A 63,357-nucleotide genomic window follows, 5' to 3' on the forward strand; every position below is an offset into this window, starting at 1 on the left:
TCCCCAGCTTGCTTTTGGATATAATATTTCATCTCAGCAATAGAAATCCTAGGCCATCCACTGTTTGTGGCCCAGTTACCCCAGAGCCCTGGGGTCTGGGTTTGGATTGTCTTTCTAATTCACTGGAAGTGCGTGACCTAACTGACTGGGGTCAGCTTTCTGATCTATTTCATCTGCCTCTCAACACTGACTACATGTTAATGTTGCCATGGATACCTTGAAATTATCCTAACAGGGCCATGATGGTGACCATGGAGACTCCGGGTGGGATTCGGTTGCTGGTTTGGTTCTTATGACTAACTTTAATGTGTTAGAACAGGTATCTTAAAACTGTAACGTACCTCAGAAATTGTACCCAGAGGCCTTATCAAAACTCAGCTTACTGGGTCCCACCCCTAGAATTTCCGGGACCCCCCCCCCAAACTAAGATTTCTAGCAAGTTCTCAGGCAATGCTCATGCCACATACACCATATACCTTCATGAACCCGGCTATGAACAAACCCTAGTGTAAGAGAAGACCACATAAACCAGGTTTCTATATTGGAATTTTTTTTTTTAATCCTTAATAGAGACCAGCAGTATGGGCTTTGCGTGCCCTGGACCCCTAAACGTCCATGCATGAACTCTGACCTTTTTGCAAGAAAGACTGTGTGGGGAAGCCCAGGGCCTATATGGAGGAAGAGGAGTTTGTGAGGTCCAGCCTCATGGCCTTCCTTGGCCATGGCATCAGCCTCAGCACTGAATACCACAAGATGACTCCAGTGGAAGCCGCCTTTGAGCAGGAGCGTGCCGCCTGCTGAACCTTGCCCTGACTCCTGACAAAACCGCACTGCGTTAACACAGGGGTTGCTATTGAATTTGGGGTGCTTTGTTCTGCTACATGAGGCGACCCTGTGCCGATAAGTGAAGTACATGCAGTGTGCCATACAAGTACTTGACTGACGGCAAAGGAACGGGGTGCAAATACACACGACGATAGTCTGGGCCTGAGAAGGTATGTGCCGTTCTGTGCCACCCCACCCACTAAGTTTGATTCCTACAGCCAATTAGATGCCCCAGAGATAACACCTCTGCAGCGAAATATGCAACCCCAGAAACAAGGCCTCCTTGTGAGTTGTGCGGAGGCTTCTGAGTTAGCATGAGCTCCAGGTTGGGGCTCGGGGGTGGGGGTGGTGGTGGGGAGTGGGGGGAGGGTGCAGGGAGAACTGGCCAGTTGTGAAAAGTGAGACCCTTACCCACGGAAGGGCTCTGTCTGCTCCCAAGCTCAAGTGCCTGCTTCTCAAGGTGGAGTCTGGGCTTTGGGACCAGCTCTCGTTTTGAAGAAGGGGATTGATTTGATCTCCTCCTCTTTCTAACTCACTGGAACCTCCCTCAGCCCGAGGGGAATTTTTAGAACTGTATAATAAGGATGCTTTCAGAATCACAGCCCTTTTTTTTCCCCCTGAATGTGTTTCTTATGTAAATGCTGTGTCAGAGAAACTTCTCTCTCCTTTACACTTCCATCCGCTTTGAAAACCTGCAAAATAGAAACAGAAAAAAGACACCTTGAAAATACATCAAGTCTCATCTGATTTCCATTTTTACCTAAGGCTTCTCTTCAAAAAAAAAAAAGCCTTTATAAAAGCCTTTATTCTTCTTCAAGCTAAGATTAATCTTAAATCAGCTTGAAGTGGAGAAGCAAAGAAAATAAAAATAAAAATAAAATAGTGGCTCCTGTGCATTTGTACTGTCCAAATACATAGAAGGCAAGGCCTTTAAAGCAGGCTCCGAATCCCTGAAAAACTTAAGTGACATGGGGAGGGCCGTGGCAGGGCTCAGTCAAGGAAACTTCTAAGAGGCTGCATTAGAGGCCTGGGGTGTCTTTCCCCCCAGGGCACGCCCATGGGGGAGGGGAGCAGCCTGGACTCACCGCTGGCCTTCTGGGGCTCCTCCCTTCCCATCCACCCCATATAGTCCAGTGGTTTCTTCACAGGCCTGTTTGCCTTGCCTTGGGAACCCAGAAACACACAGCAAAATAACATTTAAATAAAGAATAAATGTCTTGGGCTTAACCGAGGTGTGCTTGAGCGAATGGGTTTGAATCCCGACCCAGGCACTTATTGGCTGCATGAAGACAAATCTTTGAGGGGATCGGATACTCCGGGCTGTTGCGGGCTTCGTGCGCACTGGCTCCACACCCTTATTAATTGGTCACGTTATAATGAAGCGGTGGGGCGAGGAGACTGGACGCTGGTGGGGGAGGGTTAGGATGAGAGAGGGTAAGGAGAAAATTGAGAATCTCCAAAGGAAGGTTTTTTTGTTTTTTTGTGTTTTTTTTGGTGAGTCTTAGTTACTCTTGGGGAGACAGCTCAGTCAGTGACATCAGTGACATGTTGTGCAAGCGTGAGAACTTCAGTTCTGATTCCCGGACCCCACACAGGAAGCTGATAAAAGAGACTCACCTTGTAATTTCAGTGCAATGCAGGGTGGAGGGGAGACGGGAGCTGGAAGAAGGACACACTGGTCAGTTGTCTTGTCAAATCAGTGAGTTCCGGGTTCAGGGAGAGACCCCGTCTCCGAAAATAAGATTACTCTGGCTTTCACATGCACCGGTACACAGGCTGTACCCACTTCTGCGCACGTACAAGAAAAAATCTGTAGGGACTGAAAGTAAGGAGAGGCTGTGTGAAGCAGAAGATAAGAATGCCAAGCCAGTTGGAGGCAGTGTCACTGTGTGAGCCCATACTCGGCAGCAGGCTGAGCCAGGTGTACCTGCGGTCCATCTAGGCTGCGGTTGCGATTTTCTTTCCCTCGCCTCAATATCTCAAGCAGTGTTCTTTGCCTGGGGCCAGCTGCGGTCACAGGGACAGCCATCTGAATTAATTATGAGAGACTGCATTTTTTCCATCCTCGGATTCCTAACCAGAAACAGAGGTTAAAGTACAATAATAACTCACAGCCCCCACCCCCTACTCTACCCCTCCCTGCCCGCGGGAAGGAAACAGTGAAATCAGCCCATTCAAGGGAAAACCAGGAGAAAGCTGGAGGTAGCTGGTCATCCCTCAGGCCGACAGGGGGCGCCGCTGAGCCAGACCTCCACTTGCCGATAGCCCCCTCCCCGCTCCCGGCCCGTGTAGCCGTCACCCTGCTTTCTGCTCTGCCCTCTAGCTAGGAGATGCCCAGAGCTGACTGTTGTCATCTCACCCACCGTTCGGCCACCTCATCCAGATAGTCCCAATGAGGGAATAGCTGAGTTCCCAGTCAGAGTGGAGAACGTTGGGTACCATCCCCTCCTTTACCCTTCCTCCACGCCCACCCCCTTCCAAGCTGTTCTTCCCTCTTTTCCTTCCCACTTCCCCTCCTCTTTTATGAAAGGCCCCAGACAGTAGGTGCTACAGACAAGTTCAGTGGCTCTTTGACCGTTTCTCATCTCCCAGGGAGAACGGAGCGGTGACATTTGGACAGCAGTGTCCCCAGCCTTCTGCAAGTGCTGCCAGGAACCCCCGTGCACTGCCTCTGTGCTCAACACCCTCACTGACAACTACATGGTGGGCAAAGAGTGAAAGAGGTTAGTACACGCTCAGAGTTACTCTAAAGTTGTATTTGTAGAGGGAGGAATCGTGCCTCTCCGGTAGGTCTGTGAATGGATGTACGCAAGGAGGCAACACATTTCTCAGTGCTAGGATGGCATTAAACTGTAAATGGAAGGCCCTTCCTTAGGATGACACAGGAGCGGGGACAGAGTCAGATGGCTGAGACCTGAGGAGCTCTGTCCACTCTGTGAGACCCAGATCTTGCCTGTCTGCCCCACACTCCGCCTCTCCACTGCTGAGGAGCTCACCAATAGGACTTCTTGGCTCCACAGCATCCCATGCTCAGCGCCAAGTACCATGATGCCTACAATTTGTTCTGCATCTAGATGTGCACAGAAGAAGCCCCAGACTCTAGGGATGCAAAGCATGGAGTCAGATCACCTGTTTATGGGGCCAGGTCACCTTCGTTCTCATCCCCTGATATGCCACTGGCCTGGCACTCCGGGCCTGGCTTTCCCTGTGTGTAAAATAAAAGCAAACTTTGCCTAAGCCCTGGCTCTGTCATATGAACTGAACGAGGAAATTGGAGCTAAGTGTTTGCACAGTTGCCGTACATCCCGGACTCTCAGGCGTGGAGGGAAGACAGGTGGGAAAGCAGCTGGCCTGAGCGGCCAATAGCCGAGGAGACCAGAGGAGGCTGAGGCAGGATCAATAGGTGACCTGGAAGTGACCACAGGCCTGAGTCTGGGCTGTCAACTTTGATATCCTGGAGCAAAGATACATAAGAGCCTAATTCCTGTAACTGTATTTCCTTGCAGAGTACACTGTGCTCTGCCAGAAAGCGCTGCCACGGGAACATTTTCTCATTACGATATAATATCATCAGCGCTAATGTCCTCCTTCTCAACGAAGTCCAGAGCACTTAGAGATTGCATACTTGATGCCCAACTCACAGGCTGGTGGCCGAGGCTGCCAGCCGCCCCCACCAGGCTTTCACTGCAGAAGAGAAAGCAGAAGCCAAGGGTGTCACAGAGAGGCACTTGCAAGCAGCAACTTTACTGCTCTGGGGACCCACTCAGAAAGGTCACTTGCCTTGAAGACACCATTAAAGCCAGTTTGAGGGGACTCCAAGAAAGAGAGGGCCTTGTCTGCACACTGCACTCAGCAGGAGAAACTGGGGGTAGGGGTGGGGACACTTTGCAAGTCTGTCTGCTCCAAATGGGTGCTTGCTCCCAGCCTCCTTTGCGGGCCGAGTCAGAGAAGGCCACATGCAATCCAGTATATATGCTAGAAGGCGGGAGCCTTCCCTGCATGGTGGATTTGGTTTCCAGAGGGACTTCTGCTATGGAGCTCACATGACAGCGACAGATTTCTCCAGACCAGGCACAGCTCTTGTGAGAAGGCCCATGCTTTGCTCTACCGTGGGGCCGTGTTTGGCATTTTACTTTGCGACAAAAAGGGAAGTGTTCCTAACAGTGTCATTCCGGGCCTCCTGACTTGCTGGACTCTCCTGCACCATGCTGGACATATGCCTGCACTAGAGGTCTGAGTACCAAATACCTTCACTGTCCCCCAGGATCCCACAGCTGTCCCCCAGGGTCCCACAGCTCTATCTGTGTTTCTGCAGGGTGTAGGTTGCACTCAGATGTCACAGGGCAAGAAAGACCACAGGTCCTGAGGTGCTTCAAGCACAGAGCAGTGGACTTCCTGTTGCTGATGGCATGGGGGCTGGGGGGGGGGGCACTGACTGGACTCCAGGGCTGAGGTGAACTATAGGCAGGAGCTCATTTAGTGTTGCCAGAGAGCCTGGGGGCCAGGGCCTCCTAACCAAATGTTACAGCGAGGAAGGCAATAAGGAAGCTGGGACACAGAAGGGCTAGCCAGCAAACCTACTCTCCCCTAACTGAGTCTGTTGGAGTGTTACATCACCGCAACAGGAAATGGCGCTAACACACACACACACACACACACACACACACACACACACACACACACACACACACGTTGCCAGGCCACTGGCAGAAGAGCTTCTCATTAACTGGCCCTGGCTTTCGGCTTCTCCCCAAGGTGGTGATGGAAGTGAGATCCTCTGTCACCCGTATAGAAAGCGAACACAAATGCAATTGTGTCCAAGGCCAGCAAGCCCACTCCTTGCTTGCAGAGAGCAAGAAACAAGAAGCACACTTGTGGGGTCCTGCTTGAGGCGGTGAGGAGCAGTGGGTGAAGCGAGTGATGGGCCAGAACAATAGTAAGGGATATGCCGAAGAAACACAGCTGTGAATCTGTACCTTCCTCCTCTCCGTTCAAGTCAATGAACATTCATCAAATACTGGCATTTGACTGAGCCACTGCTAATAAAGGTTGGGGTTTTGTTTTGTTTTGTTTTGTTTTTGTTTTTTGTTTTTTGTCAGAGACATTGATCTCAACATCCAGGAGTCATCTGGTGGGAGGCTGACTTAATTTTAAAGTAACACAAAATGCCCTGGAAACTTCAGTCAACCAAGGGGCGAGTCTGCTTCCTGGTGGTCCCCAGCACAGCCCTGACACTGAGGCATTTACGTCTTGTTGGAGTGATGATGTGTTTTAAGAGATGTGTCAGCTGACCCATCCTGGGGCTAAGCCGTTCCCTGCCAGTCTGACCACCGGCATGGAGCCAGCAGGGTTTGTTTGTATGAAGAATGGAGGTTGTAAAATCGAGCAGGCCACAGTGCTGGGAGAGGAGAGAAGCTTGCCTCATATTTGCAACCTGTGCTTGGTTGAGTGGCAGTTGGGGTTAGCTTCCATTCACACGCTGCCAGCAGCACTCAGTCATATTATGTGCTGTCTTTTGGAGCACAGGACACAGGGCACGCCTTCCATGCAGGGCGATGGTAAGCCTCCCGCCTGTGAGGAAGCGCACACTGCTGGCCAGAAGAGGCAGAACCCTGGGAGGGGTGAGAAACAACTGTTTGTTTTTGGGGCAGCCTGAGGGTGTCCTAGGAATATCTTGCTTCTTCTTCCTTGTAATCTAGGAAGGTAGGTTTAGATGTAAGATTGTAAAGATCCCTATGTCCAGAGGGTTTCTGCGTTTGGGGCAGACAGCTTACTGTACTGGTCCCAGAGCACAGCCTGTCCAGGGAGTGAGGGCCATTCAGCCTCATGACCAAGCAGGAGTACTTCCTATTCGAGGTGCCTTAGAGCTTTCACTCTCCCCATCTCACTGGGAGTTCCAGATCAGCAAGGCCAGCTCTATGAGAACCACTTCAGGGCCAGCAAAATGACTCAGCGGGTAAAGGTACTTGCTGCCAAACTCCATGGCCTGCGTTTGATCCCTAGGACCCACTGGGTAGAAGGAGAGACTTGACCCCCAAAAGTTGTCCTCTGAACACACACACACACACACTCACACACACACACATGCACACACATACATACACATACTCACACACACACACAACACACTCACACACACACAACACACTCACACACACACATACACACATACAAACACTCACTCACACGCACATACACACACATACATCCATACACACACACATGCACACACACACACACACACGCACATACACACATATACGCACACATACATACATACATACACACACATGCACACACACATACACACACGCACATACACACATACACACACATACATACATACATACACACACATGCACACACACATACATACATACACACACGTACATACACACGTATACACACACACACACACACACACACACACACACACATGCACATCTGTGGTCCTCATTTTACAAGAAAGGACCGTGATGCCTTAGAAAGAAAGATTTAGGGACCTGTTGTAAAACCTCTCAACAGTTACAGGCACGCAGGCTAGGGTTGCTTTCTCTCCACAGTGTCTAAACACCCGAAGGGAAGCATCTTAAAGAAGGAAGGATGTGTTTGGGGTGTGGGAGTTTGCCTCCTGGGTAATTCCAGCTCCTGTCCATCACAAAAGGAGGAGGTGTGTCGAATCTGGGAATCTGGGACATTTCTAAAACGCGTGAGACTCAGGTCCCTCCGTAGAGTGCTCTAAGGGAGCACTTGATGGCAAACAGATATGGCACAAGCAGACCACGGTGCAAACAATGCCAGGGCTCACTCTTTCCCCTGCCCACCTGCAGCCTACTGGGTTTTGTTTGTTTACCTGTTTAGTTCTGTCACCTAGCAACAGCAAGCTTCCCCCAAGGGCAGACAGAACTCAGCTCTCTCATTTGCCATTGAGTTCCTGATGCCTGGAAGAGAAACTGGCATGATATCAACGCACAATACCTATTTTTGGCTAAATAAACAAATGAGAATAGGATCCTTAACAGGCATCTCCCGGGAAGTTTGTTTTGTTGGTCTCAGATAGTGAACCGAGGGCCCTGCACCAGCTTCTTAGAAAGCTCAGAGAAAAGGGAGCCTTAGCGCTGGGCCTTCCTGGGAAGGCTGGGGATTTTATTTTTCCTGATACATTTTAGAACTTTATTTCAATGTAACTATATGCATAAAAAATACACTCATATTGGCTAATAGAATGCAATTATGTTTAACTTACCCTACACAATCTTGACCAGAAACTTGGTACATGGTATACAATTTAAAAAAAAACAAAAAGCAAAAAACTACAATCTGGTTTATTTCTACCTATTACAAATGTATAAAAGATCCTCCTTTAAATGCTGTTGAAGGCAGCAGAACCTTGAGAAATATACCTTTGGTTTGCCTCAGAAAAGTAATACATATTGCACTGTAAAGGTTTATAAAATCGGCGCAAAACATTGTTGTAATGTTACAATACCAGTTTTAAGAGTTCAGTAACTAATGGAAGCCTATGGAATACATGTAGAACTGTAGAAGCTGTCTCACCAGCAGTGTAAGGAGACTTAAATCCACATTCAGATCACTTTGTACTAAGACTGTCGGCCCCCTTCATCTGCTGAGACCAACCAGGAAACCCTAGAATATAACCTTGATTTTTGCAAAGAAAATGAAGTTTCATTGGCATTTTGGCTCACAGACTTTTGAGATCTTTTCTTGCAGAAAAGAAGGAATTGGTTGTCAGGGCCTATATTAGGCCTGGCCCTTGGGGCCATGTATTTGTACTTAAATTGTTTCCGTGGAAAGTGTCTTAGTGATTGAAACTTCTGGTATAATTGGGAGGTCTCGCATTTGAAAAATATATTGATTTGCATGGGATTGTTTGGGTCTTGTTTGCTACTCTCTTCTCCCTTCCCCATCACCACCCTCATAGTCTAATCTGAAGGTTGGTTTTTCTCTCAATAAAGGAACAAAAAAATGAAGATCTTACTTGTCAATTGGTATCTAGTAACTAGTTGGTAAACTTGAAATGGTAGAATTCTTTACAGCCTGATCCTAGGTAGCCTTAGGAAAGTATAACTCAATTATTTTTGAACCTGTATTCACCTTATCTTTTCAAGATTATCTTAAGTTATATTTTCTTTTTCAGAGCTGCTTATTTTGGGGCTATTTTTTTTTAAATTTAATTGAGGTGTAATTCATTGTTTTTATAAGATATTTTGTTTTCTTTGTGACTGGATGTGTTTAGTCTTTCAAGAGGGCCATTTTGGTTTTTTAGATTTACTTTTAAAGTCATGAAGTCATCAGCTTGGGCTACTTTGCATGTAAGTGCTAATGCAAAGTAAAACCCAAGCTGACTGCATGCAGGTCACTGTGAATGTTGACAACAGAAGGCTGGGGATTTTAGGGGCTGCTAGGAGAAGATGCCAGGAAAGCAGAGCTGTGTGTGAGCATCAGGGGGGAGTCTGGCTGTAGTGTGAGAATGTGCCATTCCATGGGGGGCCCCAAGTTCAGTTGGCAAGAGGAAACCATTCCAGGTCTTGCCACAGAGGGGAGGCTGGCCAGACCTAGGGATCGGTAGATGGCTCTGGGTGGGGCAGATGGGAGCAGGAGCCCAGGTAACAGGTGACAAGGATGTGCAGATGCTACTGTTAGTAGGAAGGGATGTCATAGAGGATACATTCAGGTGCAGAAACATGGAGGCTAAAGGACTGTGAGGCTTCAAACATGACACGGAAGCTCTGAGGTCACGTGCTAGGAAGAGAAAACTGAAGTGGGAGGAGTCTGGTGGTAAAACCAATAGGATGTGCTTGCTCTGTGCACCACAGGTTTAAGTGTTTCATGGGAACTGCCTAGTGAAAAATCTCCAGCTTGTTGCCAGAACAGAAGACATGGGTGTGGCCCAGCCTGTCTCTCTGGACCCCTGAGCCATAAATAGTCAGGGGGACACAACTGAGTAATGAGGAGGGTGTTTGGTCTGGTTCGGTTTGGTTGTAGATGTGGGGTCGGGGGAGCTCAGGCTGTAGACCAGGCTGGCCTTGAATTCATAGAGATCTGGCTGCCTCTGTCTCCTGGGTGCTGAGATTGACAGCAGGGCACACACCACTGGTCCCAGCTGGGAAGCTTTCTGAGGCAGCCTGCAGGGTTCTGTGCTGCAGCGTGCTGGCTCATTTCTTTATGTACATCCAACATAAAGGGATCCGAGGTTTCTAAAGGGAGTCCCGTGGCTTGCTGGATCAGGTAGACACTTTGTCTCCCTGTGATTCCTGCAAGAGGCCAATGAACATCGGGTGATTTGAATTTCAATGCTTTTTTATCAGACCTTCCGGTTTAACTGAAAGCTCCCAGTTCCTGCCTCTCCCCACGAGCCCATCTGGTTAATAAGTTGGACTTGCAATCACAGATCCTCCTCTTCAGCGCGCCATGGCGATAGGCTGGGTTTTTATTGTTGCCGTTCTTGGGGTATTTTCCTCTGCTGGGATCTCCAGGAGACACACAGTTATCTACAGAAGATCGATTGCCGCCCTCCTCCTTCCAGCCTTAATGTCATACATTGTTATTGAGGAACTATGGCCCTGGAGGTGGAAGGCTGAAAGAAAACTATGACTTTTACTGAACCCTCAAATTCCTTTCTTCCTGGCCTAAGGGCCACTGTTCCGATCATAAACTACAGGACTTTTAAGAAAAGCAAACAAATGCCAGCCTACCTTGCAAAGGTCACCAGGCCTGCGGAGAGGGTGAGTGAATGATTACCCTCTGCCACAGTAGGCTTAGAGGGGGTTTACAGGGCTCAAAGGTGTGACATCCTAAGAAGTCTTCCTCTTCGATATGTCACCTTAAGAGCTCCACCCACCAGCCTTCCAGGAGTATGAGCAGCTGCAATTCGGGCTTGTAAAGGGCAGGGACCTGCCCCACCCCCTACCCTCAGACTTCCACTTGGAAAGACTTCCTGATCCCCTTCTCCGCATGCCTTTTCTGTCACCCGCATTGTGAATGACCAGTAATGACATAGGCACATTCCCAGGCGGTGACCTTGGATTCTTTTTTGGTCTTGGATTTTCAAATGTTCATGGATAAATCAATAATGCCTACCCTAGTTCAAAGGATAGTTGAAGGGAATCAAACAAGATAAAGCATTAAAAAAAAAAAAGAATGTACAGGGAATGTACAGGACATTTGTTCATGAATCGTAGGGGCCCGTCCTGTCCTTTTCTGGAACATTCTCACCCTCCACCCACCTGTTCTCTGTGGGCGGGTTGCACTTTCCACTGTACTGTAACTGTCCCCGTGCAATCAACATGTCCCTTTGCCAGCTGCATTGGGAGCTCGGGGAGCCTTTGGGTCAGGATAGCCTGTCTGCGTGCCTGAGGGCCACAGTGTGGCTTGCTGTTCTCCACCACTGCCACCGACAGTGGTCAGCAGCCAGCCCGAGAGGAGGAGCGAGCGTCTCCTGACACCTCCACAGCGCAGCACAGATGGGTCTGGTCAAGGCCAAACAGAGGGTCCATATCAGCCAGAGGTGACAACCAAGGCCTCTCTGCTGTCGATCCATACACTAGTGGAAACAATGTCCTCCTGGTCACAAAGGGCAGGCTTCACATATGTGGCTCCTACATGGAGGTGGCCAAGGACAGAGAATGTTTTCAATGACCCTCACCACGGGGACAAAAGAAGAATATTCTAGAAGGAGGCGGAAGAGGAAAGAACAATGTGAGAGAAGAGTGTGGACCTGGGTGTAGGAGAAAGGAGCCCTTTGGGCAGCTCTGAGTTCCTCACCTGAGGTTGTCTTTAGGGCTTGAAACCACAGGCTAGGTTTTGTCGAGAGGGCTAGTGATTGGGTGCCCGTAGAATATTCATTTCCCCCCTCCATGTGGCGTTGGGGTAGAAGGAAGGTGGCAGAAGGCTTCACTCTACACTGCGAGCAAGTTCCGGCTGTCACTGGGAGAGCCGATTTGCTCAATTACAGCACAGTTCCCTTACACTCAGCACCAGTCCCTGTTCCTTTGTATCCAAGGGCTCATGGGTTGGGTCCTGACAGGCGAGTCCTGAGGTATGATCTGAGAACTTAACATATAAAGCTGGCAAAGGAAAGCGACTCACTCCCTGAGCAAAGCTGTTGAATGAGAGGAAACGAACGGTCTAGACTCCTGAAACAAAGCCACGGGGAGGGAGAGCTTCTGCCGAGACCACTACTATTTGTTCCCAGGCTTCACAGGAAGCACAACAGCCCGGAGCGCCTTTCTGACATGCACTGTACACATGCAGAGTGTGTGTGCTTTGTCCACACAGCCCTCACAGCGAACCATCCATCCGGGTTAGGACAGCTAGTTGCGCGCAGTAACTGCTATGCAGTGCAGTTGGTGTGCCTCTTTCAGGCCTCCTGCATCGCTCTGTGCTCTGCACAGAGACAGGAGCCAGACTTATTTCAGGAGACAGACTTCTGGAGCCAGAAGTTCTTTTCTCTTTCTCACTGTGATTGTTCAAGATCTCAGAACCACCTTACGAAAACTGGAGATCAAGTCCGGCTCTATCCCTCCCCCAACAAAGCAAAGGCATGCCACAGAACAAAAATCCGTCTCCCATCCATCCATCTACCCATCCGTCCTTCCATTCGAGGCTGCGAATGCTTTGGAGCATCCATGAAGCATCTGTTCCACACAAGGCATAGTTCAGGGTGCTGAACACAGTAGTGAACAACATAAAACAAGCCCCATCTGTGTGGAGTCAGTTTCCAATAGGAAGGCAAGCCAAGCAGATGGGGACGGTGACAGGGTAGTGGGGGAGAGCGTGACACCATGTTAAGTTGGTCTGGGAGGGGTGAGCCATGTCAACATATTGGATGGAAGGCTTATGAGCCAAGGGGCAAATAGGTACAAGGTGTGGAGGAATGTACTTGGCATATTCAAGACAGAGCAAGGGAGTCAGTGTGGGGGGGACTAGCTTGCAGGCGCCCAGTGGCAGGAGCCAGATCGCATGGGCCTTGCAGGCCATAGTCGGGAGTTTTAAATGAAGTGATGAAAGGTTACTGGAACAGTGAAGGAACATGATTCAATATGCAAGGATTTAAAAGCATCCTAGCTCCGGAGAGAGGCGGGGGATGGGGGAGACGGTGGTAGGATGGGGTTGAGGCAAGACTGGATCTGCAACAGTCCAGAGGGTCAAGGTGATGATTTGCCCCAGATATGTGAGGAGTTAGAACTTGGGGCCATACTTAGAAAGCCGGGGGAAGAGGTGGGGGGGTCCAGTTGACTTGGATCAGGCTATTGCAGACGGACCCATAGTTCACCAAAATAACCCTGGGTGCAGCATCACCTTCCCACCTGACAGGGCTACAACGCTGGGTTAGATGTGTGGGTTCGAAAACCTTTCTAGATGCATTGTTGATGTAGAAATAGGACCCCGCTGGCTCTCAAGATGAGGCAAATCCAAGAACCCTGGCCGATGTCTAGGCAGCAGAGCTGGCCTTGGTCCTTGGGGCCAGGTATGGGCGGCCCTAGAGGTCTGGAGCCTGTCACCAAGGGCTGTAGCCCTCCTGGAGATGGAGGAGAAATGGTTTGTCTGACAGAGGAATCGGCTGGGCTCCAGATCCTCCTGTTTGAGTTTGCGTTAAAAGGCAGCGGTTCCTGAGTGGGGTGGGTGAGACCAAGCTGCTGTGAAGGAGATCTGTACAGCTTGGTGTTAGCCTTCAGCGGTGGGAACTCCTGTGGACACCTCCTAAGGGTCTGTGACCAAAGTGGCCTTGAACACTTTCTCAACTTGCCTATTTGTTGACTTGAGAGGGGGCCTGCACAAACGGATGCACCAGCCAAGGACATTGCAAACAGAGAGCCTAGACCCCCTGCTCAGACGTAGCTGATGGACAGAGCATCTTCCTTGTGTGGAAGGCAGGAGGGGAGCAGGGGACTGCCTCTTGCATGAACTCTGGTGCCGGAGATTTGATCACTGCCCCTTGGTGGAGAGGCCCTGTGGGAACACAGAAGAAAGGGATGTAGGCTATCCAGATGAGATATCCAGATAGGCTGTGGTCATTCGGTGGGGGAGGAGGACCCCACCTGTCAGAGGTCTAGCGGAGGGAAATAGGGTGGAAGAGGGAGTGAGGGAGGGTAGGAACAGGAAGATAAGAATAAAATAAATTATAAACATTTAAAAATAGAAAAAAAGAAGAAAACCTACAAACATGACAGTGGCTGTGTGTTTTGTTTTGTTTTGTTTGATAACTGGCAGATTTAAAAGTAAATCTTTTTATGTAGCTTTGCTTCAATCTAGCCCTCAAGCAATCCCCACAGATTAAGTTTAAAGGGAAAATAAACAACTCACATTAAAAATTAACAAAGCACACAAAGAAACAAGCACCATTATTGATTGAAAAAAAAAAAACAACCCAGAAATGATTCTCTGGTGATTTCAGATATTTGAATGTTCTTACATGGAATAAATCCTTCAATATATTTAAAGATGTAAAGGAGGAGCTGAGAGCATGGACATGGGCAGGAGACCCTAAAGCAGTGGTTCTCACCCGTGGTTCTCACCTGTGGCTCTCACACTGTGGTTCTCACCTGTGACTCTCACCTGTGGCTCTCACACTGTGGTTCTCACCTGTGACTCTCACACTGTGGTTCTCACCTGTGGTTCTCACACTATGGTTCTCACCTGTGACTCTCACCTGTGGCTCTCACACTGTGGTTCTCACCTGTGGCTCTCACACTGTGGTTCTCACCTGTGACTCTCACCTGTGGCTCTCACACTGTGGTTCTCACCTGTGGCTCTCACACTGTGGTTCTCACCTGTGGCTCTCACACTGTGGTTCTCACCTATGACTCTCACCTGTGGCTCTCACACTGTGGTTCTCACCTGTGGCTCTCACACTGTGGTTCTCACCTGTGGTTCTCACACTATGGTTCTTGCCTGTGGTTCTCACCTGTGGTTCTCACACTGTGGTTCTCGCCTGTGGTTCTCACACTGTGGTTCTCATCTGTGGTTCTCACACTGTGGTTCTCATCTGTGGCTCTCACCTGTGGTTCTCACCTATGGTTCTCACACTGTGGTTCTCACCTGTGGGTCACAATCCATTTTGGGGCTGTATAGCAGATACTGCCCATCCATAACAGTAGCAAAATATGGTTATGAAGTAGCAAAGAAATAAGTTTATGGTTAGGGGTCAGCACAGCATGAGAAACTGTATTGAGGGTTATAGCATCAGGAAGGTGGAGAAGCATGGCCCTAAAACCTAATCACACAAATTTGAGAAATGACCAAATAGACCCTTAAAATAAGAACCAAAACAGTAGAGTTAAATTCGGCGAGCACAGCCAACACCAGATTAGATGCAGCTTAAGAAAGGATTAGTCAATTGAAAGATGTGTGTGTGTGTGTGTGTGTGTGTGTGTGTGTGTGTATAAAATGTATATAGTATATGGGTTATGTATAACCAGAATGTAGTTTAGCTTAAGAAAGAATTAGTCAATTGAAAGATGTGTATGTGTATATATATATAATTTATATAATATATGGGTTATGTATAATATAAAATGACACGAATCATGAAAGAAGGTGGTAGTCACAGCGCATAGACTGTTGAGTTTAGCTCACACCCACATTAGACTTCCCATAGGAAGAATTGTAAAGACAGTTTTAGAATTTAATGCTAATATTTCCTGAAAATTATTGGGAGTTATTTTTCAAATTTAGAAATTTAATCCAAGAAAGAAGAGAAACACACACACACACACACACACACACACACACACACACACACACACACACACATCACAGTGGGGGAGAGAATATGAAGACCAGAAGGAAAAGGCAAACACCCTAGGGACAAATGCTCAGTTGGATGTCTTCTTAATAGTCACAATGGAGGTCAGAAGAGGGCCGAAGACACTTTTACTGTGCTAAGGACAGTTGTGTGAGCCAAGAGTAGACAATTTCTCTGAAGAATGAAAAGGAGACTCCCCACCTGCTGCTCCTGCAGTGTGAGCAGTCTCAATACAGAAAATGCTAGCACGCATATTCGAGGAGAAAAGGGATGACACAAAGCCTTAAATTCCAGAAAGTAAAGATAGTGTTAAATGTGTGGAGCAAATAAAATAGAACTTTATGAGATAGTGGATAAGAAAAATATCCATTCTGCTATGTACCTGTGTGTCTGGGTTGTCAGACGGGCTAAAACAACATCCGGACAGACAGGAGCAGACAGGAAGGAGGTGCTGGGAAATCAAGCCTCCTAAGATCCTCGTCAGAGTAGAGTGAAGATGCTGGCTAACTCTGGATTTCAGGCTATAACCCAGGTAGCTGTTAAGAGAACCTAGAGAGAGCAAGAACCTCCCAATAAGCAATGCAAGGAAGAAGAAGAAGAAGAAGAAGAAGAAGAAGAAGAAGAAGAAGAAGAAGAAGAAGAAGAAGAAGAAGAAGAAGAAGAAGAAAAGGAAGGAAAGGGAGCAATCATCTTACTTTCAACAGAAAATGTGGGTCAAAAGGCATAGGGAAAGGATGAGGTGGATCAGCTGGAACCAAAGGGATAAGAGAAGGGCAAAGGAGCCACATGTGCAATCATCGTGGTACATAAACATAGAGCCCCCAGAACAGGCTCAGCTTCTACCATTAAAACAGAAGGTTCAAAAGAAAAAAAAATGCTGACCAGAAGGTAGGGCTACACCAGGAGGCATTAACCAGAATAAGATGGAGCCTCTCCAACAAAATCACATATAGGCAAAGTGTTTACAAGGTTAGAAAAAGGCTACTTTATAACAGGCCTGTTATCTGGGCAGATAGTGACACCACTGAGCCTACATGCCCCTAACGACATTGTTTCAACATTCAGTAAAAGTTTAATGAAAAACACAAGAAACTGAAACCTTATGACATCATTGGGAGATTTAAAAGCAACTTGTTTAGTAAATGTTGGGAAAATGCATAGGGAAAAAGTCAGCAACAGAGAAAAGTTAAGCAGCATGTGACCAGGTGACCTGACATTTATAGAACGTCAAATTTATATTTGCATATCTTCTTGGCATGCACAGAGAATAATAAGGAAATGCTGACTTAAAAGCTGGCCGCATAGATAGAATCCGAAGGGACTGAAGTCCTTCGCACCGCCTCTGTGGTTAGGAATGCAGATATAGCCAGCTTACCTATAGCCAACCTGCCTTAGCTACTTTTCAATTGCTGTGACAAAGCACCATGGCCAAGGTGACTTAAAGAAGAAAATATTTAACTGGGGGCTCATGATTGTAGAGGGCTAGAGTCCAGGGTCTCATATCACGGTGGCGAGCATGGCAGCGGGCAAGCAGACACAGTGCGGGAGCAGTCAGAGTTTACATCCTAACCTGCAAGTGGGTGGCACATGAAGAACTAATTGGTAGTGGGTGAGCTACCCAGTGAGCCCCAGTGACGCACCTCCTCCAGCTAAGCCACACCCAATTCTTCCCAAACAGTCCTACCAAACAGGCATCAAGTATTCAAGCATATAAGTCTTTGAGGATACCAGCCAGATTTGATTAAGGACCCACCAATAGACAACGGCATTTTAACTCAGTCCTCTCTTTTACAGCTGTCCTGTGAGATACTGGCAATTAGGGTTTCAGCCGGTGAACTGGTGGGTTTTAGGCACCCGCAGCTGTTTGGAGAGACAGGGGAATTGGAGATGCAGAGAAGTCAAGCAAATGGTGCCGGGCATGTGCTCACTCGGCATCACAGGTGAGGAGCACGCAGCCAGGTGACGCAAATGGCTGAGTGCCTTACATAGCCCCACACCTGGAGGTGGATGGGAGCTGGAAAGGAGAGAGAGAGGGGGGAGAGAGGTAGGAGGTAGGGGCAGGGGGGTAGGAGGAGAGAGAGAGAGGAGAGGGGGGGAGGTAGGAGGTAGGGGCAGGGGGTAGGAGGAGAGAGAGAGACAGAGACAGAGACAGAAGGAGGGAGGGAGGGAGAGAGAAAAGAAGAGAAGAGAAATGAAGCAAAAACAGGGAGAGATGGGTCAGCATCGAGAGCCCTTGCTGCTCTTCTTGGAGACCCAAGTTCAGTTCCCAGCACCCTTGTCAAGTGGCTCCCATCTGCCTGTGGCTCCAACTCTGGGGCTCACAGCCCTGTTCTAGAATCCTCAGGCACCTGCACACACATGGCCTGGACACACAAGACACACAAATATGCCTTTATTTTTATACAAATGACAGAAGAAACTGGCCAACGCCAAGGAGCGCCGTGCAGTCAATCCATTCTCCGGAAACACTGGAGCTGAACCTGTTCAGTATCCAGGCTGGGCGGTCCTGCAGGCTCCTCTTTCAGAGCTTAATTTTGAGCAAAGCCTGAAGCTTTAGCTGACGCAACTACAGGGGGCCAGGAATTCAGCATTAGCAGGAAACCACCTGTCTTGTGGGGAGCCAGGTGTGGCTTTTAGATTAAGACGGTACATCTGTTGGGCCCTAGAAAACCAAGGACTTCACAAGACAAGGCGGGTTTTTTTTTCCCATTTGTGAGTGCGTGCTGCCCTCTGCTGGCCAGATATTGGAACAGTGAGAACAAGCTACACCCTCCACAACGCACAGCTCTAACTGGAAAACACTTGGAATGACAGGCCTATGGGTCCACCCCCCTCTAAACCTCACACAGTTTTAACAGCGCAGCCAGCTCCACTTTTTGTATACTGTGACTGCATATCTGTTTTAATGTTTTCAGTGTGATGGCTAGAAGGCAAATCTTGGTGATTTAGCACAAGTTTTATCACTTCATACTTAAAAAGAAAATCATACAGTTAGTGTAATAAGATAGGTTTCCTGGCTTTTAAAACTGTGATTTACTGTGTGAGAACATGAGGGTCTCACCATTTGGTTGCAGTATTTAAAAAAATATATTGATTTTTCACCAAAAAGGAATCAGAAGTGGTGGTACGGGACTATAGTCCCAGCTACTTGGGATGCTGAGGCAGGAGGATTGCAAGCTCAAAGCTTGCTTGAGTTACAGAGTGAGTTTAAAGCCAACTTAGGCCTTACTATTGATGTTTGGCTGCCCACCAGACCTGGATGGGAAGACCCCGTTGCTGAAGAGAACATTCGCTGGCTGCAGGACAGACAGAAATCAAGCTGGGCTTAGCCAGAAACTTCTTCCCTAATGGCTGGCTGATTTATACAGGGCCAGAAGGCTGCTGGAGACAATTGTCACTGATGGTTCTACTCAACTGTGGACCTTGTGTGCTACCTTCCAGGCCAGACGTCCCCACTGGTGCAACAGTGGCATAACTGTTAGGGGGACAACCAATAGCTTTCTGGATGCAAGGCTTGCGTCCTAGGATGAAACCCTTGTCTGGTACTGTAGTCAAATGCCGATGGCTGTAGAGACGATAGGCCCTGGGGGAGGCTTCTGTTGGCTTCTGTGAAACGGACACTATATGTTTGTCAAAATGCCCTCAACACACTCATGTTGATGTCTATAGATTTGTTCCGATGTCAGCGTTAGATGGAGAACCTTCTTCTTGCAGTGGTCAGCAGTGACAGCATTAACTGGGCAAAGTGCTGAGAATCAGCGGCTGCTGAAGGCTCAACCTTAAAGGGGACATCTTTGTCATCCACCACAAGGCTTGGGGGGTGTCCTGGAATGGGGGAAGTGTAAGAGCTCATGGAAGGGGTGGGGTGTTGTGGGCTGCTGCCTTCAGCTACAGCACAGTCCCTGGACTCTTGAACTCTCAGGGGGTGTGGTCACACATTCAAGACTGGGCTCATTGCCATCCCATCACCAGCAGGGGGCGCTCACAAATGATGGCCCCCTTCCCATCACCAGCAGGGGGCGCTCACAAGCTCCCTCCCTTCCTGCCAGTTTATAACCAGTTAAGGGCAGCTTCTTCAGTGGTGTAAACACTAGAAGGTTCCCATTCTCCTGTACCTAGTTCCTTATCCATGTTCCTGGAAAAAACCCTTATTAAGGGCATTGGTTCACACACATGCACACACACACACACACACACACACACACACACACACACTCACACTCATACACAAAATTTCATACACGCATGAAAATATCACAGTGAAGACAATAATTGTGTATGATTAATATATTCTAGTAAAAAAAAAACTAATAAAAAAATAGAGCCATCCTGGGCAACTTACTGAGATCCAGCCTCAAAAAGAAAGGTCAGTGCAGCTCATGGGCAGGGCGCATGCTCAGCATGTAGAGGCCTCAGGCTCAGTCCCCGCCACACAGGTTTCTTCAAAGCCCCCAGATCCGTGGTTTGTACTTTTAGGAATATTACTTTGGTAAGCATATTTCGGGAGAATGCTCAAAATTCACAGAGGATCCCCCAGGGTTGAGAAACATTAAGAAAATGCCCAAAGAAACCATGGTTTCCGAGAGCACCTGAAATCCCCAGACAGTGTACAGACGTGCCAGGCTGTGGGCCTCAGGGCTCTCAGAATGGGGGTGAGCAGTGCCTCGATTTCCTTCCCGGTGCTGCCACTGGAGCCATCACTTGAAATGTGCTTCAGACCGAGAAGCCTTCCCCAGAACACAATATGACCGCCTCCTCCCCAGCTTCACACACACACAGCCAGGGGCCCCCATGCCCACCCATCCCAGCCTGCCTGAGGTCACCACTCTGACCCCTTTCAGCTATCCACACTTTCTCCCTCAGGATCGTCCTGTGACTGTATTCTAGCGGACTTCCTCCTGTATGTAGTGATGGAGTTTACCACTCTGCTGTTCACTTCCTATCTCCTCCAGGGAGTCTGTCTTGTTCTCTCCTGTGCTCTCAGTGCCTGGCAAGTACGTATGGGTTCGCGGGTAAGCGAATGGGCGGAGCTAAGGAAGGCATCCAGACATGGCGACATGACACGGATGGAAGTTCTAGCCTTGACTGTGGTAGACAGGGCTGTGGCTGGAGTCAGGTGACAGCTGTACTCTTCTCTTGGATTCGCGCTACACCTCACGATGACTCCTCATACCTGACAGAGGAACACCAGACCAACTCCTGAGCCTGGATGGACTACTGGCCTCTGCTTGGAGTCGGAGGGTAGAATTGTGAAGGACACCAGCCGCCAGGTGGCGCTGTGTGTCACTGGTGGGGTCCTGGTCCAGACAGGCTGGAGAATTCTCCAGCCCAGACTCTGTCCGTTCTCCTGGGCAGACAAGAAGAGCCTGAGCAAGGAAAATCAGTCACTTGGGGAAAGCTTTGATGTGAGCTGTCCCCAGGAGAGGTAGGGATGGTGAAATGCTTGCGTGGCCTGGGGCAGGAGCGGCTTTGCCTCTGATGAGCTAGCTGCCGGCTTGCTTTATTCTCTCTGTCATTCCTGGCATCTCTCTAGCACAGGGTCCTGGCAGCTGACAGAGGAACCACCCTGAGCACGAGTCCAAGCAGGAAGAAATGCAGGAAGGATTCCTTGAGCCACCTCAGGGCAGAGCAGCCTGTGGGTTCTTTAGGAAGAAGGCCACTTTCTGGGCTACAGCATCCAGCTCACTTGGGTTGGCTGACTGAAGGAGGTTGCTCTTTGGGACAAAATAGTGCTTCAGGAAGTGCTGGCTCACACACCTATGCAACTTCCGGACCAGGCGCAGGAGTGCTTGATGGAAGACCTGCCAATCCTTGAGGTGGGGGTATTTCTCACAAGTCCAGAAGAGCACAGTCTGAGGAGGAGAGATGGTGGGAACAAGTTGAGTTTTCACGGCTCTGGGAGGAGGAGCAAGGCATCTTGGGAAATCCGGAATCACCAGGAACTCATGATCCGTCCATTGCCTCACCTGGGCCCGGGGCTGCCTAGCTGCCACACCTCTCAGCTATCGTCTCTCCCTTCTCTCCGACACCCCAACTGTCAACACTTTCCCACTGAGTCATTCCTAGCTCCAAGCAGAGGTGTTCTGCCTCCTAGCAGACAGAGAGCATGGAAGCCCTCATCTCCCAGACCAGAGAGTTCGGCCAACATGGCAGTCTCATTTCCTCTTTGCATTCACCACCCTCTCACAAATCCCTGCCTCCCAGGAACCATGACGGCCTCTTGGCCTGGTGAGAGCCCTCCTGCTCTCCCACGGCAGTGCCGTCCCTCCTGCATGCCTTTTTCAGTCTTATGCCTTCCTACCTTTCAGTGTACCAGACCGCCTGCCGCCACACCCTCCTTTCTAACCAACTACTCTCTTGGCCTCCAAGACAGTGCTCTTCCAGGCTTTCTCCTCGAATCCCAGCCACTCTGCTCTGCACCCACGCATGCGTGCTCTGCCTTGGGGTTCCTGAGGGTCAGTCCCTAGCCTCTTCTGCTCGTGCCCCTCCCCAGCCTGGTGCTCCTTCTCCACAAGGTGGAGGGCTCCCATGGCGCCTCCTCCGGGCCAGATTCTGCCTCTGACCTCCTTAGACTTGGGTATAGGAAAGCTATCTCAGTTTCAACATGCCCAGACTGAACTCCTGGCCTTTGCCACAAACCTGCTCTGCCTCTAGACCTGCTAATCCCGCCAGCCGCTCCAGACACAACCCGGGGCAGCATCCTCCCTGTCACTCACAGCCCAACCCGCACATCTTCCTGCTCATTGGCCTCTCAGACCTGCCACTCAGCCTCACCTCCCTCCCTCCCCCCTCCCTCCCCACCATATACACCACCATCTTTGGTAGAGGTCTAACCTGTCTGTGCCTGTTCCAATGTCATTGTTTTCTAAAGCATAAATCTTCATTGGTTTTTGTTGAAATAACAAGTCCTCTTACAGCTGGTTAACTAAGACGGGGTCTCATTATGTAGCCCTGGCCGGCCTGGCACTGTGTAGACCAGCCTGGCTTCATAGTCAGAGCTATCCTCCTGCACCACCACGCCTGGCTAAGGATACAATTCTGAACATGCTTTGTGAGGTCTGCTCCCTGCCTTGCCTGCCAGCCTTTCAACCAACGCTGCTGTCTAGAAGAATAGGGAACGATCCTAGGTGTCCTAGGTGCTACCAGCTGTGAGTGGACAAACAGGGCACAAAGACACAATGGAGGGCTGTTCATTGAGAAGGAAAGAAACCCTCTCCTGGGCAGCAAAAATGGCTGGGAGCAAAACGGAAGGACATGCATTAAGTAAAAGGAGCCCAACTCAGAAAGACAAACACTGCGTGTTCCCTCCCACACATGGAAACTAGAAGATAGGGAGAGCTTAATGTGGTGTGACGAGGACTAAGAAGTAGGAGAGGGGGTGGGGTGAAGGGGGACAGGGTAAGGGAGTGTTGTACCTTGTCCACATATGTAAAAAGTCACACCAAACCCCATTATATATGCAATTAAGCACGATAATCAAAAAACAAAAGCCGGGCGGTGGTGGCGCACACCTTTAATCCCAGCACTCTGGAGGCAGAGGCAGATGGATCTCTGTAAATTCGAGGCCAGCCTGGTCTACAAAGTGAGTTCAGGACAGCCAAGGCTATACAGAGAAACCCTGTCTCGAAACACACACATACACTCATACACACACACACACACACACACACACACACACACACACACCAACTAAAGCAATCAAGTCCTGCACGAAAGAAGAACACCTGCCGCTCATCCAGAGGACCTGAGTTCAGTCCCCAGTCCCCTGGCCAGGCAGCTCCCAATGCTTGTGACTCCAGCTCCAGGGGACCTGTACATACATGGTATACAGTCACACAGGCACATGTACATAAGTAAAAAAATTAATAATACATATTTGAGATTTTAAAGAGTGGATAATCCCTTCCATTAAAGTGGGCCTGGGAGACTGAGGAGGGAGGGAAGGCGAGCGAGAGATGGAGGGGAGAAAGACAGAAAGGAGAGGAGAGAGAACACACACCTCTCACCAGATACAAAATCAACTCAAGATGGATCGTGGTGCTAACATAGACGGCCTGAGGCTATGGAGCTAGAGAAAACAAAGGCGATGCTGTGTGGTGTTGTCATAGGCAAAGATTTTTTTAGGGAAGACCCAACAGTACAGGCAACAAAGGGGAAACCAGATGAACACGGACACATTGGGCTTGGAGGTGTCCGCACTGCAGAGGAGGAGGAAAGGGAGGGAAAGTTAGCAAGCTGTACACTGTAAACATGCGGAATCCACTCAGAACTCAAGAGCAAAAGAACACACAGCACCATGTAAAGTGGACAAATGAGAGGAAGTGCCGCTTCTCAAGAAAAATGCACAAGCGGACAAGTGGACAAGTGGACAAGTCTCAGTCTTCAGGGAAATGCCGGCCGAACCACAGCGAGATGCCACCTCACCCAGTGAGACAGGCTGTTGTTAAAAAGACCACAATAAATAAATAAATAAATAAATAAATAAATAAATAAGAAGATAGTAAGGACTGGGGCATTCATACAGTGCTGGCAAGAATATAAATTAGTATAGCTTTTGTGGAAAGCAGATGGGAGGTTCCTACAAAATTTAAAACTTAGGTATAAGTATAGGAAATGAAATCAGAATATTAAAGAGCTAACTACGCTGTATGGCTATTGCGGTATTAGTCACAATAGCCAAGGGAAAAAAATGACCAGCCTAGGTGTCCACCAACAAAAGAATAAAGGAAATGTGGCATGTCTATGCGGTGGAATACTGCCCAGCCATGAAAGTGAGTGAAATCCTGTCATGTGCAGCAACGTGGAGAAAATGGAGGTGTTTACGGTGAAGAAAGGAACCAGCAGACACTCACTGCACACACTCAGTCACACGAGCGAGCGCCAGGACAGCGGACTCCACAGAAGGAGAGACGAAAACAGCGATTATAGGATGGGAGGGGAGAAGGGACAAACATAGGTTGGGCGGTAATAACAAAATCCACAGGAGGAATCCGTTTAAGTGCTCGCCGGCACAGCCGAACGCCTGCAGTCCACGGCACTTCATTCTGTTTTGAAATAACTAGAGGAGTTCAAAGGCTCCCAACGCGAAGGTGGGATAACGTTTTAGGGAGAAGGGAAAACTGATCACCCTGGCTCTACACGGTGGACGTCCTGTGTGTCTCAAATTTTTATTCTACACATCACAAATATCACGCGATACAATGTATGACACACAGCTGGGGTTTATATGTCTCCGGGAGCAGAAAGCGTAATGCGGTGTGGACATCTTGAAATCGACCACACAGGTCCCACAGCCCTGTCCTGATCCCCATCACGCACTGGGACCCACCTAGCGACAGTTGCCGGGACTCCCTCCACCACGCCCCGTGCTCACCTGCAAGTGGTGGGTGGTGATGACAGGCCGCCTCCCCGGACACCACACATCCTCCTTCAGCTGCCTCAGGACCTGAAAACACTGCTTGCGGCAGCCCCCATCCTCGTCCAGCTGCTCAAACAGCACCTGTTCCGCCTGCGAGAAACTCAGCTGCCAGTGATAGCTGGACCGGGCCACCAAGTTGAAGCCAAATGACTGGAAAAAGAGGAAAGGATCAGGAAAAAACGAAAAGCACGTGGCTGCCTCAAGTGGAGAGCAGTTCACAGAGCCCGAGGGGCCCATGGCTCACAGCACGTTGCCGTGTGTCTGTGTGATGGAACATTACTCAGCCCGTAAAAAAGAATGGAATCCGGTCATCCACAGGAGCGTGAAGTTTAGAGAAGAGCATATAGAGTGCAATAAGCCAGGAAAAGACACGCACGAACTGAATATTCTCACTCTTATGTGGATTTCAAAACATGGAGGCGCGGGGAAGACACGAAGCATCATGAGTAAAGGGGTAGGCGTGGCTCAGACCCCTTTACAGCAGCTGCTCTACCCACGTCAGAGCGCTTAGGCACTGACAAGCCTTCCCTTAGGTCCTGGGCTCTGGTCCCACGCTCATGCCGCCACCTGAGGGATGGGGTGGTAGTGGGGCCACACACACATTGGAACAGTAGCTTTAAGGAACCCCACGTCCCTAGGAAGCTGTCACGTGGCCAGTCATGTGCTCGCCAAAGCGGTTCGCACTCTATAGAATGAACCTCCCCCCACCCCACCCCCCACCCCGCTGCCTGCTCACCCATACCTTGACGCACTCCACTCTGTCTGGGGAAGGCCACCGCTTCAGACACCGAGGCCACTGGGCTTTCTCAGACCAGGCAGTGAGGATCTCCACAGTGGGGGCCAGCTCTAGCTCCACCTGGCCTGTGGACGTTTCCATGGCAACCCAAACAGCAGCGCGGTTTGCTAGCACACTGACCTTGCCTGATGGGAAAGAAGCAGACAGACACTTCAGAAGAGAAAGCCTTGCTCTCCACAAGCAGTAGGGCAGGACTCGGTGAGCAGATGCTCTGAGCAGCTGTCAGTGAGACTGTCACAGTGTCCCCTTCCCTAGATACCAGACAGCCAGCCACTGTCATAGTCTTACCAGGAAAGCTCACGGTCATTGGGTCTTTCCTCCTACTCCCAGAGCTTTAAAGCATGCGGTAATTTAGGGCTGGCGCTCGTGCATATGTGTATGTATGTATGTGTGTGTGTGATTGAACCCAGGACACCTGCTGGTTACAATTTCTCTGAGCTATAATCCCAGCTACCTTGTATAATCCCAGTTACCTTGTTTGGTTGGTTGGTTTTTTTTTTTTTTTTGGGTCTTTTTGTTTGTGTGTATGTGTGTGTGTGTGTGTGTGTGTGTGTGTGTGTGTGTATTTTCCCAGAGCTGAGGACCGAACCCAGGGCTTTGCGCTTGCTAGGCAAGCGCTCTACCACTGAGCTAAACCCCAGTTTCTATTTAAATTGATCGGTTCTTTTCAGAAGGTACAATGAAGGAAAGTCATAGAATAAGTGGGAAAAGGGTCACGTTGGCTACTGTGAGATGGACTCTGACATTTCTGTTTCACTTCCTGCTCCGTCCCAGCGGAGCACCTGGTTGGCGGGGAAGGCGGGAGTAAAGACAGAGCTCCTCCCTCTGGTGTCAGGATCTTGCTGAAGGGTGGCACCTCACTGGGGTGTCTTCCAAGGGAGTCCTACTAACCTACTTTTCATTTGCGCCAGTCTTGTGGGTGGTGCTTGCATCTTTCTTTTCTTTTCTTTTTCTTTTTTTCTTTCTTTCTTTTTGGCTGTCCTTGAACTTTCTAGGCATTGAAGGATGACCTTGAATTTCTAATCCTCCTCTCTCCACCTCCCAGAGTGCATCGGTCAGAAGTGGCAGCAGCGTGCCTGGTGTGAGCCGTGCTGGGGAGTCGAATCCTGGGTGCTCTGCACGCCAGGTGAATATTCTACCCACTACACTGCATGTTACCTGAGTCTCAGGATTAAATAATCCACACAGTCACCTTCTTACCCTCCATGAGCTATGAGCAGCGTGGAGACTCTCTAAGCTGTTCTGCTCAGCCTAGCAAACATTTACAAATGTATCGTCCGACACTGTAATTTTCACAAGACGAGTTTGCCCGTGCATGTCTCTCTCAGCAGAGGCTGGGCACTGTCTGCCAGGCAATGGTGTCATCATTTACTGGGCCAATTCTCTTGGATAGGCAATTAGATTTTTTTTCTATGTGGTTACTATTTTCAAACCTAGGGCAGAGGATATTCTTGGCCCTATTTCTTTGTGTGTTTGCAAAAGCTTATTTGTTGAGTTGACAAGTAAGCACATCATAAAAATAAATAATGAACGAATTGCCCTTTAAAAATGAAACACTGATTTTTGCTCCTGGAACAACATGAAAATGCCTGTTTCACCTGAGGTACCCCATACGCAGCAGAAGCACACACTCCTCAGCGTTCTCCTCACAGCTGTTAGCCTGCTGGGCACTTCTACTATGCTTCTATTGTTGTTGGGATTCTTTGTCATTGTTTATTTCAGATTTATTTTAGTTTTGATCATATGGTGTGCATGGCTGTGTGTGTATGCACATATGCATGCAGGTATCCGAGGAGGTCAGCAGAGGGCGTCAGCTCCCGGGGTTGTGAGTCACCTGACGTGGGTGCTAGGAACTGAGCTCGGGGCTTTCTTGAGTGCAGCTGTTGCTTTAACCACTGTGCAACGCTTTGGCCATGATGGTTGAATTTTATAAGACAGGGTCTCAAACTTGTAGTAATCCTCCTGCCTCAGCCTTCCCAGTGCTGGGATTACAGACATATATCAGCAACCATGCCTGGCGATCTGCTAGAATTTTTAACATTTTAAAATCTAGCTTTCTTTCTTTCTTTCTTTCTTTCTTTCTAACTATTTATATTCTTCCCCCAGGATTCTTGTTTTTTGTTTGTTTGTTTTTTTTAATTCATCGTTTCTCTTTGTTTTGTGTGTCATTATTCCTGTTGATCAGCTCATCTTTTTCCTTCCTGGTTTATAACTACTTTTGTAATTAAGGAGTTTACCCAGTTTTCCCATGTGTGTACATGCGTTTATATATGTACATCTGTGTTAACATACATCAATCACCCTGTACTGTGGCTTCAGTGTTTGCAGTTGTCAAGGTCAGTGGATCCGAAGGCTACATGCCTTCTGCCGTTGTAACTTGGTGTCTCCAAAGCACGTGGTCTTCACACCCTGTGTGCAGTCAGGTGCTTGGTGTTGCACAGAAATATGCTGATAACCAAGGTATAGGGGTGTGTGTGTGAGTAATTTGCTGCTTTAAATAAGTTCGTTGCGGTTTGGGAAGGGCACAAAACCCACAGCCTGAGGTATGTCTGCCAGGGCGGTAATTTTGACACGGAAGTATTTCCTGAGAACAAATCCCAGCCCTGGGGTTTCATTAACAGACGCTCGTGCATGCATACAGCCCCCCTCCCCCGCCAACACTACAATGCAAAAGATGACTAGCTATATCTCTCCTCCAACCTGCCCTTGCTCAGCTCACCTGAGAGGTGACAGGCTTTCACTGCGTTTTCCACCAGCGTCCGGAACACCTGCAGGACTTTGGCTGGTACGATGTCCCCCTCGATGTTCACATCCGCCTGGTGCCACTGCCACAGGGCCTTCATGAACTGCTCTGTCTCCAGCCACTGCTGCAGGCCTTCGGGGTCCCGCAGAGGGCAGGTGAGCTTGGCGCCCTGCAGGTTGTAGTACCGCCAGCGCTGTGCCTGGGCCCCCTTGTACCCTGCGAGGCCTCTCAGTGGAACTGTGACGTGGAACAGGCTGGGGGCCAAAACCTAAGGTTCAAAAAAGAGAGTGGGGAGCTGAGTTCACACACGGAGGGGAGGTGATAGGCAGAGGGGGTGCTGTCCTGTCCAGTCAGGCAGCTCGAGTGACCGTGTAATCTTCAGCCATGCGATGAGGTACACAGGAAAGAGACCCCGGGGATGGCTAAGAATTACATGGTTTTGGTTGTGAGCCTAACCTTTAACGGCTGGTGGCGCATGCCTTTAATCCCAGCGCTCGGGAGGCAGAGGGATCACTGGGAGTTCGAGGCCAGCCTGGTCTACAAAGTGAGTCCAGGACAGCCAAGGCTACACAGAGAAACCCTGTCTCAAAAAAAAATAATAATTACACGTGTTTGTTTTGCAACTAACCCATTTGAGGCTATGGCAGACATAGTGACTTAAGGAATTCTGGGTTTTGTGGGGCCACGAGTTAAATATGAAGAAAACTCAGAACTCTGAAGGGACCTGAAGTTTAGGAGAGAAGAAATGGCGAGGAAAGAATTCCACTGAGCCCCCTCCTCCCTGGCCCTGCTGCCACCGCCACCCCAACCAAATTGCTGGCTGTGCCTGTCCCTTCTCTGAAGTCACACCAAAAGGAAACTCTGATACCACTTCCCTAGTGAGCGACCTAAGGCTCAGAGGGGCTTGCAGACCACCCCAGGGACACTGACAGCAAGAGGAAGAGGAGAAACTGGCTTCTTGTCGTAGTTTTGTTCAATGGTTCTACCCTGGCTGAGTTCAAGAATCAGTGTCCTGGGACAGCTGAGCGTCCTGGTGTGGAAGGGAACGGGACTGAACTTTAAAGCGCCACCTCTTCTTTTCGCCTGTCACAATGACCCAGGCTCAGTATGAATGACCAGTCTGTATAGAACCAAAGGTGAAATGAAAGCCTGTCTGTCTAAACGGTGTGAGCCATGTTTAATGAGGAAAATGGACGTGAACCCACCCACTCCTACTCTGCAGGAACCAGTTAAGCAGCAGCCAGGAAGAGAGCCGGCAGGCACGCGGTGCAAAGGACACGGTAAACAGGTTGAGAGTGCCGATCTGCACAGAGGGACCCTGAACTCTGCCTGCACCCAGGCAGCTCACAGACAGCCTCTTTGTTCATTCAGCCACATCTTTTTTTGAGGAAAGTTCAGCTTTCATCTAGGGTCTGGGTGGCGACCAGCGGCGACTGATCCAGCCTCTCTTTCAGCAACCATGTGACGCGGCTTAGATGTGGAGTTATGTGACTTCCGGCGTCCAGGGGCTGGATTAAATGGGGCTAGACAAACTCCTAAACTACAAATGCAAAGTTTTCCCATGGTGGGAATCTGCTTACACATGAGTTCGAGAGTCCAATGGTGGGGCTGGACAGGTGGGCCTGACCACACAACGTGGCAGCCTGAGTTTCCCTCTCCGGCACCCACAAAAATGCCAGAAGTGTGGTTGCATGCCAGTAATCACTGGGGAGGCAGAAACAGGCGACTTGCCTAGGACTTGTTGACGATCCAGTACAAATGAGCCAGTGTGCTCGCTCCTGGTTCAGCGAGAGACTCTGTCTCAAAATGTAAAATGGTAAGCCACTGAGGAAGATGGCTGAGGTTGGCTTCTGGCTTCCACAGACGCATCCGCTCAGGGAGCACACACCTGAACAGGTACATAGGCACCCACCCACACCCACATACCCGCCAACATCAGCATCTAGTGAGGACAAAAGCTACAGCACCCCCAGTCACAAACGGGGTTCATTAAACACCGAATTTAGTCTAAGGTAAAAATTAAGGCCATCTTATGTGTTTTGTTTTGCTTTTGTAACCATGGTCTCCTGTCGAATTTGGTATGGATATATGGTAGTTTGAGAATTTTCTCCAGAGGCTCTGGTATTGAACACTTGGTCCGTAGCTGATGGCAGTGTTCGGGGAGGTGGTGTGGCCTTGCCGAAGGAAGTATGCCACTGCAGGCCGACTTTAAGAGTTTAGAACCTGGCTCCACTTGCTAGTCCATTCTGTTCCACGTTTGTGGTTCAAGATGTTTTCTGCTTGCTCCTGCTGCCAACGCCCCCACCCCCACCCCCTCACCCCCCGCCCTGCCTGCTGTCATCAGCTCAAAAGAATGACTTCTCCCATAGGTTGCTTTGGCCACAGTATTTCATCCCAGCAACAGTAAAGTGAAACGGCACATTAACACATGTCAAAGGTGACCAGCAACAGAAAAGAAAACGGCACGCTAACAACATGCCAAAGGTGACCAGCAACAGAAAAGAAAACGGCACGCTAACAACATGCCAAAGGTGACCAGCAACAGAAAAGAAAACGGCACACTAACACATGCCAAAGGTGACCGCGCACGTGTCTGTCGTCCTTCAGCCTCACTCTCCAGCTCCACTTCCCAAGAGCTGAGATCACACGGGTGCTGGGGATCAAATTCGGGGCTTTGCGCGTGCTAGGCAAGCATTTTACCAAGCTATATATCCAACCGTCCTTCAAAGCCTAGTACACAGGACACGGTGTTAGCTAGCACAGGATATATTTCGAGCTATCGATCGATCTGGGACTATAAAAGGGCCCCGGTCTGAGGAGGGATGTGGTGTTGCTCTCTCTAGTCCTGGGGTCTGGATTTGCCTGACTGAGACTGGCCTGGGAAGGAAGAGGTGGGCGAGTGTCCTAGAATGGCAGGATCAAAGCTAGTTTTATAGTTTCCACCCTAGAATAAGTTTCTTGATATTTGCTTCTGCTTCAAAATCCACACGTCTTAGGACCTCGTGAGTGGACCTGTATCTGCCAGCCCACACCAGGCCAGTCATAGCTCTCGGTACCGTGCTCGTACTGGACGCCGGGAAAGAAGCCACCAATCAGCACGGCCCTTAAAATCAAGGCTCTTACAGACTAGTGGGAAAACTGGCCATATAGAACTACTGCAAGATGAAAGAGATTTGTACGCGGAGAGAAACTAAGACCAAGAATGGCGAGGATTCGGAAGGACGCAGAACCTCACTTCCTGTTTCTCGGTGGAGAAGAGGATGCAGCCCCGCCCACATGCGGGCGGAGCTTCAGAGTGAGATTGCTGCTGATCATCCCGCACTGGCCCTGGGTCCCTCAGCAGGGAGGAGTTCCGATGCACTTCTGTAGTGCCTCGGAGCCACTTCTACCTTCTTCCTACCCTTCACCTGTTGCCTAGAGACTATCGCCGCCTTCAGCTGCCTTCCCACCAGTCCCCTCACCTCCCTCTGCATAGTTCCTTCTCTATCCAGTTGTGTTTCATAAAACGAGCAGGTGCTTAATGGAGCCTTGGCCACGAGGCAGCATGCCTGAGGATCAGAGTCTCTGGCGTTTGGGGCCAACCAAATAGGACTCAGTCAAGCCCTTTGGTCTTCTCGACTCTTGCCTCTGTAATCTAGGGTTTTCGGGGGTCCTCCCACAAAGAAAAACTTCCTGAGACGTTGTAAATAAGGCCTGGAAAAGGGAGCTGTGGAAACCTGGGCCAGCGCTACATTCTCAGCCAGCTAAGTACCCCCTCTCACACATGGAGCCCGTCCCATCCAAGGGTTTGGGTGCCTCCTGGAACCCCTCAGACTGCAGAGCTCTGCTTACTTTAATGTGGTCATTGTATGTGTCTGAGATGGACACGGCTTGGAATCGACTGTCCTGGTGGCTGATTTCTGTCGTGAGGCGGTGGACGACTTCCTGTACCTCCTCCACAGTCTGAGCAATCTGCTGGCGCCTCAGGTCCACCTGGGTGTGAGAAGATCAGGAAAAACAGTTATAGGACCCGAAGCACCAGCACAAGTGACAAAGACAAAGGCACAGTAATGTCTGACCCAGAGCTCAGGGCGAAAAATCTTGCCTCCCTGGAATCCAACAAAGGAGTTTATCTACTTTGGTCTGACAGTGACCATCATGACACTGTGGTTTCTTCTGAAACAGGTGCAGTCACTCAATATTTCTCCAGGAGTTACTCCTGGGCAGAGGCTGCAGCATGGTAGCACACACCTGTAGTCCCAGCACGTGGGAGAGAAAGGCAGGAGGGTCAGAAGTTCAGGACCAGCCTTGGCTCTACAGTGAGCCTCAAAAAATTCAAAAGCAAGCTGGGCGTGGTGGCTCATGCCTTTAATCTCAGCACTCGGAAGGTAGAGGCAGGCAGATCACTGTGAGTTCAAGGCCAGCCTGGTCTACAAAATGAGTGTAGGACAGCCAAGGCTACACAAAGAAACCCTGTCTCAAAAAAAAAAAATCAACAGCAAATCAGATATGTAGTTAAAAACACATAGATGTGCATGCAGACTGTAATGGCCCTATCAGTTTTAGTAAGTGCCATAAGGAATAGTGAGTTAGGAAAAAGACCGGCAAGCAAGGTATGCGGCTCTTTCAGATAGAGGTCAGAGAAGAAGGTGGCATTTGAGTGAGTCACGGAGAGAGCTCCGGAAAGCAGATCCCCAAACCATTCAAAACAGCCTGATAAGAAAATCCCAAGATTTTCAAAGACAACAGCCTACGCTAAGTCATCCACCGCTTTAGCCACCTGCGAACTCCTAGAGCTATCCCGTGGACAGACAGAACACACCTATTTGCACAGGCTTCATAGCTCACCAAGTCAGTGCGTAGCTAAGTGTTTATGTAGCACCCACTGTATGCAGGGTAAAGCTTCATGCTGGGCGACAGCAACAGAGCGGACAGACATGAAGACTATGTACTCACAAGGCTGAGGAAGCCATGTGAAAGAGAAGGCAAGTGCGGGGGCTCCATCGTGGGGAAGTGTGGGGTGCGGCTGGGTACAACAAAGAGGGAATCCCTCACTGCAGGATGAGAGCACTTTGATATGTACACTGCCACACACAAAGCGCTGTCTTTGGAAAGCAAACTTGTACTGTTCAATGCCAAACACTGCGCTGAGTAGCAAGAGATTAAAACGCAAAACAAAACAAAACTTTACAGACCGGAGAATTTCATCAGGAATATCAACTACACAAAATGCTCTCTCAAAGTCCATGTATTCGGCTTGATCTTGAATCTGGCAGTCAGATCTGCAGCTTAACAGCTTCTTCTTCTTCTTTTTTTTTTTTTTTTTTTTTTTTACCACTAGCAGCCACTCCTCAATTTCTATTCCTGTAAGGCCCAGCCCACTACGTTGAACACGAGGAATGGCGTTGAGGAGCCCTCTGTGAATGGTTGTGCCCTGTGGAGGCTCGGCAGCTTCCAGACTTCAAGTGGAAGGAAGAAAGTCATCACAGAAGGGTGGGAAGTTCAGGATGCCAAAATTAAAGGAGGGTGCTTTTGGAAACCTTTGGTTTCCCCTATGTGCCTGATTCAACTCTATTTGGCCAGTTTTCACAGAATGCTCACTTTTTTTAGCAGGACTGTGTACTGCATGGTAAGAGACTTGCAGGTAGACTGTCAAAGTAAGATGGATTAAAATAGTCACAGTCAACCATAGGATGCCATGGGACAGCAAAGGATGGTTGTGTAATCTGGAGGCCAAAGGTCCTTCCTGGAGGCAGAAGGTAAGGTTCGAGGGAGTCAGCGGGGAGTTAGGGATCGGCTCCGTTGGCAGAATGAGTGGCCGCATGAAGCCCTGGCCTCCGCCTCCAGCACCGCAGAAACTGAGCGTGGTGTGTGAGCCTCTAGTCCTGGTGCTTCTGGAATGGGAGCAAGAAGGACCATTCATGGTTTCTTAGCAAGTCCTGGGCTACATGGGAGCTTGTCTCAATGTATGTACGGCCCTGAGAGGCCAGCGCCGCACAGGAGCCTCCCAAACAGAATATGATGGGGAGCGAATGGGGACAAACTTATGAGGATAAAAAGATCACCACGCCTCAGGAAGCTTGACCACGGAAGCAAACAGATTGGGCAAACCCAGTGGAGGCAGCGGCCAGCCTTCTCAAACTGACCTCATGGGGCTTAGGCATGTGTGAACATGGAGGGAAATGTCAGTTCAGGAGGAAGAGGCTGCACACTGAGGAGGGATTTCCCAGGAGAAAAGCTCATGCAAATCTTCAGGAAAGCATCACCACATTGAGTCAGAAGGAAACAGGATGAGGGAGGCAGGGGGAAGAGAAGGAGAGGGATGCTGGGAATTGGAGCTATTTCCTGCTTGGAGTCTGTTTTCTTCACGGGGTGGGAGACGAGGCAATATGGAAACAAGAAGCCAGAAGGGTGGCACTTCTCAGGGGGTGAGGGATGGCCTGGGTACATGGGTAAAGAGGCCAGGAAGCGAGGAGTTGTGGCCATGGTGGTGGCCCATGAGGTTGTGGTGTATGGGTGGGCTCTGTTGTAAGACAGTCTGAAGGCCCTTTTAACCCTCCAGGCTGATGGGCTGAGCTTGGGGTGTGCTAGGCAAGAATGGGGGGGGAGGGGAGGGGAAGCTGGACGCTAGGTGTGGTTTCAGTCATTGATTTTTTTCCAGCCTGAGGATGAAGTGTTTAGTCATGGTTGGTAGATAACAGGGCACTGAACAGGGACTAATCAGCCAAATGAGTGCAGTGGGGCGAAATTATACAGGACCATTACAAGTAACACAATACAAGAGCCATAGGAGATGCTCTGACTAGGTAAAACACTGGAGTCAGAGCCGCGAAGTTCTCAGAAGGCATGGAGGACCAAGGCTAATAACCCAACCCCCCCCCAAACCTTTAAGTTCATGATTCCACTGAATTTGAATGTGAAAAACCCAATGGACACACACACACACACACACACACACACACACACACACACACACACTCACACACATGCACACACATGCACATGTGTGCATACTTGAATTCAAACGCTAAGTAGCCTAGGTCGCTTTCTATTGTTATGGAGAAACATGTATATTTGGCTTACACATTGCTAAATTATATTCCAACACCAGGGAAAGCAAGACAGGAACTCAAGCAGGGAAGGAACATGGAGACAGGAACTCAAAAAGACCATGGAAGAGTGATGCTTACTGCCTGCACTCCATGGCTTGCTCACCTATCTTTCTTATACAACCCTGGACCGCTCGCTCAGGGGTGGTACTGCCTCCTCTCACACCAATCATCGATAAAGAAAATGTCACCATAGACTTGCCTATGAGCCAATCTGATGGAGGCATTTCTCAATCAACGTTCCCTCTTCAAAATGACTCTAGGTAGGCCAGGAATGGTGGTGAATTCCAGCACCTCTTGGGAGGAAGAGGCAGGTGGATCTCTGTGAGTTTGAGGCCAGCCTGGTGAGTTCCAGAACAGCCAGGGCTACACAGAGAAATCCTGTCTCAAAACTCAAACCACCACCACCACCACTGAAGAAAAGACTGAAGCTTAACTAAGCAGCACACTAAAAAAAAAAAAAAAAAAAAAAAAAAAAAAAAAAAAAAAAAAATTCCATTATTGTATTGGTACTACCAAGAAGAGGGCGGGCAGGGGGCAAAGCACTCCAAGAAACAGCCCTCCTTGGAAAAAAAATCTTCATTGTGAACTTGACCACAGACTGGCCAGTGACTGGGCAGAACAAGACTGAACGCATCCTGGAAAGTGCCTGTAATCGCTCTCATTATCCGGTGTTTAGCTTACCGTCCTGATGTGTTCTAGTCTGCAGACGTGGAAGTCAGAATAGAGGACTCAGCCAAGTCTGAGCTACGACTACAAATTCTTCTCTGTTACTTCTTACACTCAGATGCCTTAAGCTTAGCACCTTATAATTATTTCACCTTCAGACATCACCTTACCTAGTGTCACTGAATGGAGTGAGTACCAGAGCAGCAGGTGTCTCTCCTATGCCACACTGGCACTTAGAAGAGGCTTCCAATGCTGTTTTCCACCCCCCAAGAGGGTGTAGGTGGAAACACCTCCTATGCCCCCTAGAAAAGGAGTCAGGGCTCATGAGACAGCGAGTCTAGAGCTGCTGTCTTGTGGATACTACTGACTGTTCTTGCATGCCACAGGCACTAGGGCAACACAGTAGGGGCCAGGCAGTGGAGCAGGCATAGATCGGAGCCCCAGACATGTCTGTCCTCACACTGCCTGGGCTGCTGAAACTGGATGCAACTCTCATTAGGTGATGCTCAGCTAATTCCTCCCACACCACTGGCCACATGTGCAGTGTAGACCCTCACTAATACAGGATCACCAAGCCGTCTATAGACCGCAAATGCTTTGTGCTGAGGTTCCCAGGGCTCTGTGGCTTGTCATGTCCCCAGTCTAGACTGTGGCCACGCCCCTGGACTATTGCCCTTGCTTATCTTGACTGAGGCCCAGAGACACAAAACAAGAAGATTTAGACCTCTGGGTGAGACAATGCAGGCATAAGGCCCAAAGGCAGGGAGTGTAGACCCCTCCAATCCCAATCCAGAATCCTTTTCCTTTATAGTCTCTCAAGTGTCAATGAGCCAGCAACACAGACTCATCGCCAAAAGTATTTCAGGCAAAGAAAAGCTTGAAATTAAATATAAGGGGAAAATAGGATAATTGAAGAAAATAGACTTAAAATATAATTCAATCCAAGTTTGAACTTGGAGCCCTATCCAGGTTTCACCTACCTCCTCTGCTGAAAAAATCAAAGAACCAAAAAAAAAAAAAAAAAAAAAAAAAGGCCCAGTCTCTCTTTTCAAAGGCTGCATTATGGGTGTGGCAGAACCCAGGCAGTACCAAGCCACCCTGAATCAACCAGGCATAAGAAGCTGGATGCTCCAAGGTCACCCAGGGCAGGCCACAGCTTTGCCCAGGGCCCCTCTCTCCCCTAGGTGAGTCTACGTGCCTGCACACCCGTCCCTGTCTCATCCTAGGCTCCCTCCCCTCCTCCCTTCCTGGCCTCTGGCTTATTGTTGACCCACAAGTCACTTGCTACTATTAATAGTGCAGGTTTGTGAATAATTTACTGTTTCAAATACAAATTATTGGGAATTCAAGACTGCTCCCTGTAAGAACAGCATGCTGAGTCACTGGTGTTGCAACCCTCTTCCTTGAATTCCACGGAAGGGCACTTAAGCAGCAGCATGCGGGAAAAGTTGTTTGGGGGCCTGGCTGCACCCGGAGCAGGTGGTCTACATGCATGAGCATCAACCAGTTGGAAGACAGGGAGAGAAAATGGCCGAGAACTTCCTCCTGGACAACAGGAAGTCGGACTGCTAATCTTGGAATTGCTCTGAGTCCAATAATTGGCTAAGCAGAATAAACAGGCAGTTCCCCTGTCCTGTAGAAGTGATTCTCGCTTAGTTTAAGGAACAGAAAGCATACATTTAGTGACAGACGCAGGGGAGACAGGGGTCTTCCTCTCTGCTCAGGCTACTCTTGTCAGGGACGAGGACCGCCTGCAGCACATGGTATCTGTGCCTCCAAGCACAGCAGCAGCATGGTGGAGCTGTGGTTACTCAATCCTTCCCGGGTACCACACGCTCCGTAAGAACAGTAGCACCTGAGCCTCCTATCCTACAGTGTTTGATGATGGTTCCCATATTACAGATAAGGAAACTGAGGCTCAGGAGGCAACTCACACCAGATGTAGTACGTTACAGACAGGCCTTGTTTCCTACCTCAGATTCAGAAAGGGTAAAAGAAAGGGTAGCTTAAAAGAAAGCATAAAAGAAAGGGTAGCTGAATACAGAATGCCCATCAAATGGGGGTTGGTGGGCAAATTGGGTTTTCTCCTGTAACTTTCCTCTTCATCTACTGAAGCCTAACACATCCTCCAAACCCTCATGTCCATCCCTTTTTCTGTGGACCACTTCTCCCATCAGAGCCAAGGCCCTTCCTTTCACTCTGCAGGGCTCTCCATTGCAGGTGTGTGTGTGTGTGTGTGTGTGTGTGTGTGTGTGTGTGTGTGTGCGCGCGCGCGCGCGTGCGTGCGTGTCTGCTGCATGCTGCACTTGGCCCTCCCTCTGACTGTACACAGACTGTCATCGCCTTCATCCTAGGCTTTCAGAACAGACTCCACAGGAGTGGCTGGCCATCCCTCAGGCATGCTTAGCATTTCTTTCCCATTTAGCAGACCGCATCTCAGGTTTTGAGCTTCCCCCAAACCACAGACCAGGATTTGACATAAAGAGGGGGTTCCATGTGCATCCCTAAGATACAGCCTCCAGGCCCAAGAGGGTGTGCTGACACCTCAGCACCGTCACCACACAGCCAAGGGACTTTAGCATCTCTACAAACTTCTTTCTTCCTCTATAGAAATGGAGGGTGGTTGATGGCCACACTGAGTGTTAGGTGCACCTCCACCCATCAACACCTCTCACAGTGTTTTTAACTTCAGTGGACTCCGATGGTATTTCCAACCACATCTGTCCAAGAAACTCTGGGAATGTGGAAGCACAGGATGTGTCCAGGGTACTGTTGGTCTCTCTGAAAAGGTAGAAGGAACCACCAGCATTTAAGTCAGCGGCCAAGGCACTGCCAAGAGGAGTCAGGGTGCAGCCAGTAACCAGTGTCAGCTGCACAGTTCCCAGGATGACAGAAGCGCTCTGTGCCCCAGTGTTAGAGAACCTTTAATCCAACTCAGAACAACGCAAGAAGGATTAAAATGAGCCCCCCCCAAAATGTGGGGGTGACTGAGGTTTGTTCTGGCTCTTAGGGAGCCAGAAGTGAAGGCTGGCCCACCTTCAGGGACAAGAGAGGAGCAAGGATGATGCTGCCAGACTTGGGGCCAGGGCCTGCAGCCTGCTGAGAACTGGCTGGCACTCAGCCACCATATCCAGCCCAGACAACGGGCCTGTAGTTGCTAAGTTCCCCGATTCTTTTTATCCCCACGGAGACAGAAGTCCAGATTCCTATGCAAGAAGAGGCTCAGTTTTTTTGAAATGAAAGGAAACTGTAGAAAACGCCCTAGAGAGCAAACAGACCAAGAGCCCAGGCTGGGTTCCAGGCCAAGGATAGCATGTAGGACTTCTGGTGGTGGGAGTACCCAGAGGCAGAGGGTCAGAGGACTGGATAGGCGAGACCACGTGAATGCCATGCTAAGAAAACCGGGATGTTGTTGTTTTTCCAGAAAACGTAGGAGCCCAGGAAGGGGCCAGTCGACTCTGCTTCTGTGTAGAGGGGTGACGGGGAATCACCTTGCTCACTGTTCACTAGTGTTTCCTCCTTGTTCTCCCTTGATGGTTTGGTCTAAAAAGTCCACTCCTGTCTCACTGTGATAATAATCTTTGCTCTGTTTATATATAAAGGCATGAAAGCCAGTCCCCACCTCTCAGTTTAAACCTCTTTGTTTAAACATTAACAACAAGCCTTAGAAGCCTCAGGTGTAAGCGGGACAATGGAACAGCTTAAATTAAGTAATATTTAAGGTCCCTATAAAGTCCGACATCAAAAGAGCCTAAAATTGAAATTAGCCCTTTTCTTTCTCCCCATGCCCACCTCCCTCTTTCCCTCTCTCCCTCCCCTCCCCCCTCTCTCTTTCTTTTCTTGAGACAGAGTCTCACTATGTAGTCCAGGTTAGTCAGGAACCCACTCTGTAGACCAGGCTAGCCTTGAACTCACAGAGATCTGCATGCCTCTGCCTTCTGAGTGCTGAGACTAAAGGTGGGTACCACCATGCCCAGCTTACAAGTGAAGTAATTTTTAAAGGATTTATCGTTTTATTTTTATTTTACGTGTTTAGGTGTTTTTGCTGCACTCGTGATTAAGTGCCACAAGTGTGCCTGGTACCCACAGAGGACCAAAGAGGCCATTAGATCCCCTAGAACTGGCATTACAGATGATTGTGAACGGCCATGTAGATGCTGGGAATCGAACCTGGGTCCTCTGGAACAGCAGTTAATGCTCTTAACTGCCAATACATCTTTCCAGCCCCCAAACAATATTTTAACACTATCAGTTTTGCAGTTTTTTAAACTTTGCCTTAACTTTGTTTGCTTTTTTTCTTCCTTTTTCTCTTTCTTTTGAGGCACTGTCTTATATAGCCCAGGATAGCCTCAACTTTTGATCCTCCTGCCTCCTCTTCTTAAATGCTGACATCATAAGTGTGTGCCATCATGCCTGTGCCTGACTAGCCACTTCCCAGTGACCCCCATTAGACCCTCATTTTATGGAAAAAAAAAAGTCTGAGGCTCAGATAATTAACTGGCCAAATGAGAGCCTGTCTCAGAGCCACAGAGACTCGGCTCGATGGTGTAACCCTCCTCAGCACCCTGAGGGTAGTGGGCCTGTGTTCCCCGAGAACCAGCTGTGACCTCCAGAAGCAGGGAATCCTTCTGACCAGTGTGTGTGGGGTGGCGAATTAGAGGGTGTGCCCAGGAGAGGGCGGCCCTGGCTCACCTTACTCAGCAGGCCATCAGCTAAGTCTCCCTCTGGAAGAGACTTCATAGCATCTTGGTCAATCCCCAGTATGGCAGCCACCTTCTGTTTCTTCTCCCGGTGGAGGACGAAGCTGGTGGGCAGCTTGCCCAGCACTGTTACTCTCTGGAGGAAACTCCTATGGAATTGTGAGCGTGGATCAGAGGCTGGGCCTCTTCTTGCCTGCTCGCTGCGGTTTTCCTTCCCAACCTGGGAGAATCCGTCTGCCATCCTGCAGGGAATAACTCCCTGAAAGAGAGATTAAAAAGGCGCCTTGATGAAACGAACTGGAGCCCACCTGATGTTACCTGATGTTGACTTAGCCCAACATTTTTTGGTCGTCTGGGTGCACCTTGGTGCCCAGTATCTTTACATCTCCTCGTCCTTATCCTGTTGACAGTAAATATCCCTTGCCCGCCACTCCTGAAAATTCTGCAATTGATTTACTTCCTTACCATAAACAAATAAGAAATTGCAAACAAGCTGTCTGGTTTCCCACCATCGTGCCCAGCAAAAAGCCTTGTCAATCAGATCAGGGCCAGGGCTGGCATTTAGAAAAGCATGAAATTCACAGAGACAAGTACACACACACACACACACACACACACACACACACACACACACACACACACGCTTACAAACAGGCAGATACATGCAGAGTAAAGCAGGGCAGAGCCCTGCCTCCCACCGGCTGACCTTAGAATGTGATTTCCTTCTCCCACTTGAAGGCTGGCATTCAAAAATAAACTCAATATAAACCGGCCCCTTAAGAGTCTAGGACACATCTAGTTTTACCAGTAAAACTCATCCTGGAAAACAGCTCAGACAGTAAGTTCCCAGTCTGACTGGCTGGTGCTAGTTTCTGTACAGGGGGGAAAAGTATCCCAGCAGCCTGATCTTCCTGAAGTTCATGAAGATCACAGTCTGCTGCTGTCTGTGATCCAACCGACAGACAGCGAAGCTGGCAGGCCAGTTCACGCCTGAGCAAGGCTTCCAGGCAGGCGGCTCCCCAAACCAAGCTCCTTCGTGCTCAACCGCAGCCAATCCAGCCTCTCCATTCTCTCCTAGCGGCGTCGCATTTGCATACCCTCCCAGACCGCGCCAGGTGAGAGCCGCACCAGACCCCACCCACCTCCTTCCTCTAGGCGTTGAGGCTGCTTCTCCCTCCCCGGTCTGTCAGTCCAAGGTCTTATACGGTCCTGAAAAGCTGAGCAAATCTCCCAGAATGCCCCTCAACGCCTTGATTGCCCACCCGCTTTTCCGTGTCACGGAAATCCCCTTCTTTTTATGGCACATGCTCTCAGATGGTCCAGAATCTTCTTCCCTTGGTTTCTGCTACCACGTCAGGTTTTGTTTTGTTTTTTGTTTTTTGTTTTTTTTTAAATAAATGAAACAAGTATCGCTTCCCCTTCGCCTGCCTTTTGGAATTCTCTTTCCACGTCACTTTCACCTGCACCGAAGTCCCCATTTCTCCCACATACTTTTGTTTTCTGCCCTTGCTTCTGCTTTTGCTGGAATCTCTACCTCACAGTCCCTGTCCTCTGGTAGGGCGTTTCCTGGTAACAGTAAAGTTGCTCTGGGTCTCAGGATTCAAATGCCCCTTCATCGTTCTCACCGCGATGCCCACTCCTCTCAGTCCCTCCAGTACCGCAGATTCAAATGTTGTATCTGGGACTTTCTCTTGCTCCAAGATGGAAAGATACTTGCCAGGGATGAAGAGGAAAATCAGATCACTGAGTGACGGGAGGAACCCGGAGAAGGAAAGGCTTCTGAGCTCAGCTGCCTTCCCGGTAGATGCACAGAAGATCGGTGTGTTGTGTGAACAGAGCTTAAAGACACTGCGTGGCCCGGTTTCTAGTGGGTAAGCTTCCACAGCATGGGGCTACCGCACAGACACGGGCTCTGGCAGCTCCCATCTGACAGGCTGAGGAAAACAAGCTTTCCAGGCAGATACAGATCTCTAGATAATTGGACAATAGGTCAGCAAGACTGTTGAGTGTTCCTGAAGCACTGTGCTAGGCCACCAAGCGGGACCCATTTTATTCAGGTTTTCTTCCTTCCTCAGGAAATAAAAATTCTCATTCTTCATGACTCATATGCAAGGCGGGTTTGAAGATAGGAGCCGGCTTGCGTTCAATTCAGACTGTGGGGACCGGGCAGGCGAGATGGCTCAGCAGATGTAAGGGTCTGCCACCAAGCCACGAGAGCTGACATCTGTCCCTCTCCACCTCCCAGGACCCACATGGTAGAAAGAAAGAACCAATTACTCCCCCCTCCACACACACATATGCACATAATAAGTAAATAAATGTAATAGATTGTGAGGACCAATAACATGTTTAATGTCTGCTTACCAAAATATTCAAAATATTTCACTTATTTATAGTTTTGTATTGAGGTCAGGGAGCGAGGTGTGCACATAGAGGTCAGAGGACAAGTTTGAGTTTGGGTGTGTCTTTCCTCAGGTACCTTCCACCTTTTTTTTTTTAACAGTCTTTCATTCTCCGGGAACTTTGCCGGCTAGGTCAGGAGCTGGCCCGGAAGTTCCGGGCTTTTGGGCCCTACCTCCCATCTCACCATTGCTGGATCACAGGTGGCACCTAGCTTTGTGTAGCAGAATCTAAAATATATGGTGAGGCCTAGGCTGACTTCAGGGGCGATGGCTCAGTCAGTGACGTACTTGCCGCTCAAGCATGAGGACCTACGTTTGACTCCCCAGCACAGTGTGAAAGGCCAGATACAGTGTCCCATGCTAGTAATGTGGAGATATCGAAAGGAGGAACCCTGGGGCTTGCTGGCCAACCAGGCCAGCCTGCTCAGAGACCTCCAGGCCAGGAAGACACCTTGTCTAGAGAAATAAAGTGGACAAAAATCTAAGGAGCTATACCTGAGGCTGATCGCTGACGTCTATGCTCACATGAACACACACACACACACACACACACACACACACACACACACACACACACAAGGGCTTCAACCCAGAAGGAGCAAAGCAACAGGAGAAGATGTGTCTGCACCTGAAGGGAGTCACTTTTCACAGCCTAATGCTGGCAGGAATGCTGAAAAACTGCCCAACAATGAGAACATGCTAGAAGCCCAGAGAAATCATGTTTTTGTAACAAAATAAAACAAACAGACAAAAACAAAACAAAACAAAACAAAAAACACCACTGCATCTGGCCATCTGAAAAACGCTACAGTGTTTCCTAGCTACTGGGATTATCCCAGCACCCCTCAGAAAAAAGAAACCAACCCTTACTTACTTAACAGCAATGGCTCTGCCCTGTGCACAGCTTGAGGTCACTAATAGTGGAAAAAGCCAGGCTGAGAGCTCCAGCCAGTGGCAACAGGGCAAAAATGATCCTGGCTTAGACGCAAAAACTCTTAAGAAATGGGTCTGGAGAGATTGTCAAGCAGTTGAGAGTACACACTGCTTATAGGATCTGGGCTTGGTTGGTCCTGAGCAACTGTCTCTAATTCTAGCTCCAGGAAATCTAACGCCCTCTTCTGGTCTCCTCAGGTACCTGCACACACAGACACACAGACACACACACACACACACACACACACCCAGGCAGACGCACACGCACACACAGATACATACCTACAAGCATGAAGAACGCACATTCACATATAAAAAATATAAACTGTTTGTAAAAGAGAGGAAGTATGAGAAATGATTCAGTGTGGGCTGCGGTAGGAATGTTTATTCTCCAGGTCTGTATCCATCCAAGTGCACAGGATCACTAAGACTTTTCTGGATCTTCCTTATTCAGTGAACTGAGCCCAGAAATCAGCCTGGAGACGTGGTGTTTTGCTTCATTTTAACAGAAGATAGTCATCAAGGCTGTGAAGCTCTTGATTTGGCTTGGATAATATCTTATTATCAAATCTCTTTGTCTACTTCAGGAAAAAAAAAAAGAACTTTGTATTTTCATTCACAGCTCTTCTTGAATCCAGAATGCCTCTCAAGTCATGTGAGGCCAGGCTACGTTTATGTTGCTATCATCAGAGCAAGTGAGAGTGTGGGGAAAGCAGATCAGGAAGTGGAGAGTTTCTTATTTATATATTTAACGCTGTCTGGTAACTGCTGAACTGCTGCCCACCTCAGTTTCTGGGATGTCTGAGTCAGGAGAAAACACCTGGTTGACGGAATTCGTAGTTTTACCTCTTGGGCATTCAGAGGAAAGCCCCTCCCCCACCCACCCATTGTTGCTTATGAACCATGCAAATCCATCTGATTGCTTACTCAAAAGAGACCAACATGAGGATATAGTTGGAGATAAAAGTTTCCCTGTCATGGATTTATGCAAATATGGCCACTTGATCTATGACGGAGGGGGGAAAAAAAAGAGCCATTGAAGAAAAGATATTCAACAGGTGAGATGGAAAAGGTGTGAGCAACAGGTCTGTCATAGGACCGGAAGTCAGATTTTAAAAGACCGATTGGACATGGCTCACAGATCTCAGTGAAAAACGTAAAACCTAAAGCATGTAGAAGGAAAGGCAGGGTAAGCCCTTGTGACTTTGGGTTAAACAAAGAGTTCTTAGAAGTGACAATCCAACAGCCATGATGTCATTCATTGTAAAAGGGGCATGATGCCCAGCAGGTGTGTGTGTGTACACAGGAAAAAAGTCTCAGGAGAAACCAAGTGTGACAGCACCTCCTTGACCTTGGTCTTCTTCCTTCTAGAAGTGTGAGGCTTACTTCTGTGGGTTAGCTGGCCCAGCCTGTGCTGTTCTGTAGAAGGCCAGGAAGCATGGTGCTCCTCTGTGGAAGGACTCACTTGTGTTTGCCAGAGCTGGACCAAAGTGTCCTAGTGGCTTTGCCCTTTACTTTACCCTTGCCACCAACCAATTGATCATCGGTTGCCCCTACACAGACTTCAATCTTCTAGGCAGCATCTTCGGTCCCCAGAGGATCCCATTCCCTCCACCATCTCTCTTCAGAAGACTTAGTGAGCACTCTGTCAACAGGACTCTTGAAGCCCATGTGCCTCAGAGTCCCTGACAGAGACATCAGCTTTGGGTATAGGAAGAGGCAGGTGCCTCTCCTAGGATTTGCATATTGAACCTCATGGGTTAGCAGCAGGGGCCCCAGTATGCTGATACTGAGAGGGAGTGTGGAGCCCTGAAGAGGTGACACTACTGGGAGGTAGGTCATTTAGTCTTGGGAGCCACTGCCCTTTGCTGGAATTATGACATTCTCATGGTGTCATGGGTTGTTTATCACACATGGATTTTCACAAAAGAGCAAGCCTGGCTTCTCTCTATACTCTGGCTTTGTGTCCTACCTTGAGACTGTCATGATGCTATCTGCCACAGAGTGCTCAATCAGAGAATAAGGACAAATATGAAGGAATTTTATGTTTTGGACCTTCCAGAACTAGAATTTAACAAGCCCACTTTCTTTAGGAATTATCCAGCTTCAAGTACTGTGTCACGGTGATTTGAAATGGACCATTCAAGTGCTCTAATTAAGAATGTAGTAAAATTTTCTTCCATTAAAAATTTATAAATTCTTTTATAAAATTTATAAAAAATTAAAAATTCTTCCACTAAAAATTTCTTCCATACTTTTCCTTGGGACGTCACTAAACTAAGATGGGCCACAACGGCTGCCCAGGAATACTGTGTTCTTCCTGAGAGTGATATCAACCTCTTAAAAACAGTTCTGGAGGCCTCACCAGAAGGACAGACACGCAGCTCTCGCCTCTACCATTCAGAGAACACTGTGTTTGTTGTTGACACAGGACTGAGAAAAATCAAGCGCCAAGGAAAGAGTGGCTTTTCCCACACAGGCTTACCAGAGCATAGACTCTACAACTGATGCCAAGAAAAAAAAAACCATGTGGCTTTTGGGCAACTCCTCCATTGATAAGGGTGACCAAGGTCAGCCCATTCACACCAGTCAGCCTACATTATCAACCTGCTCGTGAGCTATAACCAGGACAGTGTGTAACGACAGGTACCAACTGGGATAGCTTTAGTTCCTAACCTTACTGTAAAATAACCTGAAAATTTTCTTGGATCAGGTCTGTGTCTCGGTGCCTAAGCTTCTTGGGGGTCACAAGCTCATCTGCAGAACTGTAGGGTTCCTGCACTGTCTTCATATAACATGTCTTCATGTAACTCTTATGTCAGCAAGGGCAACATGACACTTGATGCCCTAGTCAATGAAAGGCTATCAACAAAGTCCTATTAACAAATGATGTGTAGGCTGTTTCCATCCTCTCTAACGCAGCATCCATCATAGTCATTTCTCAATGCATTTCCCCTATCACCATGGCAACCCCCATCAATCATAAGTAACTAGTACAACAGAATCCACAGGGAGAAAAAGGAGGCCCTTGTCTCCAGTTTATGTGGCTTCATTTCAAATAATGACCTTGTCTCTCGGTTTATTCTGGCCATATTATAATCCCAGATAGCCATTTGCTGACATCAGAAGGCTTCAAGGACTTTTGGGCTCTTGGCATGAAGGACTGCTAACATTTGTTTCCTCTTTAATGTTCAATTAACAGCAAGATTGCACAAAGCCTCAACTCCCCGGCTCAGTCTCTGCCTGGCATTAAGTGAGACAAAAACAGTCAAGGAAGACAATGCTGACTGGCACAAGGCATCCAAAGGCCAGAGGGAAGCATGGGAGTGGTACACCGTTCAGCCCCACCTATGACTTTGTGTCCAGGTCAGCTCATATCACTTCTTTTGATTAGTTATTTCTAGAAGCTTCTACAACCAAAATATCTATTTTAACTCCCTCAGATTAATGGAGATAAGCTAGTTAGAGATACACTGAGGCTTGGCTGAAACTACTTAGGACTTATAATAGCTTTCCGCCGTGAGCTGGAGACAGTAATTCTTCATACAAATGCATAAATAATACCGCTGTCTGTACTCACAGGTCTACTGATAACCTGGTAAGTGGGTTTCACCTTTCCCCATTTAAAGTCTTAAGTCAAGTCTCTCAGGGAAGTAGAGAGCATCTGTGGTCAGCTGTGGGACATCGCTGACCCCCTGCACTGACTTTGGTGCCACAAGGCAGAGTTAAATACTCACGTGCCAGGATATTTATTAGCTAAGCAGTCATAGGAGGAGAATTTACATTGAATCATGAAAAGTGGAAAGATGGTGAGACAGTTTAGAAAGAAGAGATTTCCAGATAAAAGCTGGTTGAAAAATCAAAGCCAGTGATGTCAGGGAAAAGGACAAAGACCTTCAAGACTTCCCTAGATTCAGACAAATATCATCTGCTTTCTTTCATTTGTGCTTCCTGGAATACACACACACACACACACACACACACACACACACACACACACACAGTGTGTGTGTGTGTGTGTGTGTGTGTGTGTGTGTAAGTTGTTAATAAACACATGGCATGACTGTAGATGCGAAGCTGTCCAGCGGAACAAACATGATTGATGAGGGAGCAGTGTGGCTATGAGCGGACTAGGCTCAAAGTGCAGCATATATCTGTATAGAAATGTCCAATTCCAACCTACTACTATGTCCAGTGAGGACACAGCAGGAGGCAACATTACAAAGTTAAACATGAAAAGCGCACCATACAAATATGAGAAAACCAGTAAACATTGACAGACTGTGGTTTTTAAAGTAAGAATTTAAAGACTTGACAATCTGGGGGATTATTCAAGAAAAACAGCTGATTCTGAGTAAGGAGAATGAGTTTTGTGAGTTTTGATGTTACTTGTTTATCCATTATGGTAATTTTACTCATATTTCGTTATTCAGCTCTGCTGTAGCTTTGTAATTTAATAACATAGACTCATAGTTTAAAAAACAAAACAAACAAAAAACCCCAAAAACTCAGCATCTTGGCAGGCCAGGGCAAACAAAGGGGACTTGGATTCCTCCAAAGTGTCACCTGCCAGAACTTCACCCGCTGCACCATCCCCACCCTTCCAGGTCTGGAACCTCACCTGTTACACCACTGCATACTCCCAGGCCTGGTTCCTGCCACCCAGCGCCTGTGCCAGTCTTGCCTGGTGAGTTCCTCCAGACCCAAGCCTGCCCACACCATCTCCATATTCCTGGGCCTAGGCCTGGGTGTACAGCTTGTGCACTGGCCTTGCTTCCCCCTCATTAAGGCTTTTTTATTTTTATTTTTAAGTAGATGGAGACCATCAGAGAAATCCACACCTGGTCAAAACTGCAGAGAACCGTTGCCTGTGGGATGCTCAGGCGTCTCCAACATAATCCTTATACCTAAGGCTCAGGCAACGTCGCAGAAGACGGTGTAGAAAAACAGTAAGAGTCAGAAGACCTGGGTGACTGCTGGGAGATAAACATCTTTTGGACATGACAGCGAAGCTGCGCCCATGAAGTCTCAACAATACGGCCACTGAAGGAAGACCTGCACAACAACACCAACAGGAATGCCCGTGTGGATGGGGAAACCTCACAAGGCCCTAGCCCTTGATGAGGAGCTGCAGGCAACCAATGCCTGTCAGAAGAAAGAAGGCCAATCAGTCTTCTCTATGGTCAAGCCCTCTGATCAATTTCATTATCCCCAGTGGGCCCCTAAGCAGACATATGAACAACACTAAATGGGCTCAGCGGGTTGTATGTAAACACACACACACACACACACACACACACACACACACACACACACACACACTTAAAGATGAGGTCATGAGTCAGAAGTGGAGTAGGGGACACAAAGAGGAGTTGGAGGGGGGGGAGGGGAGGGGGGAGGGGAGGGGGGAGGGGAAAGACTCATGCATGAAATTCTCACAAATTATTAAAAACAAAACAAAACAAAACAAAACCCAACCAACCAAAAAATTTGTCATAGACATGCCACTATTTGATGTTCCCTTCCTAAAAGATTTTCCTTGAGGAGATTTTTTAAAAAACAATTACAAATAATTGTGTAATTTCATAGCTGCTCAGACAAATGGGAAATAAGACAAATAACATTTATTACCAAAGAGCAAGAAAAGAAAGGTCAGGGGATGGGGTGTCCACAAACACTTTAATAAGCATCTACCTATTTCTGGACTTGAAAGTCCGTGCCTATGTGAGTCGAGCCTATAACCAAGGCTGAGGAGATCCAAGGAGGCTCCAAGTTCTCAAGGCTCAAGGCTCAGCACAGGCAGGAGAAGATGGAGTCTGAACTCTCAGGATCCTGGATGCTCCTAAAGACATGAGCCAAGCTACAGCAGAGTTTCTTGGCAACAGCTGGAAAACTTCCTGATTCCTGCTGAGATAGAAATCTGTCCAGTGATTAGCTAATAAACAATTAAGCCTCATGAACAAAGACATCTGTAGTCATACACAGCAAAGAACAATTTTACAGAATTAGTTCAGAAAAGTCACTAAACAAGCAAGAAATAGCTGTCATAGCAAGCAGTAGCAGAAACAAATGTTTTGATAATGGGGACTATAAAGCACAACACTGATGTAATAAATGGGGCAGAATCAATAAAGAAAAAGGCCTGACTCTACTGAATGAAAAAGTATGTCCCTTACCACAGAAGCAGGGAGATGCGGAGATGTCCAAGAAACCCTCTACATGAGAAACAAAGATTCTACAAGGAGATAGAAATAAAATAAGTGAATATAATGGGTCAAGAATTAGGCAGGCCTCAGACTGCTCTGTGGCAACATGTGGTAAAAATCAAGAATGTGGGTAAAAGGAGGAAGGGAAGAACCATCCCATAAACAGGAAGGGAGCAGAGATGCTCTCAGGTGCACTGGACTACAGAAAGCTTACAAGTGCACACCTGTCCTGAAATTGCACTGCAGTTGATGCTGGGGAAGTTGAGACCCCTTTCTGCAGATGAGTGCTATCTGATCGCTGCTTCACACCAGGTGCAATACTTCAAAAGGATAAAAGACCTAGGTGCAAACACTGAGCCGGCAGAACTCAGAGCAGAAAGCTAGAGGGAAGTCTCATGGCTTTGGATTTGGCAATGGATGCGATACTGAAAACACTGGCAAAAAAACAAAACAAAACAAACAAAAACAAACAGATAAATCAAATTACATTAAAACCTAAATTCCTCACATCAAAGGTGCTGCAGAGAAAGGGAAATGACAGCAGAAAGAGAGAGAATACTTTCAAAGCATGTGTCTGATATGAAATTGAATTATAGGGCAAACACAGAATTCTGCAGCTCAACAAGGATGGCAACCCCCAATTTAAAATGAGCAAAGAGTCTCAAGAATTGTTTCCCCAAGAAAGCCCTAAAAATGGTTGGTAAAAACATTTAAAGAGGAGGACCATCTCTGTTCATAGGGAAATGCAAATCAAAGCCACAGTAAGATGTCACAGCCATCAGGGTGGCTGGAATTAAAAAATTAGAGCTTAGCTGTTGGCAAGGACGTGGATGGATTAGAATACTTGTGTGTCACTAATGGGGACGAGAAATGGCACAACCCCTCTGGAAACTCATAGGGCAACTCTTCCCCCAAACTAAGTACAACTGCAGGCTAATCTAACATTTGACTTCTGGGGACATCATTGAAATGGAAGTAGAGGCTCAAAGAGTTATTCATAGGACCACATACACTCATGGTGACATTGGTTACATCAGCTAAAAGGTGGACGCAGTCATGACTATCAACAGTCAAATGAATAAACAAAATGTGACGTGCACCTTGGATGGACTTCTATGCAGCTTTGGAAGGAAAGGGGGTTCTGACATACGCTACAGCCTAGAAGACATCCTGCTAAATGGAGTTAACCAGTCAGCAAAGATCAAATGCTTTATGGTTTCTTTTAGATGAAGGCCACAGAGTAGACCTGCCGCTGCTAAGGCCGTGGGGACTGAGAACACGAATCCTGTGCTAGTGAGTATGGATGACCAGTTCTGCATGAGCAGTTTCTGGAGAAAGATGGCAATGAGAGTTTCGCAAAAGCAGAAATGCACTTAACGCCACACGACCGTCCACTGTCTGAGATGATGAATGCTATCTTGATGCTTACATCCATGACAGGAAAAGATAGGCGATATCTAGACTCTAGCAAGAGAGCGCACAGGTCAGGAGACGGAAGAGGAGCCAGGCCTGCCCGCTTGGATCTCTAACCCCAGCACTGAAAGGGCTGAGGTGGGAAGACCACTGGGAGCAGTCAGCCAGCCTGGGCTTTAGGGTAAGTTCCAAGGCTAGCCCAGATTACAAAGGGAGACCGTGCCTCAGAAAACCAGACCCAGATCCCAGCAAACCCAATGAGAACAATTGAGGGCAAAGAGGCCAGAACCCAAACACCAATAAAGACTCGAAATGTCAGCGGGTTGAAGTTCTCTGTGACTCCTGAGGTTGCCCGGATGGTCTGTTCTCTGTAAGGGCTGTGGAGATGTATCATTCAAATGAGAATGTTTATGAGCCGTCAGACGACGGATAATCACATGGGGAACAGACTGCTAGAGACTCGAAGGGTGATGGCAATGGTCCCAGGAGGGTCACATAACACCTTCCAGTCCTCAACAGGAGACAGAAGTATCCCCAACATAAAGGTCATGGTCAGTCTTATCAAGTGCTCATAAGCAATGAGGCCCAACCATGACAAAGATAGCTTTAAAATGCCTAGAATAGAAATTCCATTTGTATGTCAATGAAATTCATTAAGAAGTAAACATGAGCTGGGCATGGTGACGCATGCCTGTAATCCCAGCACTCGGAAGGCAGAGGCAAGGCAGATTGCTGTGAGTTTGAGGCCAGCCTAGTCTACTAAGTGAATCCAGGACAGCCAAGGCTACACAGAGAAACCCTATCTCAAAAAAAAAAAAAAAAAAAAAAAAAAAAAAAGAAGTAAACATGTACTACATAGCCTAAGTAACTAGGAAATTAAAGAAAATAATAAAAAAATCAACAATCGAGACATTCACAGACATGTTTGCTGATCTAAACTAGGAGGGACAAAACGATATGCACACAGGGGTCAGAAAGAGAGACCCATCTCCAGAGGCTTACGCTGTAAAACCTTTGGCCATCAACTTAAAACCGGAGTTAAGCAGACGATGTCCCAGAAGACAGTGAAGGAAACTAGCTCAAAAGCAGCTAGACCATCTATAAAGGAAACCATCATAAACTGCACAGCTGTTAGTTCTGTCTCTCCAGAAAATGCTGGGCTGGGTCTTTTAAACTTCCAGAAGCATATGATTCAGAAATATGTATAATTCATGCACACATGTATGTATTCTGTCACAAACACCAGAGAAACAGAGAAAATAAGCCCAGGCTATGCCCAGACTCTAAACATGGAAGTACCTGTAATGTTTGCTGATTTTTTTTTCTAGAAAGTGTGATAGACAAAGTGGTCCTCAAAGGGTTGAAACTTCCTGTCTCCTATCACTTATAGTCCATCCCTTTGACCCTTAACCTTCTGCCCAAGCTGCTACAAGCACCCAAGACTTCTGGATCCCTAAGGCCTGAGGTTAGGATGTCCTTTCTCTACCCAAGACCTACTTTTAGGTGGTCTCTGCCCTATGAGCTCTCCGCCCCAGCCCAGGACGGCTTATTTTATTGCTGGAGACAAAAATGAAAGACGAGCAACTAGGGGGAAAGAAAAATGCTCAACCCATTCAGAAAAATGTAATTCTAGGCCATCATGTCACTTTGCTCCGTATATCAAAATAAATTCCAATAAACTAAGATAGTAAGCATAATAAAGGAACTAGGGGAAAAGATGAAGTCATACGCATGAGGGACTTTTGTGGGACAGTACGGCAAACTTCTGGTAATAACTTGAAACTTCAAAATTAGAAACTGCACATTTGAAGAGGCAATCTTCAAAAGAAAAAAATAGAAATGCTTAATCAACATTTAAAGAACTCTATCTCTAGGCACCGATAGCGTGCAAAGTAAGTTGTAACAATAACTTGGCCACCCTACAGACACCCCTACCACAACTGATAATTTGACAAGGACTAGGATAAAGGCCCCGTGTTCAAGAGATTGTGAGAATGCAGCCTTTGCATATTGCAAATAACAGTAGAATCTTATATAAGTGTTGTCGTTAAAACGTCCTAAGCTGTGCCCATTGACCCAATACGTCATCAGAAGGAGCAATGGAAGGGACGCTCTCCATATGCCTCATTTATAGGAAAGGAAAATCAGCCAAGAGCGGCATCAGTAACAGCTGGAATTTGGCTAAGTAAACTACAATATGGGTAGGTAATAAGACCTGTGGCCTTGAAAAAGTAGCTTAGAGAAAGACGATTTAATACCAGAAAGTGTCCGTGAACAATGTGACAAGGATGCACAAAAGTATAGGAGTAGCTGTCTCTAGCTGGTAAGGTTGCATTGAACTTTCCTTTGCTTTGTTGGGGCAGGGTCTTCCGTTAAGCTGAGTGGGTAGCCTTACACCAGAGGTTCTCAAGAAGTGGGTCATGACCCCCCCACAGAGGTTACATACCAAATATTTATATGATTCATAGCAGTAGAAAAATTACACTTGTGAAGTGGCAACAAAAATAATGTTCTGGTGGCTGCGGAGGTCACCACAGCATGAGGGTCATGGCATTAGGAAGGTTGAGAAGCACGGCTTTAAACTCTCTAAGTATCCCAGGCTGGTCTTGAACTCGCCTCCTGCCTGCCTCAGCCTCTTCAGAGATAGGGTCAGTCACTTATATACCATGTCTCACCAGTGTTTTAATGTTAGCTTTTCTTTCAGGCTCCCATAATTTGAACAAGGACAGCGCTTTCCCCCAGCACACCTGTAAGCAGAGAAAACCTTGCCTTCTTTCTCTCTGCAGAGCGGGTCTCAGCCAGCTTGCCTCCACTGAACCTGTGTTCACATTCATGGACACACACACACACACACACACACACACACACACACACACACACACACACTCTCACACATGACAGAACCCTCAGTTCCCTCTCATCCTCACTTACCCCTTCAACCTGCTTCCAAAGAGTGAGAGGTCCTGCGTCCTTTGCTGGAAGAAGTGTTTTTTGTGTAGCCCTTCCACTCCCCCCACCTGAAGGCTGCTGCCTGGCCCAGGATTCCTCAGAAAAGTGGGAGGGGAAGTCAGCTTGCCCCAGGGGGAAGGTGGTTTTACAGACATTCTTTCCCAAAAATGACAGGTCTTCTAGGACCATAATGAGTCTGGCGGGCCAGATGGCGCGCGCCTTTAATCCCAGCACTCGGGAGACAGAGGCAGGTGGATCTCTGTGAGTTTGAGGCCAGCCAGGTGTACAAAGTGAGTCCAGAACAGCCAAGACTACAAAAAAAAAAAAAAAAAAAAAAAAGGAAATGACCTTTATAAACATCACACTTTCTGTTACATTATTAGTTGCCAAACAAAGTGTCTCTAATTAAAGTAAGAGGCCACTTTAGAAAGAAATTTTTATTAAAAACCACCAAAGCCTTTTAAAAAAAGGATTGCTGGGGATTGACCCCAGGAAGTCTCTCATATGCTAAGCACAGAATTTGTCACACAGCCACGCCCTAATCTATTCTATTCTGTTCTATTCTACAGGCTGGCTTGCAGCTCCTAGATTCAACTGATTCTCCTATCTCAGCCTCCCCATGAGCTGTAGGTGTGAACTGTCGGTCAAAAGACAAACATATTCAAAAGCCATCACTTAAAAAAAAGTCGGGCTGGGCAGTGGTGGTGCACACCTTTAGTCCCAGCACTTGGGAGGCAGAGGCAGGTGGATCTCTGAGTTCAAACCTTTCTAAAACGCTCCTTGACATGTCCTGAGGGGCACATCTCATTTTAAGTCCTACTATGTGCGGTTTTTATGAACAGTTAGCATTACGCAGATTTACAGCACAGGCTATTAACATTTTATATGGCAGATGGGGAGAAACGAGATGCCGCCCTGATTCTACAGATTTCTACCAGACCAGACACTGAGACCTCAGGAGGCGCTAAGGCATCTTCAGAGAATAGTTTGAACTATTCCAACACTAAACGATACCTGACCACAAAATAAATGGATTTCCTGTTGTGATGTGAAAGAAAATGTGATGATATTTGGCAGGCCAGGTTGTCTGCCCTGGGCTACTAAATGTGCCGATGAGAAAAGACAGACATTTCTAAGAGGAAACGTCCCTACCCTTTATTCACATTTCTTCTCTGTAGCATGCATTTTAGTCTTGATTAAAGTGCTGGGGACGGGGTGATTGGAAGTTACAGATTTCTTCAACATTCTAGGCACAATTTCTAAGATCTCATTCCTCAAGATATTTATTGTCCTTAGAAAGCAAATGTTGTTATTCTGAGCGCATTGCCCAGACGCGGATATCTGAGGTGTCCCGGTAACTTCACTTCAGTCTTTACGTCCTGAGACACTTCAGCTCCTTCTCCATCTTCCCCCACTCCCTAAGCACCCAGACTCCAGTCAGGCCAAAGAGTGGGAAGTCTCACAATTTGCATCACCTGTCTTGCTGACTTTTGACTGTCCCAAGGCCACTACAATGTCCTAGTCCTCAGATTTCTCGAACAGACTCAAAAGCAATGCAGGTTAACAGTGTCTCCAAAGTGACCGATAAGAGCAACCTCTGGAGATACCCCCGACATCTGCCAATGCCTTTCCAAGGTCTTACTTGCTGTGGCCTGTTAATGAAGGCACAGACTCCTGATGGTCCATATCACTGAGTGACAAGTGTCTTCCTTCACTGGAGAGAGAAAAATCTCCATGATTCCCACAAACATGAGGATCCTTAACTGCACTGATTCCTGTGTGCCAGCTCTGCTCAGCCGTGTGCTGGTGCTCAGCGAGCGCTGTTACGAGAGCCACAGACAAGGTGGAGACATTGCTAGAGGTGATCCAAACAGCACTGCTCCCTCCTGAAATCTCTTTCTTCCACAGGAAGCAGAAGGGGCAATTAGTTGTGTGAGCCCTGTCATTCCCCAAATAGGTCTAGACTCAGCACCGCCATCCCTTGCTGTGACTCTGAGAAGGTTACTGTCCCTCGCCTCCCTGTTTTCACCCACCTGACAGCTGTGAGAATATGTCAGACCCCTCAGTGTCCTTAATGTTGTGTCATAGAGTTGGGACCCTCTGAACAGTAGTGACAGTGTGTCAGGTCTCTTCATCAAAGCCCAAGGAAAGATGAGCTCAAGGGGAAAACAAGTGCGTTATCTGGCAAGTCCTATACCTATTCTAATGAGACCCGGGATGCAGCAGTAGCTGAGGAAAACGCCATGCTTCCTGAAAGCTCTTGGGTTCTAGAAGCTACTTGTGTTTTTCTGATCATTTATATATACCCACACAGGAGTGCGCTTCCAGCTCTGTGAGGCAGCCTGGAATGCTTTGATGGTTGAGATGTACAAGCCCTGGACTGTCTCCTCACTGCTCACATGACAGCGTCACATCCCCTCACTGCTCACATGACAGCGTCACATCCCCTCACTGCTCACATGACAGCGTCACATGACAGTGCCTTTGCCAGCTGCTTTGCTGACCATTCCTTCCTCCGAGTAACCTGTTCTACTTATTCCACGTGACCCAAAGAGTAGCCATTGCCCTGCTTCCCTCTAGGTGCCCCCTCCAGGGCACTCCCTAGGGTGGCTGCTGTCTGAGGCCTCACCTTGCCATCACATGTCAGCTGACTGCGGATCCAGCCCTGCCCTGCCCTGTAGAATGAACTGGGATCATAAATTCTTTCCCCGTGAAAGTGAGCCTGTAAAACTGTCTCTGCTAGGATCTTGCTGAGTCAACAGTGTAGAATTCCACAGCACAGTGGAATCTGGATGTGATCTTTCTTTCTTTCTTTGCCTCTTTCTTTCTTTCTTTCTCTCTTTCTTTCTTTCTTTCTTTCTTTCTTCCTTCCTTCCTTCCTTCCTTCCTTTCTTTCTTTCTTTCTCTGGTCCCAGGTATGTTTGGGGGCCCACTACTAAGGAGTAAGTAGCTTTTTCTTGGGGTGTGTCTAGATGGAGAAATAAACACAGGGAGCTTGTCAAGTGTCCTCTTAAGCCTCATTTCCAGCTGTTTTTGTTTTTCTGACTAATCTAAAGTGATGTGTATTTAAGTTAACCTTTGAAAGGCAGCTTTTGGGTCCTAACAAAGAAATCTAAACACTGATTTAACCTGGGGTTTTTGTTTTATTTTGTTTTGTTTGTTTTTTAGTTTATTGATCTTTAAATACCTGGAGCCAAATTGACAGCATTCCTAAACTTCTGATGTGTCAACTGGAGTGGTGGTGCACGCCTTTAATCCCAGCACTCATGAAGTAGAGATAGGTGGATCTCAGTGAGTTCAAGGCCAGCCTGATCTACAGAGTGAGTCCAGGACAGCAAGGACTACAAGAGAAAACAAACAAACAAACAAGCAAAAAAAAAAAAACCAAACAAACCAAAAACCCGTCTAATGTGCTATTTCCATTAGATGAGTTACTTAAGAGACATGGACATTATAGCATTGATGATTAGACCCAAAACTCCTCCAAAGAACACCTGCCCAGTGCAGTGATGGCCTTTGAGGATAGAAAGATGACCAGTTAAACACACATTCATGCATACACATACAACATACACATCACATGCACAATACACACAACCACACATGCTACATTGCCACCTCCCAAATATCACCCATACAACACAAAGACCAATACACATGTACATATATATTGCATGCATTCACACACATACTACCCCACACATATACAAACACTCATGTACAGACACATATCCACTACATATACCCCATAAGCATATTATATACATCGCACATACATATATACTATACTCCTACACAACTGCCACAAACCCTACATATACAGATACATGCAGGTAAGCACACAAACACACACACACACACACACACACACACACACACACACAAACCACACACCCCATACGCACAGTACAAACACCATACTCCCATACTCACACTTATACCACATTCCCACACTCCCCCACATTATACACACACACACACCACAGACCAAATATACACACAGCCATACAGAGACACACATACACTACATAGATCACATATAAACCCCGCACACCTCACGTTCCTTCTTCTGCACACGGTAGGCTATAGTTTTTTCATAATAAGTCTGAGTCTGCATGGACAAAATAACAGGGTAACCAATCTCTTACTCACTTCTGTTTTGAGACCCTACCACCTGGCACAAAATGCCAGCATTGTGTGGTGAGGGAGCCTTTGCCATTACACATGACTAGCATTCCCAGAGCGAAACTATCCACCGACATCTTCTCAGATTGATTTGGGAGAAGAGAAACCCTCTGCAGGGCTGACTAGATAAACCAGGTAACCAGCTGCCTTCTCCAAGTCCATTCACTCCAAAACCAAATAAACTCCTGCCCAGTTACTAAAGTGAACAAAGTAGCTCATTGTTGCCTTTGAGTTCAGTGTGACAACAGAGCTTTATGAAAGAGTGGCGAGAGCTTCGTGGTGCATTCTTTCAAAAAGGCTTGCATGTCTGTCCAATCCTGGATCGGGTTCTCTGGACTAGACGATGGTGAGGAAAAAAAGATACGTACTCCACCTCCACAGAGCCTACGTCTTAGTAATGAAGACAGCATCCTTTATTAAACCACGAAGTTAGCACGAACATAGAAAAGTATATGCTGCTTTAAGAGAACCTAAGAAAGCATAGTGAACAGAAGAACTGGCCCGGCTGAGGACACTGTTAGCATTAAGAGAAAAGGAGGGCAGCTGAGGGCTAGAGTGGGGGGTGGTTCAGTGGTAGAGTGTGTGCTTGGCATGCCAGAGGCACTGGGTTCAAACCCCAGCACCAACATAACAAAAAAAGTACAGCAAATGAAGTTCAGAAATCAAGACTTGTTAGCAACAAAGGTGTTTTGTAAGCAACTCAGCTTATTCTTTCAAACAATGGCCTCAGTAGTGGGGTGGAGGGACGCCCGGCTTAGCCACATAGGTAGAGAAGATCAGTGCACACTGACTTACAGCTATCACCATGATCCGTGTCTGCCTTCTCTAGCCAACTAATCATTGCATTGGATTGGCAATATTATTGACCTATCAGATCCATAACAGTTGATTCATAGATTCTGTCTGCTGGATGTCTTATCGACATACTTCAAGAGGTGACAGGTTGGATGGATGACTTGAAGTCACTCACATGCCAGTTCCCAGAACCCATGTTATCTGTCAGTGCAAGGGATGCCTCTGTGAGGTGAGCAGGGCTAAGGCCCTCAGATGGGTAGATTAGATCGAATTCTCTGTGTGCACTGATGTCTACACAGGAGCCCATCTTCAAGGGAGGCAGGAGGTCAGAGGGAGGAAAGGGCACTTCAGTGAGCAGGAATGATGACATCAGGGCCAAGGAACGCTGCAGCCCCGGGGAGCTGCCAGAGGGAAGGAAGGAATTTTCCTCTGGAGAATCTGGAAAACAGTCTCACTGATAGACGTCTTTATTTTGAAGGAGCTTTAAGACTCGGTTTTGATTTCCAAAACCATCATGTACAAACACTGAGTGCTATTTAGTTCCAGTAGCAACAGAAAAGGATGCCATCCCCAGCCTTTGTGCACACACACCTCGCCACCACTCCTGAACACTAAGGCCCTTGAAAGTACCTTTATGATAGCTTCTTCTTCTTCCTCCTCTTCCTCTTCTTCTTCTTCTTCTTCTTCTTCTTCTTCTTCTTCTTCTTCTTCTTCTTCTTATTCTTATTCTTTTGGTCTTTCGAGACATGGTTTCTCTGTGTAGCCATGGCTATCCTAACTCGCTCTGTAGTCCCCCATGCCCAGCGATCGGCACTTCTTCTGATTGCTGGGTTTTCTTCTGAACTCTATGAAAGCAAACGCTCTTTCCTCCTCTCCACTTTGACCGCAATGTCTAACCCCGGTAAACTATACTGGTAGCACTCATTTCTGGTATAATGAGAACGGCATGTGCAGACAAACTGCTGCTGCTCTGCCACGTTTCTCCCCTGGGAACTTTGGAATTAACTTTTCTGTTGTAGCTGCTGTGTCACAACAAGCACAGTGTAGACATACTAATCACTGTTCTCTATCTCAGGGCGGTGAGATAGAGGCCTTGATGACAACGTCAGGGTTTTAGGGCTCTGTGGAAGGGGCTGTCTGGCGGATGGCGCTCCAGCAGTAGGCAGGGTCGAGCATTTCTGCTTTTACATTTAGGTGCCTGAGCCTGGTACTCGCTGCACAAGGGAGAGAAGCAAGCATCCACACATGCTAAAATGTGTCTGTAATAATAAAAAGGGCTCTAGGAAGCAACGGGGATCCGGCATGAATAGAGCCGCCAAGACCACCACGGCTTCTGACGTTCTGAAGGCACTGCTACTCACCGACTTCCGAGTGTCTGCAGAGGTTCCTTTGCACACGCAAGTCGGGGTGCTGCTCCCTCAGGACCTGTTTCCTCACTGCCCACTCACTCCTCTGCCCTAGCATTGGGGACTCTTTTATTAAATTCTCCTCAGAGCATATTTGTGTGTGTGTGTGTGTGTGTGTGTGTGTGTGTGTGTGCGTGTGCATGCGCGTGTGCGTGTGTGTGTATACGTAATCATGCGTGTGCGTGCGTGTGTGTGTGTGTGTGTGTGTGTGTGTGTGTGTGTGTGTGTGTATACACATAATCAGTTAATTCTATTTCTTCATCTTATGCTCTGAAGCAGAAATTCTGGAGAGCCAGTTTTATTCAAAACCAATTATTCCACATGGTCCACACAGAGGCCTTTTTAATAAATCTCCCCTACTATTTCTAAAACATAAGCATTTCTAAGCTTCATAAGCGCCAGAATTGTCCAGATGTTACTACAGGTGCCAGGCTCCCTTTCAGGAGACATTTAGGTTTTCCTGCGTCCTCATGGGTGCACTTCTCTATGGAGAACATGGCTACCTCTTCATCTGCTGGAAAGAAGGACAAGACTTTCGTGTTTGTGTAACACAATAGTAATTACATGAGTCACTCTCTTGAGATCTTCCCACCTCAATATTTAAACCTGGTTTCAGTCCATCATGTGCATATGAAACTGAGTATATGCATTCTCTGAATTGTCCACGTACAGATATATGTAAATTAATAAATTCACTGTTTTACAACAATTAATAATGGCACAACGGTGCTTCTTTGCACATGCATGCAAAGAATATGTGCACTAAGCTTGAGTATGGCAGATAAGGACAGCATGTCTTTCTACGGCTGCATGCTCTGACTTCATACATTGTGAATCACCTCAGAATCACCACCAGTACTCTGTTCTCCAGTGAAACAGGAAGTACAGCACAGTGTAGACATAGAGGGAAGTTATCTTATAAATATACCCACACATTATGTATATATACATATATACATACATATATAAGTATTGTTTGTCACTATGCAAGATTGTTTCTTACAATGAGTTGTTTAAAATATTGAAGGAAAAAGTGTCTCATAATTATATAATATGCATATCTTCAACCTGATCTGTTAAAAATCAAATTGAACAATTTTATGTTTCTCTCATGATGTAAATTCCTTTTTCTTCACTTTTATTTATTTTTATTTTATTTATTTTTTTCTTCACTTTCAATATCTGTAGTCTGACACATTTTTCTGGAATCCTTTTTTGGTGCTACTTTTTCTGACCAAGATTACAAATTTCATAATTTAGACACCTGGAAAATCTGGTTTTTACTACCGTTTTTGCTGTTTTTAAGGATGTATTAACTTTTTGTTGCCTTAGCTTTCCCATGTGAATTCTGACACTATTTCAGGTCTATAGAAACTTTATTTTAATTACCATTGCCATTGACTACCCACAGCTCTAGTAATATTGCCTGAAAGAAATCAAGTGGCTCCACCACTGTGAAGTGCAGCTGTAAAAAGCAGGTCTCTACCTCACTTCCATTTTTTTTTTTGAGACAGGAGTTCCCTGTGTAATAGCCTTGGCTGTCCTTGACTCACTTTGTAGACCAGGCTGCCCTCTACTCACAGAGATCCATCTGCCTTTGCCTCCCGAGTGCTGGGATTATAGGTGTGTGCCACTGCACCCAGCTAACGTCCATATTTTAAATTCTGCATTTGATTGGCCATAGCTAAACTGCATCAAGAAGCATAGCTGCAAGGGAAGCCAGGCAGTGTACATTCTTAGCCTTAAAGCATCTGCAATGCACGGAGAATGGTGTATTTCAAATAGGGTGACAAATCACGAGTGCATCATGAGATTGTCTTATGCCACAAACGATACTTTTAAAACATGAAATGAAACTGTCAAATTATATTACATGAAAGCTACACACACATTTATTTCATATTTTATGCATATTTAAATACCTTTAAGGAGAGGGACTATATAGCAGCATTTAGTGGGCTGGGGAGGTGGCTCGATGTGTAGAGTGACCGCTATGCAAGTATGGAGTACCCGAATTAGGATGCCCAGCAGCCATGTAAAAGCTAGATGTGGCCGCAGTGGA

At 47.7% G+C, this 63,357-nt stretch overlaps 1 protein-coding gene across 5 annotated transcripts; it reads right to left on the bottom strand.

Moving 5' to 3' along the window:
• Nucleotides 1-19,864: 19,864 nt before the first annotated feature.
• MAB21L3 (mab-21 like 3) lies at nucleotides 19,865-60,649 on the bottom strand. Of its 5 annotated transcripts, none has more exons than XM_084757566.1 (7): nucleotides 60,520-60,649; nucleotides 40,999-41,265; nucleotides 32,381-32,521; nucleotides 28,526-28,817; nucleotides 25,753-25,931; nucleotides 24,966-25,160; nucleotides 19,865-21,444 (listed from the first exon to the last, which is right to left on the bottom strand). In XM_084757566.1, the coding sequence occupies exons 2-7, from the start codon at nucleotides 41,245-41,247 to the stop codon at nucleotides 21,211-21,213; spliced, it is 1,290 nt and encodes a 429-aa protein (XP_084613692.1). In that variant the 5' UTR covers nucleotides 41,248-41,265; nucleotides 60,520-60,649; the 3' UTR covers nucleotides 19,865-21,210. The 5 variants fall into 5 exon arrangements, with proteins under 5 accessions (XP_084613692.1, XP_084613693.1, XP_084613691.1 ...); XM_084757567.1 differs by lacking the exon at nucleotides 60,520-60,649 and adding an exon at nucleotides 42,149-42,207; XM_084757565.1 differs by lacking the exon at nucleotides 60,520-60,649 and adding an exon at nucleotides 41,812-42,049.
• Nucleotides 60,650-63,357: the final 2,708 nt, after the last annotated feature.

This window comes from Acomys minous, assembly GCF_964271855.1.
Source record: "Acomys minous genome assembly, chromosome: 14".
Classification (NCBI taxonomy): Eukaryota; Metazoa; Chordata; class Mammalia; order Rodentia; family Muridae; genus Acomys; species Acomys minous.

Bases quoted from the DNA above. Each gene is read 5' to 3' on its own strand.
- MAB21L3 (XM_084757563.1), bottom strand. The intron at 32,522-40,998 runs GTGAGCCAGGGC...TCTCACACCCAG, and splicing joins CTGATGGCCTGCTGAGTAAG to GTGGACCTGAGGCGCCAGCA. The intron at 28,818-32,380 runs GTAAGCAGAGCT...TTTGAACCTTAG, and splicing joins CATACAATGACCACATTAAA to GTTTTGGCCCCCAGCCTGTT.